The 72,089-nt window shown below is 32.1% G+C and overlaps 6 protein-coding genes across 6 annotated transcripts; 2 read left to right on the forward strand and 4 right to left on the reverse strand.

The window, feature by feature from the left end:
- The first annotated feature begins 23,109 nt into the window (after positions 1-23,109).
- Positions 23,110-24,794, forward strand: LOC139894018 (uncharacterized). The gene is made up of 4 exons (XM_071877225.1): positions 23,110-23,281; positions 23,371-23,446; positions 24,290-24,416; positions 24,596-24,794. Exons 1-4 carry the CDS (start codon positions 23,162-23,164, stop codon positions 24,792-24,794), a joined length of 522 nt encoding a protein of 173 aa, XP_071733326.1. The 5' UTR covers positions 23,110-23,161.
- A 189-nt stretch (positions 24,795-24,983) lies between these two features.
- Positions 24,984-26,958, reverse strand: LOC139894019 (UDP-glycosyltransferase 85C1-like). The gene is made up of 2 exons (XM_071877226.1): positions 26,451-26,958; positions 24,984-25,927 (listed from the first exon to the last, which is right to left on the reverse strand). Exons 1-2 carry the CDS (start codon positions 26,956-26,958, stop codon positions 24,984-24,986), a joined length of 1,452 nt encoding a protein of 483 aa, XP_071733327.1.
- Positions 26,959-27,970: 1,012 nt separating this feature from the next.
- Positions 27,971-30,530, reverse strand: LOC139894020 (uncharacterized). Its single transcript, XM_071877227.1, has 5 exons — positions 30,386-30,530; positions 29,033-29,232; positions 28,677-28,778; positions 28,452-28,503; positions 27,971-28,330 (listed from the first exon to the last, which is right to left on the reverse strand). Exons 1-5 carry the CDS (start codon positions 30,474-30,476, stop codon positions 28,212-28,214), a joined length of 564 nt encoding a protein of 187 aa, XP_071733328.1. The 5' UTR covers positions 30,477-30,530; the 3' UTR covers positions 27,971-28,211.
- Positions 30,531-31,114: 584 nt separating this feature from the next.
- On the forward strand, positions 31,115-32,663 carry LOC139890331 (uncharacterized). Its single transcript, XM_071873218.1, has 3 exons — positions 31,115-31,347; positions 31,564-31,859; positions 32,135-32,663. Exons 1-3 carry the CDS (start codon positions 31,228-31,230, stop codon positions 32,661-32,663), a joined length of 945 nt encoding a protein of 314 aa, XP_071729319.1. The 5' UTR covers positions 31,115-31,227.
- A 210-nt stretch (positions 32,664-32,873) lies between these two features.
- On the reverse strand, positions 32,874-36,916 carry LOC139894021 (MICOS complex subunit MIC10-like). The gene is made up of 3 exons (XM_071877228.1): positions 36,654-36,916; positions 33,189-33,292; positions 32,874-33,080 (listed from the first exon to the last, which is right to left on the reverse strand). The coding sequence occupies exons 1-3, from the start codon at positions 36,781-36,783 to the stop codon at positions 33,075-33,077; spliced, it is 240 nt and encodes a 79-aa protein (XP_071733329.1). The 5' UTR covers positions 36,784-36,916; the 3' UTR covers positions 32,874-33,074.
- Positions 36,917-62,654: 25,738 nt separating this feature from the next.
- On the reverse strand, positions 62,655-71,089 carry LOC139890332 (patellin-3-like). Its single transcript, XM_071873219.1, has 4 exons — positions 69,822-71,089; positions 69,601-69,725; positions 69,384-69,516; positions 62,655-62,903 (listed from the first exon to the last, which is right to left on the reverse strand). Exons 1-4 carry the CDS (start codon positions 70,941-70,943, stop codon positions 62,655-62,657), a joined length of 1,629 nt encoding a protein of 542 aa, XP_071729320.1. The 5' UTR covers positions 70,944-71,089.
- Positions 71,090-72,089: the final 1,000 nt, after the last annotated feature.

The raw sequence follows: 72,089 nt of genomic DNA on the forward strand, positions 1-72,089 counted from the left end.
AGTTTCAAAATTCATGGATAACATTTCATGTAATACATACGTAATACACAAAACCATGATAGATGACAAAGGAATGTTGAGAATTTCAGAAATCATGGTGTCGCATTTAAATGTGGTGGCGGAATTGGATAGTACTTAGGAAAGTTCTTAGATTGGCTCGGCATTCTAAGATAAGTAAAGTTTCTAAAGTATAGTGTAGCATTTAACAATTAAAGGCAACAATTAAAGGCACTATGGTCAAAGAAAGTTGTAGTCCTGCATTGCTAAGTTACCTGATTGTATAAGGCACACTTAAAATGCAATCCTGGTTCTCTACAACAACACTGCTCTGATACCAATCTGTCACACCCCCAAATAGGGCCTGGGGTATTTGTGACTAATTATATAAAATTACAGTTGTATAAATGAGAACGACTCTATATGAGACGTTTTATTACATTTATTGAGTTTTGCAGCGGAAGATAAATAGTCATTTACATTGTATTAAATGAACAATGCATTAAATGTCTTTAATTAATAAGATATGTAATGAAGACTCCAAGCATAGCAAACAATCATCATCAAATCAGCAAATGCAAGTCTTTCAAATTATCCATGAATGATTCGTTGTAATGTTGTTTGCAATTATCAAATGCACAGCGGAAGCATTAAGTATGACCTGAGAAAAACATGCTAAAAAGTGTCAACCAAAAAGGTTGGCAAGTTCATAGGTTTATCATAAATATGATTTCAGTAATAGTATTAGACCACAAGATTTAATAAAGTTGATTGATATAGAAATACCAATATAAAAGTATTACTGAATTTGTAATATCGCTACTAAACAAAAGTTACCCCGTGACACTTGTTATTCATGTCGTTGAATCATTATTATGTAACCGAATACCAGAGGTTAAATGATTAGAGACGTTACTCTCAATAGATCTATTCACAATAATTAAGTTTGCATCTTATACCTCAGCAATTAACGATATTACGGCAGGGATTTAGCATGACAAAGCACGTTTATAGCATAAAAGTTTGAGTACTTGTGTCTAAACGTAAAACAGTTATAAAAGTTGCGCATGTATTCTCAGCCCAAAAATATATATGAAAAGGGAACTATGAAAACTCACGATACTGTATTTTGTAGTAAAAATACATATGACGGTATTGAACAATTGTAGAGTTGACCTCGGATTCACGAACCTATATCAGTTTTATATATATTAAAATATATAATGAACATATAATGGTATTCAACCCAGTTTATTAATTATATAATATGTTACTTATTTAAATTAGTATGTATTTATTATTTCAAATGTTATATATATATATATATATATGTTATTTTTATATTAAAATAGTAAATTATACATACTTATAATATATGTAATAATTATATTTTTTATAAATATCTTTTGTTTATTAAAATAGTAATTATGATCATACTAAAGTAATGATAATAATACTAACAATTAGATTTAATAATGATATTGAAAATAATAATTTTGATAGTAACCTTAGTCACTTTATTTGTAGTAATAATGGTAATGATAATAATAATAAAAATAAAATAATAGTAGTAATAATAAAAATTTTAATTTTAATAAAAATGATAATTTTAATAAAAATGATAGTTTAATAGAAATTTCAATAATCATATTATTAATAACACTAAAATTAATGTTAAATGGTAATTCTAATACTAATATTAATAATAATGATACTTAATGTTATTTAATCATAATAATGATAATACTAGTAATAATAATAATAATAATTATAATGATAATATTAATAATAATAATAATAATAATAATAATAATAATAATAATAATAATAATAATAATAGTAAAAATAATAATAATAATAATAATAATAATAATAATAATAATAATAATAATAATAATAATATATCTAGTAATAATAATGATAATATCATAAATTATGTTAATGATAATAATAATTAATAATGATAACTAATAATAATAATAATAATAATAATAATAATATTAATAATAATAATAATAATAATAATAATAATAATAATAATAATAATAATAATAATAATAATAATAATAATAATAATAATAATAATAATAATAAAATGGAAATGCTACCTCAAAAGATTACGCTTTAAAAAATAAATGTCAAAGCCCGAGCTCGAACCCGTGACCTCCCGCTAACCCGCAAACACCCCTAACCATCTGAGCTGAACTGCTTATCTGTTTTATTTTATAACCCAATTAAATTTAACCCTTATTCAGTTTCTTCCTTCTTCTTCATCATTTAATCGACCCAAAACCAGAATCCATTCAAACATTGAAATAGTTATTTATCTTAGGATGTATATTTGAAACAGAATCGATTAGAACATGGGTGATTGAGAGTAACAAAAAAAAAGAAAAAAAAAAAAGAAACAGCAGCCTGCTGTTATCGCGAAGAACACCCATCGACTAAATCACCAAATTTGAATTCTGAAACATTTTAGGTAAAAATCTTTAAATGAATTACGTGCTAAATCCTTCCCAGAACATTTTTGCGTCGTCAATTTAATTTAAAACATCAAAATAATTACGAATTTTGGTGAAGAATAATGGTTGACTTTTTGAATTTAAAACTTTGACTCAGAAATTAAGATTCAATTTGAGGAATTGAGACTTAAGATTTTGCAGATAGATTTAAACAAAGATTCCTAACAAAACTCCATTTTTAGATTTTGGAAAATGAATTGAATTCGAGCTTTTGTTTTAAAGGTATAAGAACAGAGATATACGGTAAACAAAAAAATATAAATTTCTGTTAAATTCTTCAAATAACAGCAGGGTTCATCAATAATGTTGAATTGATTTGTTGTTTTATAGCAATGGAGTTCGACATATACTCATTGCAGACAAAATCGTGACCAGTAGCAGAATAAATAAAAATATATCACGTTCCATAAATAATAAAGAAAATAAAGCAGATAACTAAAAAATGGAATGCTGTTATGGAATCACGATCAGAAAGAAAAAAATAATAGAACAGGTAAGAAACAGTTCACGATCAAAAAGAAAAATAAAAAAAATAAAAAGGCAGATATACCTAATTTTGTTATCTGCTGTATTACTTTATGTTTAAATAATATTAATAATTAATAAATATATTAATACTAATAATACTAATTAATAATAATTATATTAATAATAATAATTAGGAATAATGATACTAATTAATAATAATAATATTAATAATAATAATAATAATAATAATATTGATAAAGATACTAATAATAATAAATGATTTTTAATGATGATGGTCATAATAATAATAATAGATAAGGATAATAATAATACTAATAATAATAATGATTATATTGATAATGATATTAATAAGAATAATAATAATGATAATAATATAAATTTTGTTAATGATATTACTATTCATATTAATCATATTAATAATAAATGATAAATAATAATAATAATAATTTTTGATAATAGTAATAATAATATTGTTTTTAATCATAATGACAATACTGATAATAACGATATTAATCATTGATATATTGTTTAAAAAGATATTAATAATAATAATATTAATATAACAAATTAATGCATAATTATTTATATATAATTGTTCGTGAATCGTCGAAACTAGTCGAAGTTAGGTTTAAATTTAGTCGAAAATTTCTGGGTTGTTATACCTTTCCACGGTGGCGCTAACACACCATGAAGATGGTGTGACTTCAGAGGAATTCGTCACTCTCCGTAACAACGGAGATATCATTAGCGCCTTTAGAGCCATTTACCGAATTAGCTCCACCTGGTCAATTAACCCTTACATGCCCAGTCTTCCCGCACCTCCAACATACCAGATTCTTCCCAGAGTTTCTCTTTCGCCTATCCGAACACAACACTATCGTATCTCCTGATGTCGAGACCCCGTTACCTTCCAGTCTGTTCTCCTCGGATAGGAGCTTGCTAGTAACATCTTCAAACTTCAGAGTTTTCTTCCCATACATCAAAATAGGTTTCATGTGTTCATAAGATGATGACAAAGATAATATCAACCTCAAAGTTGTATCTTCATCATCTACTTTAACTCCAATAGCTTCAAGTTCCGAAACAATACCATTCAAAATGTTTAGATGATCTGAAATCTTTGAACTCCCATCCATACGCAGAGTATGAAATTGTTCTTTAAGATACAACCGATATGAGATGCCCTTGCCCTGGTATAACTGCTCTAGTTTAACCCAAATCTCATTTGTCGTTGATAACCCGTGCACATTTGCAAGCACGTTCTTTGCAAGACACAAACGAATCGCACTTGCTATCCTCAAATCCATATCATCCCATTCTTTTTCATCGAACTACTGCTAGAATCACTGCCGGGAACAAAGGTGGGTTTACCTTTCAATGCCTTGTGTAACCCGGACTGAATTAATACATCCTTGACTTGAACCTGCCATAAGCTAATATTGATCCTCCCGTCAAATTTCTCTACATCAAACCTCATTGGACTGAACTTCAACATCGTATCCGTATCCTATAAATAACACTATCTCTGATTTTGCTCACGTTTTGACTGGCCGACAGATGTAGTGGAGTGGAGCACATGATTCGTTAAATTGGAAAATCCAACACCCGGTCCACTACAAATTCTAGACACCACTTACTACGAATCAGAAAAAAATATTGTCTAACCAGATACCCTACACGATCAATAGAACTCATTTATGATGTGGACGATCCACTCCCGTGGCAACAACAGAGCATACTCCGACTCCTATAATCGAGACCCCCGTCAAACCTGACGCTCTGATACTAGTTGTTGGGAAATTACGGTCTCACTAATTCCCACCACCCAGCCCAACAATAATAGTAAAGAAATAAGAACAATACACAACATAAGATTTAACGTGGAAACTCCAAAACAGGAGAAAAACCATCGGCCCCCAAAGAGAGAAATACACTATATCACAAATTGTTACAATGATATAGACGACTCTCTTAAGCCAACTACACTCTCCAAAATATTTAACTAATACAACTCTCAAACAAGGGTAAGAAAGAAAGAAATAATCAAATACTTAAAGTGTATTGATTGGTGCAAATTGGAATGAAGACTTAGCCCTCCTTTTATAACCAAGTCACCTACCTCCAACTTTCTCTTCCCACCTATGTGGGATAACATCCTTCACAAAGTAAACATATCAATTTTTCTATCAAAAAATAAAACCAACAAGTAGAAGCAAGCTGGTCAACCCGCTTACTTCTCTCATTCAACATATCTGATCTTGTGACTTCAGGATAAGTCTTTATCCATTGGTAGTCGTGATCTCTTCATGACTACATTCCTTCGGGACTATAGGTTCGTATAACAGATACGGTTCCTTGTTAAGTCAGAATACCAAGATCACCTTTTGGGAGTATTCCTCTTTTATCATTTGGGCGCCTCTATTCGAATTTGAAGGTATCCCGCCCTTGACTTGTATTTGACATATGTATTCTTGTGACCAATCCTTATATCATCAATCCTTAATAATCGCGATACCTTCGTTAACGTAGCTTCGTCTGGTCATTGGATGGGGGATACACTATCGATATATTAATTTTCTTAAGCATATAAAGAAATTGTTTTTAATCGAATTTTAATTCTTGGAAGTATTGGACCCATTTATAGTCAATTCATATAAATTTGAAAATTATATTCAAGATCTTAGAGGAAGGTCCCATATCACAAATTGTGAGTATGTTCTTATGTATTTTAATAAAGAAAAAATCACACCGTCCCCTATAACAACCCTCATATTTCCATACTTGAATTGACTAATTTGCCTATAATATTGTTATCCATACGTAATATATAATTAAATTCGACGTTGATCAAATATTTATTTTTAGTCGACACTTTTTGTTAACTAAAGTTTACACTAATTATATAAAATAACTTTAGTTAATATTAATATTAATGCGTATTATATTTAAAACTATATGAAACATAATTATTAATTAAATGATAAGTTATTTTAATCATTATATATATATTTTTAGCTTATAAAAAAAGATATTTTTTTATAAATTAAATAATGAGCCCATGAATTTTGACTAAATATTTTCAAAAACAAAAACTTATTAAAAACATTTTTAACATGTTTTTATTTTTTGTCAAAATTGGCACCTTTATTTTATTTATATTTTTTCTTTTCACCAACCATTTTTTTTTTATAAATACCCACTTCCATTTCATAAAAACTTGTATCAAATCTTTGGAAAAACTCTCTCATAATCTTGGGAAAGTACTTGAGGTATTTTCAATATTTTTTATCGAATTGCTTTTATTTTTTTGTATATTCTTTAAAAATTCGAATTTAATATATATAAATTATTTTTACATGTTATAATTAGTATTATAAGTATTATGATGTATAAAAATAATTTTGATAATTTATGGAATATTATTTATAATTAAATACGAATTATGTAGTATTTAAACATAAAAACAATATAAAATTCGTAATAAAATATTAAACAGTAATAAAAATAATTATAATTTTTTTTAAGATTATTATAATTTTATAAACAAGCAAAAATTATAAAAATTAAATAAATGGGGCGATTAGTATTTAAAAAGAATTTACTTTTGCATTATTCTAAACTGAGAGAAATAATAAAGAAAATACAAAATAAATACAAACGTGTATTAAATATTTTTATAAAATTTTTATATGATTAGTAGCATCACTAGATACTTTAAAAAAATATAAAAATTATTTTTAAATTATTTTTGCTATTTATTTAATTATAGGCCGATTACAATAGTTAAATAATTAGAAAACATTAAATAAATAATATTTTGATATAAAATTTGATTTAATAATTTTTATAATATTTTTACATAATATAGAACCTGTAAAAAATATAAAATTATTTATTTAGGTCGATTTAATATTTATTACCTAATTAAATTTGATTAATATAAACCAAGTATATATATAAAGAAAAGTGGGAAATAAATACAAAAACTTGATAAAATTATTTTTATAAAATATCCTACTGAATTGTATAATTAACTAAGTTTATAAAAATTATAAATATAATATTTAATGAATTAATATTCGAATTAACATATATTAGTATGATTTTCGATTAACATAAATATATTACATATACTAAATTAATATTATTATTATAACTTACGGTTAATAACTAAGTATACTATATAATAAAGTATAATGCTTATAATGTAAGTTAATAACAATACATTATTAATAAACAATTATTTTATGACTATACTAATTTAATAATAATAACTTATAGTATATAATATAAGATAATCAAATTGTTAATACATTAATAAATATAATATAACATATATAATAACATATAAACCTAAAGTGAAGGTTAATCAAAGATAATGTACAATTCATGTGAACTTCATCGCTACTTACGATCGTAAGTGAATAATGTCTAGGTTGCCATTTATGGGTAAGCTTGTGGATCTCGAATGCCATGACTTAAATTCTGGTCAAGAGTCCTGGGCCCCCGGTTACATCTGGTTATTCCTGACTTATTTGATAGCAATGAAGTTTGAGTAAAGTTATACACGTCTTGCTAAAGATTAACCCGAACTTTCTAAAATTGGAAAATTACTATAAGTGGAAACTTTCCATAAATAGTAACCTTCCGAAAATGGAAATTCTTTAGTGAACCATTACTATCAATATAGTACTATATACTATTGTCTGTTAGGCAATGTCTGATCATACGTTCTATCTCTAGGTTGAGATCTCGGTCACGTCCTTCCGTTCAATTCTTTCGTGGAATACTCTTTTGTGCTACTAAGGTGAACTTCATAGCCCCACTTTTTACTGTTTCATAACTATTTTTATAACTTTTGGGGTGAGACACATGCTTGCTTTATAACTGTTTTACGCTTAGACACAAGTACTAAATTTTTAACTATGCTGTCTTGCTTTGATTCATGCTAAATCCCTACCGTAATATCGTTAATTGCTACGTATAAATGCAAACTTAATTATTGTGAGTAGGCCTATTGAGAGTAACGGCTCTAACCATTCGACCGTTGGTCTTTGGTTACATAATAATGATTCCACGACACTGACAGTACAAGGTGTCATAGGGTAAACTTGTTTAGTAGCGATATTACAAAATGCAGCAACACTTTTAGATTGATATTTCTATATCAATCAACTTTAAACTAAATCTTGTGGTCTAAAACTTTGGATATTATTTATAAACCTGTGAATTTCACTCAACCTTTTTGATTGACACTTTAAGCATGTTTTGTCTCAGATGATGATTGAGCTAGCTGTTTGCAACTTTGTGATGATAGATTTGATGCTTGCATGGAGTCCACATCGCATATTATATTTTAGTTCATAAACATTTATTTTACGTTTTAATAATAATGTAAACATGTATTACTGCTTCCGCTGTTTTATTAACAAAGGTTTTATTTAAAAAGTCTCATATAGAGTCGTTCTCGTTTATACAACTGTGTTATGATATGATTGGTCACAATTACCCCTGGTCCATTTTGGGGGGGGGGGGGGGTGACAGATTGGTATCAGAGTAGGTTGTTGTATAGAACCATGATTGCATTTTATGTGTGCCTTATACAATTAGGTACCTTAGCAATGTAGGACTACAACTTCCTTTGACTATAGTGCCTTTAATTGTTGCCTTTAACTGTTAAATGCTACACTATACTTTAGAAACTTTACTTATCTTAGAATGCCGAGCCAATCTAAGAACTCTGCTCATTCTCCTAAGTACTACTCAATTCCGCCACCACATTTAAATGCGACACCCTTCTCGACATTCCTATGTCATTTATCATGGTTTTGTGTATTACATATGTATTACATGAAATATTATCCATGAATTTTTGAAACTCCTATATTTGTTACTATTCATACTCAAACGTATATAATTCCCTGTTATATCACATACCTATATGCTTTATGCCTTTATGCATCAGTTTGCGAACCGAAAAATGTCATTGAGTTATCGAGAATCTCAAAGACATTATAATGTCATCACTACTCATATTCATTACTTTTATACCTTTTATTTCTCGTTATTGAATTTTCTTGACGGATGGTGTCTACGAAACTCTAGAATGGAAGGGTTTGGATTACCGATTTAAAGGATCCTATAGCTCAAGCCCCTAGACCTGAATAGGCCATTACGAATTGAAAGTCTTTAATCGAAAGATTATCAGATTACATACTTATCATTTTTTGATCTCGACACGTCATACTGCTATTATTGGATTATAGACACATCATATCTTATTATATCTTATCATATCTATCTTAATAAACTTTGTCTAACACTTTTCCTAAATTTCCTCCGTAAATTACGAAAATCTTTTTGCTATATATACGTATATCAAGAAGACAAATATATCATTCAATATTCAATACTCATCTCATAACAAAAACCCTTATTCCGATCAGATAATATGGATTTCTCATTTGATTCCTCGAACTCCTCGAGCTCCAATGGCAGCGTAACCGGAATGAACCAACCAATTAGTCATCATCTATTTTGGATGAATTGGGGATGGGTTCGTAGTAAACTTAATCAATGGAGACAAGAAGAAGGTGATCCCTTCCACCAACCGAATTCACCTCTTTGTGAAGAACCTGAAGCACTTACCGGCGAACCCGTTCGGAACACTATTTTCACCCTCATTTCCAGGGTATCCAGTCACGAATATATAATATCTAAAATTCTAGATCTTATTCATCCACTTGTCCGAACCGCCAATCACCCCGGAATAATAGAAAAAGTCAATGAGCTTCGCGCTCGAGTGGTGGCTCTGGAGAATATGGTGCGAAACCTACGAGCACCAGCAGCATAACCAGCATCACCACCAGTACCAACAGCATCACCACCAGTACCAACAACATCACCACCAACAGCATCAGCTTCACCAACAACAAACACCATAATCTGTACCTCGGATATCAACATCATACGCCCCATAGATACCAAGGAATATTAGTAATAATGAGTTAAGATGTATTGACTCATTCTTCCTGAAAATTATATATGTATACTTTATATATATATATATATATGGTTTGGAACAATAATAAATCTTTTCGTATTAAGCTATTGCGTGTGAATCTTAACTAGTATGTACTACTTGGTTAATTCATATCACTAATATGCTATGATGTACATCCCTCGTTAATGACTTAACAATCGTTAATCACTGCTTCATCACAATAAACTCCATTTCATAATAAACTAAGTGTATTATTCAAATACATGTTTGGTTTTACACTTTCATTTTCGATGTACTCAAAACTCTTTAGAAAACATCATTCGTGCCTTGTGAATTTCACAAGAATTCCACGAGCATCAACATCATATACCGAGGTATATCAATAACAATGAACGATGGAGTATTGATTCATAACTTCATTAAAGAAAGATTCTGCGATGATTATGTAATCTCTCAAGTTTTGAAGATTATTTATTCTCGCTTCAACCGCAAATCAAATGAGTTTAATAGTATATTAACTCATTAAATCTATATTATACGTGAAGAATACATATATGAACGTATATCTTCATAAAGATTGTAATTAAAAATCCTTTTGTACAAACTGTTAATTGTGAAAATATTTTAACGGGTAGGTAAAAGTCGAGAAATATTTATATCTCACATTAATATCTTACATTGTACATTCTTCAAATTCTGATTCAATAATTAGTAACTATACTACTTACATCCACATATGTATCCGTTCACTAAAGAACAACCATTTTCATACAAATTTAATTACCTATTCTGATTTGGACATATCGGAATCCAAGTAAAGCTTTAGCAAGTGTAATCTTCCTAAAGATCACTACATTCATGAATTATATTCATTCGTATTCTATGATGAATTATCACATCAAACCACCGAAATTATCGTTCATTACTTTTGAAATCAACAACACCTATTCATCAACCATTAGATCCGTTGACGATTACAATCAGCGTTTAATCATCTAAAAATGAAATTTCTTGAAACCATCTCGGATTGATAACCGATGCATCAAATATGGCTGCATTAAATGCAGAGGAAACAGGAAAATTGTAGATGGTCTCAATGGCCAAAAGTTTGATAATAAAGAATGGTACGTTGGAAAAGCTCAAAAGAAAATTTGGAACTGAAAAATGGATTGAGCTAACCATGGAAGAGACCAAGGACAAATACAAGGACCAAACCCTATATTCAAAGAATCCAGGTAATTCTGGATCCGATAAAATCTTTAGAGAATATCTTGCTCCGAAGTTATGTTAAAAGCTTGCGAAAAATTTTTCTTCATCAACCTTCGAACTTAGAAATTCCAAAATGTCGTTATAAATATCCTCTATATTTCTGAAGATATTTTCATAACGATTCTTGTCCACAATTAAGTATCTCTTTGCGATATCTTTATAAAGGAAACTATTTTAGTGACTATATTCAGTAAAATTCAAGTTTAAATTATAAATGTTTTGAAGAAATGTTGGAAATTGAAGCATGAGTTAGTATAATATAATGACGTCAGGCCAACGTGATTATATTACAGTAAGTCATGCTAAATTTTTAATGGAAGATGATGATTCATAGACTTTATAATCATCATTTACCATGTTACACGACTCTTACATTCTACTTAATCTCTGAACATATCAAGAACATATATTCTTGATAGTTCTATCCTCAGTAATTCTGGTAATTTACCAAATCAAATCGTGATATTACGCTTAGAACATTAGGTTCATTCGAAACTTCATACCTACAAATTCTGGACCATTACTCGCTTAACTTAGAGTCGAGAGCAGAATAAAAAGGTAAAGAGCTCCGATATATAAGGGAAAATACAAAGCCCGATAACAACACGGAAATTACAAATCGTGTATATCAATGCGTATAGCAACATAAAGACACGGGAGAATTAAAAACACTATAACCCCAAGAGCATAGTAGAAGTAAACAGATTCCTCTTGTGGTAAAAGAAAAGAAGCATGACTGCATATATGGTCGATATAATAACAAGTATCAATACGGGATTGAGCATATTAACAAATCTTTTGGAAGTATGAATCTAGGAAGAAAGTATAGAAGTGGTGAAGATAATGAAACGGAAGAAGCTAATTTATAGCAAAATTTCCAAACACAGCAATCGAGGCAATTCACCGCATCTAATCAAAGAAATCTCAAAATTCCGTAAATACCGGAGAATCAAATCTTATAGATTACGAAGATTTCCTTTAATCCCTTGGATTCCGGAAATCAATCGTGACTACATCAAAAGTTAAGGCGAACATTTAATTTACTCAATCACTCTTTTACGATAGCTTCGTTTATACTCTTCCTATAATCGAATCGTTTTATCCATATTATTCAATAGTGATAAAACTTTATTCTTCAACTTATATTCATCATTACAATATTCTTGTTGTAAACAATGATGATCTCTATCAAACTTCATGACTATAATTTTCATGAACTACTCTCTGTTTTGTCTACCCTAATATTGTGGCATAACCACTCAAGGTTTTAAATGAGCTCGATATTATTCATAACACATTTTATGTATCCAATTTACTGAAATGACTTGTATAACATCATCATTTTGAATGATCTCCGCATTAATAATAAAATGCATTTCGTAGAAGAACTTGTAGAAATTATGGTTTGTATGATTTTAATTCTTGAAACAGAACAATATTCTATCCGTTGGAATTCACGCAAGGCCCCGAGCATACCTGGGAACGTGAAAACCAAATAAAACGTAGATATCCTCGTCTATGTACGAACAACGCCGATTGATGGCAACAACTAAATTTCGGGACGAAATTTCTTTTAACGGGTAGGTACTATAACAACCCTCATATTTCTATACTTGAATTGACTAATTTGCCTATAGGGTTGTTATCCATACGTAATATATAATTAAATTCGACGTTGATCAAATATTTATTTTTAGTCGACACTTTTTGTTAACTAAAGTTTACACTAATTATATAAAATAACTTTAGTTAATATTAATATTAATGCGTATTATATTTAAAACTATATGAAACATAATTATTAATTAAATGATAAGTTATTTTAATCATTATATATATATATTTTTAGCTTATAAAAAAGAGATTTTTTTTTATAAATTAAATAATGAGCCAATGAATTTTGGCAAAATATTTACAAAAATAAAAACTTATTAAAAACATTTTTAACATATTTTTATTTTTTGTCAAAATTGGCACCTTTATTATATTTATATTTTTTTTTCTTTTCACCAGCCATTTTTTCCTATAAATACCCACTTCCATTTCATAAAAACTTGTATCAAATCTTTGGAAAAACTCTCTCACAAACTTGGGAAAGTACTTGAGGTATTTTCTATATTTTTTATCGAATTGCTTTTATTTTTTTGTATATTCTTTAAAAATTCGAATTTAATATATATAAATTATTTTTACATGTTATAATTAGTATTATAAGTATTATGATGTATAAAAATAATTTTGATAATTTATGGAATATTATTTATAATTAAATATGAATTATATAGTATTTAAACATAAAAATAATATAAAATTCGTAATAAAATTTTAAACAATAATAAAAATAATTATAAATTTTTTTTGAGATTATTATACTTTTATAAACAAGCTAAAATTATAAAAATTAAATAAATGGGAAGATTAGTATTTAAAAAGAATTTACTTTTGCATTATTCTAAACCGAGTGAAATAAAAAAGAAAATACAAAATAAATACAAACATGTATTAAATATTTTTATAAAATTTTTATGTGATTAGTAGCATCACTATATACTTTAAAAAAAATATATAAATTATTTTTAAATTATTTTTCCTATTTATTTAATTATAGGCCGATTACAATGGTTAAATAATTAGAAAACATTAAATAAATAATATTTTGATATAAAATTTGATTTAATAATTTTTATAACATTTTTACATAATATAGAACCTGTAAAAAATATAAAATTATTTATTTAGGTCGATTTACTATTTATTACCTAATTAAATTTGATTAATATAAACCGAGTATATATATAAAGAAAAGTGGGAAATAAATACAAAAACTTGATAAAATTATTTTTATAAAATATCCTACTGAATTGTATAATTAACTAAGTTTATAAAAATTATAAATATAATATTTAATGAATTAATATTTGAATTAACATATATTAGTATGATTTTCGATTAACATAAGTATATTACATATACTAAATTAATATTATTATTATAACTTACGGTTAGGTGCTGTTTGTTTTTTAAGATGTTTTTGCAGAAGGTCTGCGAATCACATCTGCAGAAAAGATGTGGTCTTAAGATCTGTAGGTTAAACATTGAAGACTGTTTGTTTTTTTTTCTGCAAAGTACAATTTAAAACTCTGAATTATACGAATTTTGTAACATTTTTATATTATTTATTATAATAACTATAATAATAATTTATAATTAATAATTAATTAATTTTCAATTATTATTATTATTATTTTATATTTATATTTATATTTTATATAAGTAGAGAAACATGGCAAATTGGTCTCTTTAAGGAGATCTGAAGCACTAAACAAATGGAGATATAATCTGAAGAAATCATATTGGTTTTCTCTTTTCATACATATCAACCTTTTCGTTATGGTTGATTTAATATACTTATACATTGTTTGGGTTCATAAAGTTCAAAGTTTTCTTTTCTTTCCAAAGGAGACGAAATAGCAAAATAGGTAAGTTAGCTAGAAATCAAACAAGATATCAAACTCAATTAATAGATTGTCACATAAATTATACCCATATAAACAGAGATGGTTATCTCAAATATGAAATCAAACCCAAAACAAACTTTAAATAGATCAAAATTATACGAGAGGAGGTGGTGTCGCCGGAGATGGTGACGCCAGAGGTGGTGACGTCGAAGGTGGTGTCGCCGGAGTTGGTGACGCCGAAGGTGGTGTCGCCGGAGGAGTTAGATAGTAGGTGGGAAGAATTGGAAGAAAGAGGATAAGGTAGCAATGGGGAAGAAAGGGGATAAGCTAACAACTGATAAGATGAAAATGTCTTATAATTTGAGAAGCTCTATTTTATAGCTTCTAACTTGAAGGCATAAAAGGTCTTATTGTGTCTTATGTCTGCGAAAAAATAAACGATCTTCAATAAAAATGTCTGCCGGCCCGCAGACATAAGACCTAATAAGGTCTGCAAGAGGAAAAACAAACAACACCTTAATAACTAAGTATACTATATAATAAAGTATAATGCTTATAATGTAAGTTAATAACAATACATTATTAATAAACACTTATTTTATAACTATACTAATTTAATAATAATAACTTATAGTATATAATATAAGATAATCAAATTGTTAATACATTAATAAATATAATATAACATATATAATAACATATAAACCTAAAGTGAAGGTTAATCAAAGATAATGTACAATTCATGTGAACTTCATCGCTACTCACGGTCGTAAGTGAATGATGTCTAGGTTGCCCTTTATGGGTAAGCTTGTGGATCTCGAATGCCATGACTTAGATTCTGTTCAAGAGTCCTGGGCCCCCGGTTACATCTGGTCATTCCTGACTTATTTGATAGCAACGAAGTTTGAGTAAAGTTATACAACGTCTTGCTAAAGATTAACCCGGCCTTTCTAAAATTGAAAAATTACTATAAGTGGAAACTTTCCATAAATAGTAACCTTCTGAAAATGGAAATTCTTTAGTGAACCATTACTATCAATATAGTACTATATACTATTGTCTGTTAGGCAATGTCTGATCATACGTTCTATCTCTAGGTTGAGATCTCGGTCACGTCCTTCCGTTCAATTCTTTCGTGGAATACTCTTTTGTGCTACTAAGGTGAACTTCATAGCCCCACTTTTTACTGTTTCATAACTATTTTTATAACTTTTGGGGTGAGACACATGCTTGCTTTATAACTGTTTTACGCTTAGACACAAGTACTAAATTGCTAACTATGATGTCTTGTTTTGATTCATGCTAAATCCCTACCGTAATATCGTTAATTGCTACGTATAAATGCAAACTTAATTATTGTGAGTAGGCCTATTGAGAGTAACGTCTCTAACCATTCGACCGTTGGTCTTTGGTTACATAATAATGATTCCACGACAATGACAGTACAAGGTGTCATAGGGTAAACTTGTTTAGTAGCGATATTACAAAATGCAGCAACACTTTTAGATTGATATTTCTATATCAATCAACTTTAAACTAAATCTTGTGGTCTAAAACTTTGGATATTATTTATAAACCTGTGAATTTCACTCAACCTTTTTGGTTGACACTTTAAGCATGTTTTGTCTCATGTGATGATTGAGCTAGCTGTTTGCAACTTTGTGATGATAGATTTGATGCTTGCATGGAGTCCACATCGCATATTATATTTTAGTTCATAAACATTTATTTTACGTTTTAATAATAATGTAAACATGTATTACTGCTTCCGCTGTTTTATTAACAAAAGTTTTATTTAAAAAGTCTCATATAGAGTCGTTCTCGTTTATACAGCTGTGTTATGATATGATTGGTCACAATTACCCCTGGTCCATTTTGGGGGGTGTGACATCTTCCATGTGATTTTTGTTCCCAATTTAATAATAATTGCTGAGTATTGACAGTTGTTACATCGATGGACAACTAAGAGCACTCGGTGTCCAACTTCCCTTTCTCGACTTCACGACTGACACCGACCGACGACTATCAAAAATGGACACCGGCCTGACTTTACGACCACCGTCGGTTGACCAACTTCCCCAGTTATGTGTTTTTTTTTTTTTTTTTTTTGTTTGTTTGTTTGTTTTTTTTTTTTTTTTTGTTTTCTCCCTTAAAATATGAAAATGGAAGCTGAAATGGAAGTTAAAATAGACATTATGGACACCGCCACCTATGTCGTCGTCAGTCGGTTTCAACTTCCAAAATGGAAGCCGAAATGAAAGCCGAAGATTGACGATGGACACCCCGTGCTATAATGGGCGCTACACCAAAAGATGATCCACAAAAAAATGTGACTATGTCAATAACCAACAGTGGTTACACCGAGAGATGATCCACGTAAAGAAAACTCTAAAGACACTGCTTTGGAACAAACCACGATAACAATACAACACAACAACAAAATCTAATTCTACAAAAGTGAGGTATGGAGAGGTAAGATGTAAACAATTCTTCCCCATCCTAAAATCCTGAAATAAAGACAAGTTATTTCTCCACCCAGAGTGAAACACCTCATGAATTAAGAAAGTCATCCCTCTCAATGTTTTATGAATAGAGAGATTGTTTCCGAATGAACCTTCAGCCAATAAGTATGTTATTAAAAAAGAAAATAAAATAAAAGAATTAGACGTCATGAAAATGGTATAATCAAATTTTCATGAGTTTTAAACATGCCTGAAATTCAACTTAAGCTTTAAGCGACAGTCAAGACGCCAATAAATCGTCGACTCGATTAATAAGGAGAACAACAAATCACGATAAAGATGTATGTATATAATAAATCTCTTTTAAATGATGTTATAACTTTCAGTTGTGTGCAACTAGTCTTCTAGAAGAGAATAAAGTAATGCGCCCAGAGCATGTTATACTTGTGTTGTACAAAAGAGGCGAGTCTATATTAATAGGGGGCTGATGATATGTATACAACTTAATTTTGTTATATATTGTACTGTATAATACTATAAAACATAATGATTGTATACATGATAAAATTGGATTGTGTACATATCACTCCACAATTAATAGAGGTGTGTATACTGCGAGAAAACCGAACAAAATCTAATATTGTACCCGAAAATTTCTGATGTTCTTCGGCCCATGATCCTTAAGGCGAGTCCATATAATTGACTTTCAGCTATCAAATATGACTCGGGACAAAACCTATCCAATCTTGTTTGGTCTGATTTTCTATCTTGTAGAATCTTACATGTTGTCAACTAAAGATGTACTCCTAGATCATACCTATTTGTCATTTACGTAGTAGTATTGATGAATTATTTATATGTTAACAATATCCATACAAATACAAAATAATAATAATAATAATAATAATAATAATAATAATAATAATAATAATAATAATAATAATAATAATAATAATAATAATAATAATAATATGGGGTAGGATCAATGGGGAAGTAACCAATCGAGAGAAAGCTGGGGGAAACAATTTTTTTTTCTTCGTTTTTTGAAATTTTTATTTTCAGGCTTTAAGATCACACGAAAATATGAACATTTAAAAAAGACACTTCGTGATGAATGTTATTATTTAGGCGGAAAAACGATCGACAAAAATAACATTCAAGATAATATTGATCGTGAAGAATGTTAACGTTTTTTTTCTTCATGTTTTGTGAAGTATTTTTTTGTCAAAATTTAGCCTTATTTAGAGTTTAGGGTTTTGCCCTAAACCCTAAACCATAAACTTTAAACCGTTCATGTTAAAAACTCAATCTAAATCCTAAATCTAAACCCTAAATCTAAACCTTAAACCCTAAATTTCTAAACCCTAATATCTAAACCCTAATATCTAAAACCTCAAAATACGCTCGAAAAACACGATAATTGTTATATATTAATTATTCGAGTGTTTTCCCGCCAAAATAAAAACATTTATCACAAAGTGTCTTTATTAAATGTTCATATTTTCATTCAATCTATGATGTTCGTGAATAAAGTTTTTTTTTTTTTTTTTTTTTTAAATTGCTTCCCTCCGCTTCCCCTCAATTGATTACTTTCCCCTTGATCCTACCACAATATATTATTATTATTATTATTATTATTATTATTATAAATTAATAAAATTGTCTGTAGGTGGACTTTATATGGATTTGATAAGCAAATCTTTTATAAACATCAACACTCGATCGACACACTTCATCAACGTTTAACACGAGTTTTGATACATTATGAGATATGTCATGGTCATTTTTGTTCAATATTATGAAAGTTCAATCAATCAATCAATCTATTTATTTTATTTAATTAAAACATAGGCTATGTTATTAATTGTGGTACCCACCTTATAATAATCAAGTTTGTCACTTCGTTTTTTTTTCGGACAAAAGCAAAGAATTAAATTAGAACTCAAATCATCAAAACTATAATTAGAAGCATTTCAATAGTGACTTGGTTGGTGGAGAGATGATTCCAAAGGCGTTTATGGACGCAAATCAAGTAGGTTCCTCGGGACATCTTCCTTCGAGTTCTTATGAGAGTAGTGAAGATTTCGGGGGCGATATTGGGGTTGACAAAGAGGTTGGATTTTTTGAGGAACTTCGTATGGAAGGGTCGCTTCCACCTTCCGTACCGGGTTTTAGAATTGGAAGTGGAGCTACTTGTGTATCACCCTTCGAGAATAAGATTCGGAAAGGTAAGATTTTCAATCGTTTGAAGGTGGACGGGGTAGTGGTCAAACCGTTTGCTAAAAAGCGGAAAGGTAATGCGGGTAGAAGGTAACTTGTAGTCAGTTTTTGGACTTTTTGTTTTGTTGTCGCTTTAAGTTTGGTCTTATTGGATTGTATAAGTTTGTTGCTCAAGGCTCGTCTTTAGTTAGCTTGTTAGGGTATGTTTACTGTTTTCGAGCATTGCTGCGTTTTGTTTCAACTTTGTATTTTATGTTTGTCTTTTCATCTTCCGATGAAAAGGCTATGTTTCAATGTTATCGTTATTTTTGCCAAAAAAAAAAAAAAGATTGGCATCATAAAAGACCCGATGAACAACAAGACCAATATGGCTTGCACGGCTGCACTAGAGATTGTCTACCACAATAAAACAATTTTAAATAACCTAGCACATGCGTGCGGATCACACGGGCACACGCGCGCGCATACACACATATGGGGCTAATCAGAATGAAAGTGGATTTTAGAACGGAAGAGAGAAGTGATTTTTTTTAACTTTGTCATCACAAGTACACTGTACCACATCAGTTCCAACTCATCATTTCTTTCCAATAACTAATTCATCACTCTGCACTAGTATTCATGACATACCCCTTTACCATCAAATGGACCCACATAAATTAATTATTTAATACAATTTACCACTTTTTATGCATAATGTACAAGAAACAAAAGCTATATGTTTCGTGATAAAAATTGTTGGTACAACGACGTGGGGTACCGCAGACATCCAACAGCGCTCCAACGGAGCTTGCTAGTAATTGCGTGATTGCGACGGAGCTCCAAAGAAGCTCCTTTGGTGCTACCGTTGTTAATAGCCTTACTATCCTAAATTAAACCACCCTTTTTGACACCGTTTGACAGAGATGACCACCAGGATTAGCAAGTTCAACAATCGATTTTCCACTTAAGGAAAGACTCAACTCTCAAATGAAAAGAAAAATAAGATTGTATTTCAAATATTTGAATATCTCAATACAATCATCATATCTCCTTTTATAGGCAAAAGAACATTAATATAAGAACCTTCTAGGAAAGCATTAATTAATTTGGAAGTCAAACACATAATTAAAACAAAGAGCTAGAAAGTTGCGGAGATGTGAAAAGTCTGCTAACCATCTAGCCCAAAGGACACGCTTTTGACCCATTCTACCTTGCAGCCACGAAATATTTAATGATCTTATGTTGAAGAGATTTTTATCTACTTTCCACAACATCATGGATCACCTTAATCCGATACTCGAGCAGAGAGTTATAATCAATTTACTAACATGTGGTAGGAAACTTGGTCACATCGAATTTGGGTCTGTAAAACGTTGTCACTTTTTATTTTCCTAAAATTAACACCATATATATATATATATATATATATATATATATATATATATATATATATATATATATATATATATATATATATATATACTCTTTTCACTTTCTTTTATAAACCAGTTACATGTATATGACAGTGGAATGTAAATACTCACCGGTGAATCCAACGTAGGACACTGATTTTTGTTTTTCGACTTTAATATGCATTTTACATATGAGTTTTGTCTAATATTGCTCATTTTGTTCAAAAACTTTAAAGTTCTAGTTTATATTCATGTTAAAATATTGACCAAATTTTGACTTTGACCGACTTTGATTAGCAAAACCGATTTTGTCCATCAATCGACATTGACCGATTAATAAAACGGGTTTTGAAAAATTGGAATAGTCTGCTCTTAAAAATGAGTAATCGTGAATTTCGAAGAATAATCGGGTTTTTTACAACAGTGATCACCGGGACCGTAATTTTAGTTTTAATTTCGGCGAACAAGAAGTCTAGATACGGAAAAAACCCGACAATCTTTCAGTCTTGAAAATGAAAAGAAGCACAGGCCTTTTACGTAATTAAAAAATGTGTAACACGAGTGTTAATCTTAGCTAGGGCAATTAAAAGAGTGATATAATTTGGGTTATGTCTTTTAGATCTGGTCAACCTTTTATTTCTTTTGGATCAATCAAAAAATTAATTTATTTTTCTTGAAAATCACACGTATAGATGGTAAATTTTTTTGATAATAACAAAAGCTGATTTCTCTATCTTTTTATTTACGAGAGATGATACTCACACACCCAAAATTGATTAATTCACACTTTTTAGTACAAAATTGACAATTATAACCCTAAGTTTATCTAGATAATTGAACCTCCATAATTGTAACTTAAGGGTATGATAGTAAGTTGGTGTGTATGGATCAATTATTGGTGTGTTAGTATCATCTCCCTTTATTTATAGCCTTCATATGACCACCCAGGGGCGATCTTTAGTGGGGACAAGGGGCGCCCGTCCCAGGCGATTTTAAAATTTTAGTGGAAATTTTTTGAATTTTTCGAATATGCCCGGGTGGATATTTGTTTTTGCCCCAAACCTATATATTTTGCCCTAAAATCTTAAAATTTTGCTCAAAAATCTACAAAAATTGCCCAAAAACTTTCAAATTTTGCCCAAAAACATCCATATTTTGCCCAAAAACATCCATATTTTTCTTCAAAACCTCCGTATCTTACCCAAAAAAGTTTCTACGGTTTTAAAAAAAATTTCGCCCCAGTAAAAAATAAAAATCCTGGCCACCCACCTCCACCTCCAGCCACCTGACTCCACTCTCTGCCATCACCGCTTGGCACCATCGCCTTCCACTACCTCCTGTCAGCCACTAAAAAGTTTTCTGGCAGCGGTGACTGCGAAAAGCGGCGGCGCACGGTGGTCCTTGGCGGTAGTTAGCTTTTTGCAGTGTTTCTTTTCGTGGAACGTCCGAAGCTTCTTGACCAGAGACTTAACGTCGCACTCTCATGAAAAAAGGAAAAAAGTAAGAAAGGTGTCAGTATAAAATATTCCGGCAAGGTGGTATGGCGGCGCGTTACACAACTATCCTTAGAGAAAATTGCACGGTTGTGTTCGGGATTTTGTTATGAGTTTAAGGGTGTTAGTCATAGCTTTTTATTCGTTCAAAATTAAGAGCAGTGTTCAATCATAAAATTGGGTAGTTTTTGGCATTGGAAGTGATAAAGCTTGAGAGAGAAACATTAGGTTCAATACAAATGGTGGTGAGTTAACTATTTTGAGAAAATACATATACATAATATAAAATATAAGAATATAAGATACGGAGTAGATAAATAAAGAGAGAGAAAAAGGGAACTAAATGTTACTTATAAGTGAATAAGTAGTATAGAGTTTGGTCCAAATATATTTGTATCAGGTCCAAGTATATAAACCTTTAATTTAAGCTAGTGATTTAGTGGGGTAAAATAGTCAAATAATAACACGAATGGTGGTGTTTGGTAAAATTTAAGTGGTGATGAAAGCCAAACATAAAACACAAATTGAAAACCAACTCACGCCGCCTACCACCCCTGCGCCGGATAATCCATCTCCGGCTACCCTCTATCAGTATTTACCACCGACATCCTCCACCGCTACCAGCATCCCACTTTCAGGTAATAACTTTTTTCATGATCGCGGATCTTTTGGTGTTATATTTGATGTAGAAATTAAAATGAACTGTAAAATATTAACCGACCCTTCTGAACATAGCAATTTTGCTAAATCGATAGCAATTTACTGAACTGATGCTGTACCATCATTGATTTTGCAAAAATCATAGGAGTGTACATTTCGTTTTACACTAAACAAAGTATAAGATTGAAGTGAAAATGGGTATGAAATGTGGAAGGAAGAATCTGAAACGAGCGGTTAATGATGATACATTAACTGTTCATCCTGGTCAAAGCATTATGCAAGTTGTTTCTTTACGAGGAAACAATCAAATCGAGGTATAACCATGCTTGTTTGCCACGTATTCATAGTTCATGATTGGTTAAATAACTGACAGTTTGATTTTCATCTGATTTGTTGAATGCAGGTAATCGATGCCAAAGGAGAAAAGACATTAGCAATTTTCCCAGCTAAGTTACAGAAAAGCATGTGGATGAAACGAGGTACGAGTTCGATTCTATCTACTTAATTCTTTACGGGGTAGGGTGTACATGGTTGTAAAAGTCCCCCGACTAGTCGGGAGTTTGAAATATCTTACTAGTCTTCTACTTGACAGATTTAGTGGGTCAAAGTTGAATTTATTTGTTCAAAGTCGGATTTATTTGGTCAATAACGGTCGATGTAAGAAGTACAAACAAAGTCAATTTGGTCAATATCCTACTAGTCCCCAACCCGACTAGTCTTTGACTAGGCAGATCAGTCCATAAAAGGTCCCGACTGACTAGCCCCCAAGTAACGACTTTTATATCTTATAGTCGTCTATAACTAGTCTCTGACTTGACAGCTCAGTCTCTTCAAAGTCTCGACTGACTAGTCCCTGACTAGTGACTTTTGCATCCATCTTATAGTCTTCTATAACTAACGAACATTCTTGAAAATTTTGCAATATGGTGCAAGTTTTTCATCCTTGTAATTATTTTGAATGGCGGTTAGGATTCACTGGCGGGATCCGAACGCGATGTCAGAACCCAGTCACCCGATCATTTCCTGGACGAACAATTACAGTCCTACCACCCCTCAGGACGACACCCACACGATGAATCAATATGGGCATCGAGTGTGGTAAAACGCCCTCGGGTGAGGGCGGTGAAGCTAATACGCATAGACGTCTGAAAACCTCCGAGACCCATGATATGAGAGGGTAACCACAAGGGAAATAATTTTACAGCACATGGGAGTCGAACCCCTGACTTCCCTTATGGGACCAATGCACCAACACCTTGCAGTTATGGCTGCCATTGATATAGTATTAGTAAAGAAGTATTAGTTATAGTACAATGTTGCAGGTAGTTATGTTGTTGTTGATGATAGTGGGAGAAATGAGGCCATTGAGTCTGGACGAAAAGTGGCATGTGTCGTTCTTCAAGTTCTTTTCAATGAACAAGTCAGAGCTTTACAAAAGTTTCTCGAATGGTTAGTTTCTACGTCTACTTTCGAAGTAATTTTGTTTGGATCACAAATAAAAAGGGCAGGTTTCAAGACCGCTGCTTTAACATTATGAGTCATTCACTAATGCTCATATTATTAAATCTGTAAGTTGATTTGTTCTTTGGTCATCTTTAGTAAATGAAGTTATGCTCATATGAATGCAGGCCTGAAATCTTTAGATCAGTCAGAGTTGACCGTTCTAATAGGAACTCTGAGATAAACCCTTCGACTGCAAAGGAGAATTTGGAATTAGATTCTAGTGAAGATGATGAGCTGCCCCCATTGGAACCCAATACGAATAGAAGAATACGAACGTTGTTGCTGTCGGATACAGAGTCAGATTCAGACGTAGAAGATTCTTAATCTTTTTTTTTTTTAAACAGCACACTCACTCTTTTTGTCCAGGGACTCGAACTCACAACCTTAAGGTTAATGAATTCCCTTGATACGACTCGGCCATAAGCCCTTTGGTATATCACTATTCTTGTTTTTTTTATACTGTAATTTTTTATGTTATAAAAAAACGTTACAAGGCAAACGAAGAAAGTTGATCTAGTTTCTCGACAACACACCGATTTCATTAACCAGTTTGTCGACATCTAAAGAAGACGGTCCGTAGGGACCTGTTGCGATTTCCGCTATTTTCTTCCATTCTAACGTCTTCTTTCTCATTTTCTCACCGTTGGTCCCCTCCATTAACTCCCTCACAAGCTTCTCAACTTCATCCCTCTTCACATTCTTCCCAATTTCCATACCAACCTCCCATTCCTTACACATTTGTCTACAATTAACTCTCTGATCATGAGAAACGGGCCAACACACCATTGGGACCCCAGCCGTCAAGCTTTCGGTCACCGAACCCCATCCACCATGAGTCAAGAACCCGCCAACCGACAGGTGGTTCAACACCTCTTCTTGTGCGCACCAGCTTGCCATAAAGCCTCTATCTTTAACCGCCTCTTCGAGTTCTTGGGGGAAAACTATATGGTTCCCATCGACCAGATCGGTCCGTATAATCCAAAGGAAATAGTGGTTGCTGTTAACAAGTCCAAAACCGAATTCTAACAAGTCTTGCAACGACATAACTGCTAAACTTCCAAAATTGACGTACACCACAGAGTTAGGTTCCTTTGAATTGAGCCACTGGATACACTCGGGTTCTTCCTCCCATAAACTATATCTGTTGAAATTCGAGTTATTGACTTGTTTTTCTGTAATTTGATTTAGATGCAACTGAAGAGGTCCGATTGTATAGACGTTAGGTACGACGGATTTAATCTCTTTGATGAGACTAGTTTCTAGTTCTTCAAAAGTATGGATGATCATGTGTGAAACTTGATCAGCAAGCCGAGCTACACCTAAAACCCAATTTAAGGCCATGTCATCAGGTTTTGTGGCTAATATGTATTCAGGTAGATCCCTTAACCGGACGTTTTCCATTCCCGGGACCCAGTCTATCAGCGTATCAATGTACCCGTTTGTCAAGTAACTCTCATCTGCATAAACGGGGTACAAAATTAGTGACTGACGGGGTAAACAAGATAGACTAAGGGTGCGTTTGATAAAATTGAATGATTTAGCGCTGAATGGTTCAGAATCTGAATGATTCAAAGCCTCTGAATAAAGTTTGTTCTGAATGAAAATAAGCTGTTTGATAATCATTTAGAATAAACGATATGAACTGAGTAAATTACCTTTTTAACATGTAGCATGAATAAAAAATTCAATATAGGTGTTGCTTAAGTGTTCGAGATATGATTTGAGGTAAATATTACAGAAAATTTAAGCTCTTAATGGTTAAGAGAGTGTTTCAGCTCTGAATGATTCAGCACTGAATTCTGAACCATTCAGCATCATATGTCATTCATAGGTCAGAAACAAACGCGCTGAATGATTCAACATTCAGCGCTGAACCATTCCATTAAGAGGCAAACATACACACCCTAACCTCCTTATCTTGTATGAAGTAGATATAAGTTGTATAGTTCAATGTTTAGTGTTCGAATTAGAAAATCTAACCTTTTAGTGGGATAAGTCCTTTGTCCATAAGAACTTTAGACTGATAATACGCCATGTAACCACACGCAGCCATCGTCCAGAAAAGGACGACCGGAATCTTTAGCTTCTCTGCAGCACCCATGATGTTTGTAAACGTCATAAAACCATCAGATATAATACAAGTAGGTCGATTTTCAAGCCCAGATACAAGATCAAGAAACGAGTCATGAAAACTAGTCAATAGGTAAAGACTAAGTTCCATTGTTGTTTGAGTTGGTTCAACACCGTCTTCTGATGTAGCAGGCAGACCGTCTGAAACTGTTTTGAATTGAAAACCAGGAACATCGTTGAGACCACCGTACTTGATAAGGCGCCTGTGGTTCGACTCAGTGTTGATAAAGGTTATGTGAAGGCCCTTGTGGTGCTGGAGCTGGGCTAGTTTAAGCATACACTTGATGTGGCTTTGTGCTGGAAATGGTATGAACACAACATGAGGCTTTTTCTGATCCATTATGAGCTCTGAATCCATGTTTATGTATGTGTTTCTGTTATTTTAATGGATATATATACTTGTATATAAGAAGATGTGTTGTAAGAAAGCAGCGTTTATTGCCAACATTTGTTGTAAGAAAGCAGCGTTTATTGCCAACATTTTTTGTTTTTTTCTTATAAAAAAGGTTCATAACAAAGTATGATAGAATGTACAATATAAGGTGACACCAATATACTAATATAACTAATTTTTTATATTATATGGTAGAAATTCAAACCTCCAAATTATTTTATGGCAAAATTGCATTGAATGTTGGTACTAAAAATTGCAACTCTATTAGAATACATCATGTGAATATATAGAAACCTTAACAACTACATTATTTTCAGATGGTTGTAATGCTCGAATAAAATTTGTAACGAATGATGGTACTAAAAATTGCAATTCTTTTTCTTTCTAATTCACAAGATTTGGCATCCTATCTAAATGTTTAACTTGAAGTATATAAATCAGTAGCACATTCAAAATTCAAATATCCACGTTGACTTTTTGGCATATACATTGTTCTCAACTTAAATTTTAAAATAATATACATTCGTAGACAATAAATAATTGTCGATGAGAAATAGAAGCATCCTGTAATATAGTGATCGGTGGCATCGAACACATTTTGTTTAAACCTTGTTGTCAGTATATACGATCAACAATAAAATCAAGCATCACTATCTGTCATTTTTTTCAAAATGTTAAATTGTATCATAGTACCTTGGCCTTGTGTTTTCAACACTTGTATAGAAGATGCCTTTTATGGTTTAGGCCAGCCTGTAAAACAAAGGAGTTGTTTGTTTTTCAATTTGCATATCTTCTTATTATGTATTATGAATTCGCGTTCGCAGATGTTTTTACTGTAGACTGTTTGTTTTTCTTAAGTTATAAGATAAAATAGTGTTTTATTCTGTATGCAACCTCGCAGGCTTAGAAATCTGCTTCCAAATGCTGCAGACAGAATTAAGTTATTTTACAGACATAAAAACAAAGTCTTCAGTATATTCAACATAAAGACATTTAGGAAACATCTTCTTTACAAACATGGTCGGCAGATATTCAGAGAAAAACATCTTAAAAAACTGACAGCACCTAAAAGACTACAAATGATGCTGTCCATATCAATTAATGAAATACAAAACTGACAATCTAAGAAACGAGATAACATTGCCCGTGATATCAGTATACTGTTGTAATATACGTAAAAAAAGTTCAACAAACATCCATTTGAAGTTTCTAGGATGTCAGGTGGAAGATCCTCCATAACGTCGCACGAGTATAGCTCGATACAAGGTACCAACATGAAGAAAAAAGATGAGAGCTATAATCACGTCGTCCAATAGACCAAGTATTCCGAACAATGCTGTAAAAAAATACCACTATAGATTATAGATTAAAGGTTTAAAATTATCAAATTTAGCAGTTTATGACTTGATGGATCTTATTAACATAATATATTTAGTATGAGTTAAAGCAGAGCATACCTTCGGGAATAATATCGACGGGGCTGAGTACGTATATTGCAGTTGAGATTAGCTGTGTGTGAAAAGGCAACGACATCAACAAGAGTACAGTTTTGTTATCCAAAACTAACATAGTTGTCTCACATTATTAAATTAAAACATAGTTGTCTGAAACAATTACTATATATCAACAGTAGATATATAAATTGTATAGGCAACAATAGGAATAAACTATTATTTACTCACAGCAAGATATACGCGTGCTTTAATGACGAAAGGGAGAGATCTTTGAGGATCCATCAGTTCTCTAAACAACCTTTTCATGAGAAACGGAAGGTCTTGCACTCTCTGCAATAACAAACACGAAACAAAAGTTTCAAGCTTCAACACATGTGACATGTCATTATAATAATGATCACATTCAAATTCTTGAATCGGTTCAGATATTCATTCTGCCTGGTTTGTTTAAAAGCACTCTTGTACAGTTATCTGTTTATTACATATTCTGAATAGTTAAACAAACTCTTATATAAATTTAAGGTTGAAAGTGATCTATATGACTCTCGTACATCGAATTCCAAAAATAGTGCATGAATGAATACCTGGCTAAGACCGCTTGATTGTGAACCAAAGATACGGTTATACGATTCGATCTTTTTCAAGATCTCAGAAGCTTCTGGGTTATGAAGTTGCTGAGAGGAAGCTTGACCAGGAACCAACAAAGTAATCTGGCGACGACAAAGGGGACATCTACATGGCTGTAATGCTGACCCATGGTTCCAAACTTGTAAAATACAATTTCCTAACAAAGAAAACGAACATACAATACATATTAGTTATTAAAATGACAATTCGAGTACTTTATAGTTACTTTAACTATAGGCGGCAATTTTGACTTGATTACTGACAAATGGGTAGATTTTGAGTGTTCACCTCAGATGGGTAAAATACTTTTTTTTTTGCTATAAGTGGGACAAGTTAAACTAGTTAAAAGCCGCTCAAAGAATACTTTCTAACTTAAACAACACCCTAAAGTTTTATTCAATTATTTACTCCATCTCTTATTACTTGTGTTGTAATTGTAATTGTAATTGTAATAATACTGTTTTTATATATATTTAGCATTAATAATCAATGATTAATATACTAAAAAAATGGACAAAGAAGCGTTTAAGGATCAACCATTCAACCAAACCACATCCAACCCAACTACATCCACCTCCATATCATAAATTCGACTCGTAAGAAACTATAACAAGTTCAACCCGAACCTCATTTCACATGTTACAAAATTTGTTCAGCCCGCTCCTGTTGCTACGCTGTATAGCTTTACCCTGTATTATATATATTTATAACAAGTTCAACCCGAACCCCATTTCACACGTTACCAAATTTGTTCAACCTGCTCATCTTGCTACGCTGTAGCGTTACCCTGTATTATATATCTACTGCCCATGGAATTATTACAAGGACCCTGTTTGCTCTCAAAAGTTAAGACGACCTATTATTTGTTCACGTTGTACATAACTATGATACTAACAAAAATTACTTCGACACACGACTACATTCCTTTCCTACACTAGTATATCAAGACAGCAAACAGTCACCAAAAATATGGCCATTCCATATTCAGCACTGATTGTCTCTCTAGTTGGTTAGCACAGGATCAATTAAAGAGGATCCTTAACGTACAAAACGTAGGAAAGGATCCTTATTCTACAAAAGTCAAACTTACACATGTACCTTAAAAGATCCTTATTCTACAAAAGTCAATTTTGTGTATATCGACACAGTAGTTACATACATGATACATCATTATCTTCATGTCAAAACCCTAATTACCTATCTAATTACAGTTTTAACCCAAAAAATTTAAAATTACATGGAGATTCAAAAGAACAGGGTTTTAGGTAAACATAATTAATTAGTTTATGAGTAGAGAAACACGTACGTACCACAATACCAATGAGAACAATTGGCTTGATGAGGAATATGAAAATTTCCATGACAAATTGAACAACAATCGTTAACCGGAGGTCCGTCCATACTCTAGATTGATTGATTGATTGAATAAACTCTGTGTGTTCTTATTCAGCAGTTTCCATTTGCTTAACTGTGAAGGAATTTTATTTTCAGCAACTTAAAAACGACAGTTAACTAAAAGGCCCCTTCACTTTTAACATTTGTCAAAAACTTATAAAGTAAGTTTTTGAGTTGTCAAATTGGATTATGATGTCATACAAAATATCACACACGTAGAAATTTATCATTTAAAATTTAAAATGTCAATCAATCAATATAGTACAGCATTAGTATTTAGTATTATATATTATAGATGAATGGTTTATTAAAAAATTTACAATGTATTACGGGATTAGCAAGTATATTTACACCAAAATCGGCCAATAATTGTTTACACAAAACATATTTTTGATTGGGAAGAGTAATTGGGTAAAAGGATAAGATTTTATTATTTTTCCATGTTACTCAAATATGAAGAATACGTTTTTCTCAGATATATGCAATTTAACCAAGAATAAGAAGAACAAAAAATATAATGGTTAAATGATATTGCAATGAAAAAAGAAGAAAAAGGGCCAATTGGATTTTTTTTTTTTTTTAAAAGAAATATAATTAGATAACTACTACTTGTGTCTATATCATACAATATATGATATGATCCAGAGCCCTGAGGCCAAAATTCTCCCAACAGATATTTGTTTGTATTATTTCTCCCAAAATATCTCCCATTATCTTCCACATTACACAGTTCAAACTGACTAGAAGAAGCCAGAAAATGGGGTTAACTTCTACCACCATTTGCATAGCTTCAACCACAGCAGCAGTTGCAGTAGCTAGCTCCAGCTTTCATCTTAAACCTCGACTCACAACCATTTGTCCACACATTCATTTCTCAGTAAGTCCCCATCATTCATAATCTCATATTTTGCTTTTGGTAATCTGTATTCTGATTATAGATAGTGAAAAACAAGGTTGATTATTCGGTAATTAGATTGCGAAACTACACTGCCATCAAATGTCATCATCCCTTAACTGTTTTATAACAGAATTGTGCATAATCTTGAGGTGTGTTAATATGAATGTTGACGATAAAGTTTCAGTTATTGTCCAGAAAATCAGCAATCTGAGTGTAAATCAACCGCCAAGATCCTCAAACCGGAAAGATATATGTGGTCGTGTTTGTTGCAGCCAAGTGCAGATTGAAGATGACATCGAGGACGAAGCATGTGAGTTGGTGAATGGAATTGAGGTATCCATAGGTGAGGGATCAGATGCTGTTAATGCTTATCTTTTAACTGCCGTTAAAAACAACAATGGAACTGGTGTTTTGCTATTGTCTGATATTTTTGGATTTGAAGACTCTTCTACTAGAGATTTTGCCTATCGTATCGCTTGCAATGGCTACAAGTATGTTGATTATAATGATATCATAACTGTTATACCTTTTCCATTTTCAAATTGAATTTTGCTAATGACAGCCTTAAGGATTGTTGTTAGGGTGTTTCAGACTGTTTGTTGTACATTTTACTAACCGCCTGTATAAAGTCAATATTTATCTTGAGTTACAACCAATTCCTGCACACTAACGACAGCCCTAAAGGCTGTCATTAGCAAAATCCTTTCAAAAAAGTATGGGCCATTTACAATTTACAAAACAATAATGATATGAGTTTTTCTTGCAGTGTACTATTACCTGACCTATTCAACGGGGACCCATGGAGAAAAGACCGCCCCACGGGCTCATTTGAACCATGGCTAGCCACTCACACCGAAACCGCTACAAAAAACATCTCAACATCACTAAAATGGATGGTGGATGAATTTGTAGCTGCTGGAATTTCAAACAAGCTTGGGATCGTTGGCTTTTGTTTTGGCGGCGGGAAAGTAATCGAGGTTTTAGCTGAAGACCAAGATGGTTATTTTGGCCTTGGTGTCTCATTTTACGGCACAAGAATCCAACCCACTATTGCTGCTAAAATCAAAGTACCGATTTTGTATATCACAGGTGATGAAGACCCATTGTGTCCTGTGAAGGTGGTTGAAGATATCAAGAGGGATAATGTTGGAGGATCAAAGGTGGTGGTTTTTAAAGGGAGAGGCCATGGATTTGTTCATCGACCCGCATCAGCTGAAGATGATAAAGATGCAGAAGAAGCTTTTATGATCATGAGAAATTGGTTGCATAATGGTTTGGTTGTAGAGAAGAAGTAATTCTTGTTACTTTAATTGTCTATTGCCTATATATTTTTCTTGTATATATATGGATTTTCTAATACCAAAGTAGTAATACATTGAGTAATTGGTTGGTAGTTATTTTGAATGTACAAACAAATAATGCATGTCTGAATGTGTGGCGTCTACAATCAAACACAATATGTCATGTAGTTGCAGCAATTTCAATACTACCAAATTCATGAATCAGGTGAGAACACCTAAATATATTTGATTGTACATCATATCATATGTATGTGATGTAACAAGAGAACATTACCGCAAATTATTACTCATCTTCTAATTCATTTCATTCATACAAAAGTTAAAATCAAAAGCCATTTTTGTTGATTCTGGAACATCATCAATCTTCACTATTACACTTCCACAGAATTCCACAACTCTCATTTTTCAATCCTAATAAATTATAAAATTTTTGGTAAAACAAGTTCATACTGATGCTGCAATATATATACACACCAATAATGAAAAAGCATGATATATCAGTTGAGTGACAAGATGTACCTTAGCAACTGGCGTATCAAACTTTTGAGAGCAATCTGAGTAGGCAGATCCAATACCAATTCCTGCACCAAAAGCAATTGATGCCCAGCGTGTAACCGGGGAACCTAACAATAGAAATTTTGAACCAATTCATATGCTAATATAGTTAAAAAAAAAATTAAAATTACTAAACCAGGTTGGTATTACACGAGATCAACATTTATAGGATATACAATGAAGTACAAGTACTTAGACACGATGGCACTTGAACAATACCTACCTCAGGGTGACATTTGATACAAGTGCTTTTTTGCAATTGTTTATACACATTTTTTTAATAAAGATAATGTAAATGTATATGTATGCCACCCAAGTATCAAAGAAGTACACTAAGGCCAACCAATTATCAGAGGAACATTACATGCCACTATAATATCATTTTGGTTTTTGTTTAACCCAATTTAGGCCAAAAACTATTGAAACATGACTTGCTAGATTAGGTGGCCTACGTGTACACATTATCACATTATCCACTTGTGATAAATAAGTAAAATTTACAATAAGTATATCCGTTGTAACAAGGTTAGCAGTTCGCAAAAAGTGCATCATAATATGTGACAATTACGGATTAGAAGCCATGTTGGTAGAAAGTGTTGTCCCTGCCATACCCAAGATAACTACTTAACAGAGATTTTTTGAGTCTTGTGAACTTGTTTTCATGAAGTGAACTTCTCAACGTTGAGGTAAATTTTCGACGAAACTTGTCACTTGATAAGTGGAGAATCGACTTTCTCTACTTGCTAGTGGAGAAACGACTTCCCTTTTACCCTAGGGTAAAAGAAGGATTGTCTACATCCTACCTCCCCATACTACACTTGCGTGGGATTGGTTATTGTTGTTGTTGTTGTCATGTAATAACTATCTAAATTCTTAAATATTTATATTATTATGATAGTGGAATATTCAAATGAATCCAACAATTTGCTTGAAATCCAAGGGACCAATGAGAGCGCGACAATCACTTGTTCTCACATGTAGTCAAAACTACTCCATCACATGTGACTGACTTCCTTAACCCTTAACCCTAAATCCTATATCCAGGGTTTAGAAATTAGGGTTTAGGGTTTAGAAATTGGGGTTTAGAAATTAGGGTTTAGGGTTTAGAAATTGGGGTTTAGAAATTAGGGTTTAGGGTTTAGCAATTGGGGTTTAGAAATTGGGGTATAGAAATTAGGGTTTATGGTTTAGATATAGGGTTTAAATTGAGTTTTTAACATGAACGGTTTAAAGTTTAGGGTTTAGGGACTAAACTCTAAACCCTAAACTCTAAATCAAGCTAAATTTAAAAAAAAAAAAAAATTGAAAAGCAAAAAAAAAAAAAAAAATTTGGAAAATTTTTTTTTCGAAAAAAAAATATCAAAAATAAAATTTTGAATTTTTTTTTCCAATCACATGTGATTGTCGCGTTCTGATTTGTCCCTTGGATTTTAAGCAAATTTAAGAATTCACATGATTACAACTCTGATATGATAATAATATTATACATATTTAAACTTTAAAGCACCACGATGATTAGAAGGTACTTCTGAACACAAAACAGTATTTTTAAACTCTCTTTGTTATATCGACAATTAATGTCCTATAAAAAATACATCATCATTTTTTCATGGACATCACATGAATGGATAATTATCAAATATTGTATAAACAGATAATGCTTTCAGCAAATGAAGCACAAATATGTGGAAAGGAATTTATTTTATGCCTCAATGACATACACAGGTAGGTTATTAACAAACAGAAGAGGCAAACAATAACAGCAAACTTCCACAACTGGACACTGGTTGAAACAAACTGTGTTTTAGGTCAGCCCAACTTTTTTTTTTGACCCACACAAATTACTACAACCCCAGGTTCAAACCTTGGCTACTGCATAAAAGTATAAAATAAAAGACCGCCCTTGTGGGGCCACGTCAGTCTCCCTTTGGGGGAGATTTAATGGTTCACGTTTCTGCGGTGGTGGACTCGGTCCTTGTGGGTTAGTCATCTAACGATCGAAATGCCATGATTATTGAAAGTAACAAAACTAAAAATAAAAAAATACAACACATACAAAACTCATTTCACGCCATACCATCTTAAAACCCCTACCTTCTTCTGAAACCCATTTATCCTTAAGTCAACTACATCTATTCTCTTTTATTCAAGAGGTTAACAAACCCTTAAGCAACTTTGGACCCAATTAAACCTCGGATGTTAATAGTATGTTTGGGAAATCATCAATTATATAATTAAATAAATATCAGAATAGAGCGATAATCATTTTCATAGTTAAACTTATTGAGGTGCAATCACAAGTTCACAACATCATTGAACTTAACTAAGTAGTGGATTAAACCCCAACTCTTAAAGTAATATATATTTATCAGGTTGGGAATAAAGTTGTAATGTAGGAAAATCAAAAAAATTAACTAAATAGTTAAAAAGAAATTCATTTAAAGCCCAGCAACACATCATGATTCATGACTGCTTAGAATTTTACCTCCGCACACAATGGCAGATCAAGTTTAGCATTCACTAATCAGCATATTCCATTAACTAGCATATCATGTTCCCAAATATATTTACAGTTAACTTTGTTGTTGTTGTTGTTGTTGTTTGTCAAGCCATGTATCAACAGTTATTTTAAAGATTATACACCCAACATAAAGTTATGCCTACTAGATTCAGTGTAAGTTTGGAACAAACTTGCGGGTTAACTTGGTTCAAACTAATTCAAAAGAAGAAAACAGTGTTGAAAAAACAAATATAATCGATGTAGAGTTTAACAACTGAATAAAAACTACAGAAACACAACACGAATAATTTAATTACAAACTTAATCCTTAATCCGGCGATGGTGCTCCGTCAGAAAAGACAGCATGTTACTTAACGAATTAGGCTAGTTATTTAATTATATAAATGGCTGTTATATTGTTTACATTGTTGGTCGAATCCTAAGCACAGTTGTAAAATGGTCTTCCTATTTAGCGTCCTAATTATTAAGTTATTTTAATCAATTTTCCATTATTGTTCCCAAACATGCAAATACTTAGTTTTGTACGAATCAAACAAATCATTCAGTCGTTGATAAGTATTTATTTGTAATTCTAAAAAACCTATAAGCAAGTAATCAAGTCTATACACGTTATCATAATCAGTTCAATTTGAAAATGAATACCCCTATTCAAAGACAAACTTATTCAAATGCAGTTCCCAAAACAATACTAGGTTATGAAATTCATTATTAGTTCAAAGTTCATTTAAAATAAGACACGAGAAAATGTAAATTAGGGCATAAAATTTCTGAATCCTCTTGTAGCATTATCAGCTAACAAGTTTAAATTATCCGATTTAACAATGATTAATTCCATTTAAAACCAACAAAACAAATAATTTCACTAATACATACATATTATTAATTAAAAATGAAATAGAAAAACTCACGGAAAAACAGAAGTCCGGCGAAAGCACCGGAAGCAGAGGCGTAAACGAATCGACGAACACCTAAATCCAAACAAGCATCCCATTTTGCATTCAGATCATATTGAGGCGGAATCTCTTTATTTTCCGACATTTTATCTTTATCTTTTTTTTAGATATAAGATCTGGCTTTGATTTTATACAAATAAAAACAAAAAATGAAATCGTCTCAGGGACCGGCGAGGGTTTTCACGAACCGATGAAATGAGATGCTGTTTGAATCATACGTTCTGTAATCAATGGCATAAACGTAAATAACGGCAACCCAAACTACTTTACTTTCAGTTTTGGGCCTGTGGAAAGTTAAGGCCCAAGTAATTTGGGCCAAATAAGCTTAATGTATTATGCCACTTTACTTTAGTGAATAATTCCCGAGATGCAATCTTTTTTTTTTTTTTTTGGCAAAATAACGATAACATTAGAACGGGATCTTAAGATTCAACAGTACAACCGTTACAAAAGAATCCAACACTCGTATCTTTACATTACTTATGGGCTTATTTTTGAAGTAGTTTTTATAATAAAAATAACTACACAAGTATAAAATCACATGAATCAGTATGGATGTTCTAATTTAAAATTTCAGCTTGGAGCTGCAAAATAAAAAAGTTGTAAAATGAAAATAATTGTCATTTAAACTTTTTGAACTCCATACGTCATGCACGTGTATCAGTTGACGACTCTTTAATTAGTAACTTTACCAGCATCAACGCTAACAAGTGGTACACGTACACTTGCCGGAAGTTAACCTCGTACTAGTGTACTATTACAAGAAAGTACGTAATTTTACTCGCAACTTTACCTTAGTTTATATGATGTCAATCTTGGTATCTATTTTCATATATGATGATAATGATAAATTGATAATGATATGATATTGATCAAGCCAAAACTGACCTGAGTGCAACTTGTGAGGAAACCGCCTCTTTACACTCCGGGTGACCGTAGTAACCCGTCGAGATAGTTCTCATAGAGGGTGGTAAAGAGGGGTTGATGGTGGTGTTGGTGGTTGACTTTTACCGAGCCTCCATGAATGTTGATGAGAGGAGAAGGAGATTCTCCCTCTCATGTTGTGTATGTGTGTGTAGAATGAGTAGAATGAATCTGTCTGGAATCCTCCTACTAGCCTTATTTATATAGTAAGGAGTGGGTCAAGTCCATTAGGGGTAGTATAGCCCAATAATAGATAACTCACCATGAGTACTTCATGGACTAATTATATGGAGGCCCATCTAGAGTGACCTATTAGCATAGCAAATTGAGATGGCCCATGGGTATTGATAATACACACGTCATTAAGTCCTCCAAGTTTGATGTGACAAGCTCATACGTGTCGTGTCGAACTTCTTCAATCATATCGTCCCTGCGACAACCACAAGGAACTAATGGGCCAAGTACCTCCAAAAGATGTCATCGCCGATGACGAGCATGCAACGATGCCAGATAACGAATAGGGTTTGAAAACTCTATTTCAACCAACGTCTTGCGCAACAGACGTCGTCAAGTCCCCCAAGTTCAATATGATGGACTAACACGTGTCATGCTGAACTTTTTCACATATCATTCTAAATAACCCCAAAAGATATCATCTCAGTCGATGATGAATCTGTAACGAGTTCAAATAACGAAAGTACGACAAATAGCGTTTGAAACCTCCATCAAAACAAAAGAAACAACAATCGCGAGCTTGTAGTTTCTCAAAAGGCAAATGACGAGTTCAATCGTCTAAGTGCAACTATCTCGGTTGTCTTCTCTAGGGGCCTTGTTGCTAACAACTGTAACGGTTCTTTTTTTTGTTTTTATTGTTGATGGATGTAATCAAACAATATTATGAATGAAAATATGTAATTATATCTGCCGTATTGCAATTACTTTCATTGATGTGTATCATTTCGATAATATTCGACACGCTGTCGTCGTCATGGTAGCATGTCATTTCAAGGTTATACTTGATAAATTTGTCATGATATGCATGTATCTAGACCATGCCGGGATGAACACGACGGGTACGCAACTCGAAGGCATCCCGTTACGGTGTCACTTCGACGTAGGTTCAACGCGAAGCGCCGTTCATGCCGTTCGAAAGCTAGAATATTCTTTGTTCAAGGCATGTGTAACATATGAATGGACTTACATTATTACATTCTTACGAAAAACCGAAGTGCGGCCATAGACAGTTACATAACACATTCGTTAAAATTGGGAAACATAATTTGTAAATTAATAAGCAACCATAAAGAAAAGTCTGATGCGTAATGCGCCTATAAATTTTGGTGATCAGCCAAAACAAAATTGGGAACTTACTTCAGGTTGGTTGCATGTCAAGCTTGTGGCACAAGTATTCCTTCAGGCATCTCCAAATGGCACGGTAACGTTTCAACCACTACATAAAAGGCCTTCCCAATTTAGCCTAAGTAAATCACCCGAAAGGGATGAACGTGATTTCACACGCTGGTTATAATGACGCCATGAATACATCTTGCAAAAGCGTACTGAAATATGAACTATAGCATGGTATAGCATCTCAGTCCCCCAAGTTCGGTGTTATACTATGAAAAGTATCATATTGAACTTTATATATCGTGCCTGTCAGCTTTAAGCCCGAATCAAGACTCGTGATCCATTACCCGGAGGGGCGATATAGCTCTTATCCAATGACACCACGTGAGCTAGTACTCAGAGGCACAACGTGGCTCTCACTTGATGACGTCACGTGAGCTCTTACTCGGTGGCGTATTGTAGCTCTTACCCGAAGGCGTCACGTGAGCTCTTATTCGGTGGCGTATTGTAGCTCTTACCCGAAGGCGTCACGTGAGCTCTTATTCGGTGGCGTATTGTAGCTCTTACCCGAAGGCGTCACGTGAGCTCTTATTCGGTGGCGTATCGTAGCATTTACCTGATGGCGGCAAGTGGCTCTTACACGGAGCCGTGACATGGTTCTTACCCGATGGCGTGACGTAGCTCTTACTCGGAGGCGTGACGTGGCTCTTACCCGATGGCGTGACGTCAGCTCTTACTCGGAGGCGCGACGTGGCTCTTACCCGATGACGTGTGTATTATCAATACTCATGGGCCATCTCATTGGGCTATGCTAATAGGTCACTCTTGATGGGCCTCCATATAATTAGTCCATGAAGTACTCATGGTGAGTTATCTATTATTGGGCTATACCACCCCTAATGGACTTGGCCCACTCCTTACTATATAAATAAGGCTAGTAGGAGGATTCTAGACAGATTCGTTCTACTCATTCTACACACACATACACAACATGAGAGGGAGAATCTCCTTCTCCTCTCATCAACATTCATGGAGGCTCGGCAAAAGTCAACCACCAACACCACCATCAACCCCTCTTTACCATCCTCGATGAGAACTATCTCGACGGGTTACTACGGTCACCCGGAATGTGAAGAGGCGGTTCCCTCACAAGTTGCACTCAGGTCAGTTTTGGCTTGATCAGATATGATAATTAATCCCACGCATGCATTCCAAAACACCACATGTATTTTTGTTAGACAATTCCAACAGTGATATGTTTACTCTCTAGAATATTATGCCACTTTTCACATGTGTGCTTCTTTAAACTTATTCCCATAGTTTAATGAGAAGTGAACGGGTACAATTAGTGGCGATTCTAGAATTATAAGTCAATAGATCTTGAAGAAGAAAAAATTCGGGTACCAATTATATTTGAATGTTATTTTAGTGGTACTTTACCTAAAAATACTACGAATTCGACAAATATATCGGGTCCGAGTAGTTAAATTTAGTAGTGTCCTCTACACTTTAAAAGAAAAACTATAAATTTGAAAATTTTATGGGGTTCGTCATTTAAATTTAGTGATGTCCTATACAATTTAAAGAATATTTTCTATTAAAATTTTTTAACCTAGTAGTGTCCCATGACCCCATGAGTATATACATAGATTCGCCATTGGGTACAATATAATACATATTTTTTTAAGGCAAACTAACACACCGAATTCAAATTTATCCACAAATATATGAATGCCTACCAAGGCTTAAACCTCGAACCTTTAGGTTGAAGGGGCCTATCAGTCCTCACATACTGCTAAACTATAAGTCCTTTGATTCATACGTGACATACTTCTTAAAAAGTGGATTCACTAAGTTATTCAATTGAATCAAAGTAATATTTATGTTATCTATAGAACCAAAAATTACACACTTTCAACCGATCGATCTAGACATGAGCAGGTTGAAGAGAACTATAACAGGCCTTGGAGAACCTAACCCACGTATGTTCATAAGGATATCACAAAATGGTGAAGAGAAAGGTAGTGGAGTGAGGAGCGAATGAGGGTGGTTTGTTGACAATGGCTTCCTCAAGGAAGCTTCGAGTGCGAAGTGAGAATACCATTAAAAATTATCTGATAAACTTGAAAATGATATACCTACTCCGGGATGTTGAAAGTCAGAAATTCTTATAACATTACATTTATTTCTGTTGAAAGATACTCCGTACAATTATACACCTCTAGGCTTTAGGGTTGTTCAAAGTCGCAATTCAAATCTTGAATATTTGAAATTCTAGTATATGAACTAGTTGAAGGACTCGTAAAATTACGGATTCGTTGAATGATACTCCCTCCGTCCCACTATAAATGTCCCCTATTGACTTTTCAAAATTTTTTCTTTGTCAACTTTGACATTAAATATCTTTAGTTTTGTTGTATCATATTTGATGAAAATTATATGAATGAATTGAGTTTTAAAATGTGTTTTCATTTAAATAATTTTCATTAAATACTATATAACACAACTAAAGATATTTACGGGCAAAATCGACAAAAAAAGACTTTGAAAAGTCAACAATAAATTTTCTTTTTCTTTTTTAGAAAATACATAATTAAATTAAAATAGATAGATGATCTACTGAATTACAAGTGGTGGAGATCCTACGATTACGGTTTGTTTAAGTAGATCTAATGATATACTTGAACAAACTATGATTTTGAATTATGTTTTATGATTAACTAGATTTATGAGCTCGTGCGTTGCACGGGGACTTCTAAGCAAACTATATTGAAATATAATACGCTATATCATTTGACATTATTATAAGCTAAATATGACAAGTATCTTTGTACATCTAATAAACTAAAAGTTGTTATATCATTTGACAGTATTAAGAGCTCATGCGTTACACAGGGGACTCTTCAACAAACAAACTTGAATCGTAAAATATTATATCAATTAACGATATCAATATGATAAAGACAGTATCACAAGTATTGTTGTGGGTGAACTGCTCTAAATTTAAGCCATTATATTTTATCAACTTGTTAGTGTTAACTAAGAATTATGCCATAAAACGACCCATCTTAATCCATCCAGACGAAGTCCATATCGATTACAAACGATTCACAATAGTTGGTTACATCGCGAGGTACTTGACCTCTATATGATACAATTTTACAAACATTGCATTCGTTTTTAAAAGACAAACTTTCATTACATCGAAAGTTGATGGCATGCATACCATTTCATAATATATCCAACTATAATTGACTTAGTAATAATCTTGATGAACTCGACGACTCGAATGCAACGTCTTTTGAAATATTTCATGAATGACTCCAAGTAATATCTCTAAAATGAGCAAAAGCACAGCGGAAGATTTCTTTCGTACCTAATGTATTTTGTAGTAAAAATACATATGACGACATTGAATAACTAAACAATGCAGGATTTGCCTCGGATTCACGAACCTAATGTATTTTGTAGTAAAAATACATATGATGACATTGAACAATTAAACAATGCAGGATTTGCCTCGGATTCACGAACCTTCAAAAGCTCTTCCAAAAAAACACCCCGGCCTAGACTCGAACCAGTAACCTCTCGGTAACCCGAACCATGTATAAACCACCCCGCTATTTCTGCTTTCCTGATTGAAAACCCAACCCATTTGTATTTAACCGAATTTTCCGTATTCATGCTTCTTCCCCTTGTTCACACGTCGACTAGGGATAACCATATCCTTTTTAGGTTGAAATCACAACATGAAAAAGATGTGAATTGCCTCCTAGAATATTTCCATAACCTCAATTGGAATCAAAACATCCGATTAAACTCAAATTTTACGATTGAACAAACCTGTTGACTTTTGCAATCAAACTTTGACTTTGAAATTCATACTCGAAACTAAAAATTGGCGATTGAAAGTTTTCAGATAGTTTGAATAAATGTTCTCTAACAGAATGGCATTTAAGGATTTTGAAATGTGTTCCGAAATCGAGGTTTTCAAAAATTGAACCAAATACAGAGATGTCGACCTATTTTTATATTTATCTGTTTTTATTTTCAAAATACAATTCAGGAAAGTATCATATATAACTGGTTTTCGAATAATTGAAGTTAATAAAAGTGATTTGATTGGTTTGTTGGCATTGAGAATTTTATCTCATCGATTAAGAATTTGCAGACGAAAAAGGAATGGTAAAAGGAGAATTTGATGTTGATATTTAACAGCAATCGATCCTTTAACAGTTTAATAATTGAAATTTTAGATTTAACTGAATTATAAAGTGTTTTATTGATTTCCCACAGATCTCATGCGTTTGTATATATATATATATATATATCCTATATGAGATTTATAATTATTAATAAAACTAAATAATAATAATAACACAGTTACTAATGTTATAAATAATAAAATTACTAATAATACTAATAGAGATAATGATAATAAGATTAGGAATCAAATTAATATTAATAATAATAAAAAATGATATCAACTTTAATGGTATCTCATAATAATAATAATATGAATAACAAATATGATGATATTTATTAATAATAAAGTTAATAAAAATATTATTTATATTATTAATAACTATTAATGATAGTAATAATTAATAATAATAATGACATTAATTGTAATAACAATAACATTATTAATGATAATAATAATAATACTAAGTATACTAATATTAACATTAAAAATAATTATAAAAATGATAATAATAATAATAATAATAATAATAATAATGATAACCATATTAAATTGTATTATTTTTATTATAATAATGTTGATAACTATAATAATAATGACGATAATAATATTACTAATGATACTAATAATACTGATTGCAATAACATTAGTAATAATAATATGACAATTTATATTTATCCATTTTCATAATAATATTAATATTACTAATTTAGATGTTAATGTTGAAAATAATAATATCATTACTATAACAATTATAGTTTAACTTTTAATTAAATTCGTTATATTAGATATTAACATTACATGTTAATAATAATTATTATTATAATTCTTAATGAAAATTCTTAATAATAATTCTTAATTCAAATGATTAAATTTCATTATTTCTAATTATTATATTTATTTATATTTATATATGTATACAACTGCACATATTTATTTACAAATAATTGTTCGTGAATCGTCGGGAATGGTCAAAAGGGCAAATGCATTAATGTAAACTGTTCCAAAGTTTTTGAGATTCGATTAAATAAACTTTTCTTATCATGTCGAAAACATATAAAGATCAAATTTAAATTTGGTCGGAAATTTCCGGGTCGTCACAGTACCTACCCGTTAAAGAAATTTCGTCCCAAAATTTGAGTGGAGTGGTCATGGATAACCATAAAAATGTTTTCATGAAAAATATAAGTTGATAATTAGAGTTTTATCATCATTGAGTAATATAGATAAAACAATTCGATTATTCGAAGAGTACGAGTGAAGCTATCACAAAAGAATGAAATGAGTAAATGCAAGTTCGTCTTAACCGGTGACGTAGTCACGGTTGATTTTCGAAATTCAAGGGATGTAAAGAAAATCTTTGTAATAAGATTCGATTCTTCGGTGAGTAAGGAAGTTAAGATCTCTATAATTATATACGGTGATCTGCCTCGATTACTGTGTCTGATATGTCCATTATAAATTAAACTCTTCCGTTTCATTATTCTCACCATTCCTATACTTTCTTTCTTAGTTCATACATCTAAAAGATTGTAAAAATGCTTAATCCCGTTCTAATCCTTGATATTTTTCTAATTATCATTTCTGTCATCCTTCTTTTCAATCTTCCACCAGAAAAATCTGTTTACTTCTACTATTACCTTGGGGTGATACTATTCTTAATTATACCGTGTCCTTATATTGCTATTCGTATTAATATTCACGGTTTGTAATCTCCGTGTTGTTATTGGGCTTTATATTTTCTCTTATATTTTGGAGCTCTTTGCCTTTTTATTATCTTCTCGTTCTCTAGTAAAGCAAGTAATGGTCCAGAATTCGTAAGTATGGAGTTTTGAATGAACTTAATGTTCTAAACAAGAAAGAACGTAATAGCACGATTTGATTTGTCAAATTACCAGAGTCACTGAGAATAGAACTATCGAGAATATACTTTCTTGATATGTTCAGAAGTTAAGCAGAATGAAAGAGTTATGTAACATGACACACGATGATGTTATAATCTGTGAATCATCATGTTCCATTTAGAAACTCAGCATGACTTACTGTAATATAATCACGTTGATCAAGTGTCATTATATTATACTAACTCATGCATCAGTTCCCAACATTACTTCAATAACATTCATATTTTAAGCTTGAAAGTTTACAGAATATAGAAACTACAGTTTCTATATGATGTAACACTGATAGCACGAAGAGATTAATGATTTCAGATAAGAATAGTTATGAAAATATCTTCATAAATATGGATGATATTTATAATGAAAGATACGATGATATCTTGAAATTTCTAATATCGAAGGATGGTGAAGAAAATTTGTCCGCAAGAGTTTGGAGTCAGAAGCAAGGTATTCGCTAAAGATTTCATCAGAAACAGAATCATCAGGATTCTTAATGTACAAGTTTAGTCCTTGTGATTTGTTCAGAGACTCCTTCGTAGTTTGCTCAATCAGTTTTTCAGTACCAAATTTTCTATCGAGCGTTCCCAATATTCCATTTTTTATTATCAAACTTTTGGCCGTTTAGACCATCTACGATTTTGTTGTTTCCTTGGCATTTAATGCTACCATATCTGAATCATTGGTTATCAATTCGAGGTGATTTTAAGAGAATTGTATTTTTAGATGATTAAACGCTGATGGTAATATGGTGGAATATAAAAGGTTCTCCGGTAACAATAAAAGAGCACATATATATCAAATTTATAATAAGGTTGTTTTGAATGAAAAGTCGAAGTTGACTTGCTGGAGCTGTGACAAAATTGGCTACTTTGAAGAAGGATTGTAAAGTTATTTTTTTTTTGGTAATAACAATGCCAAAGGAGCTAGCACAGATACGTGTTAAACGTTTACTCAGGTTTCGAGTGTTTTCAGGTGCATAACTATATGCATCAATCTTTTCTTCCGTAAATGAAGTGCGGTTGGTTCATTCTTTCGATTGAGGTGTTTTCAAGAATCATGAAAGGTTTGAACGCAGATTATAATCGTCAAGATACAAATGAGTTTTAATGATGAAATCAAGTGGCAAACTTGAAGAATTGTTTAGTTTCATATGTTATAATCAATATTTTAATTCATTTTAATTGTCCAATGTTGGCAGTTCACGGTTAATAGTCCACAGTTAACAGTCCAATAATTCATATATAGTTTAATTTATAATATTCGAATTAATTAATACGTATCTTGACCCGTGTACATGTCTCAGACTCGATCACAACTGAAAGTATATATATTATTGTAGAATCAACCACAACTCTGTATAGCTAACTCCAGCATTACTGCATATAGAGTGTCTATGGTTATTTCAAATAATATATATAGATGCGTCGATATGATATGTCAAAACCTTGTATACGTGTCCCAATGTTTAAAGTGCGTAAAATAAATAACAAAAATTAAATGACGATAAATAAAATTGCGAGAATATAAACTGCGATAATTAATTTGCGATAAATAAAATGTAATCAGTTAGCTAGGAACAGTTAGCGTGGATTCTTAACAAAATTTCTCATAGTTAATTTGTCTGTTTCTAACATATTTTATTTTGTCATATGTTTTCTTCATTATGCCACTTGTTGGATTCTGATAGGTCAAAATCCAAATATGAAATTGAATGAAAATGACTATTCTGCGATGAACGGATACGTATATCGGTGGTTGTAAGTAGGATAGTAAATGACTGTTGAATCAGATTCGAAGAATGTACACTGTAACTTATTAATGTGAAATCTAAATATTCCTCGGGTATTACCTACCCGTTAAAATATTTTCACCATTAATAGTTTGTACAAAAGAATTTTTAATTACAATCTTTATGAAAATATATATACATATATATTTTCTTCAGATATAATCTTGGATTTGATGAATTTATATGATATTAATATCATCTGCTTTATCGTTAGATCTAGAATACATAATCTCTAAAACATTAGAGATTACATAATCGCCAGGTAAAACGAAGATAAATGATGTAGAACGATTCGTAGAACGTTGATTATGCTCCAGGTACATAATGAGATGTTGAGGCGTGTTTTGTTGAAACTTGAGTTGTTGGTAGTACTGGTATTGATGTTGGTGGTACTGTTGGTGCCGGTGATGTTGTTTAAGTTGATACATTTTGTACCATATTTTCCAAGGCTACAACTCGGGCGCGAAGCTTGTGGACTTCTTCCATTATTCCGGGTTGATTGTCGATCGGAACGAGCGGATGAATAAGGTTTAGAATTTTAGATGGAATACAATCGTGGTGAGATATTCGGGAAATGAGAGAGAAAATGGTGTTTCGGATTGGTTCACTGGTGAATGCTTCAGGTTCTTCGTCAAGAGGACAATATGGTGGATGAAAGGGATCGTTTCTTCTTGTATCCAATGATTAAGTAGACTACGAACCCATCAGATGAATTGGGGATGGCTGATTGGTGGATTCATTCTGGTGACGCTGCTTCCGGAGCTTAGGTGAATATCCATGTCGGAACAGCTGTCGGAATAACTATTGGAATAGCTATCGGAATCTGAGGGACTCGAACTGGTTGAGGAATTCATCTCGTACAATCAGATGAAGGATTTTTCGATAAGAAATAGATTATAGGATGTAGATTAGTACCCTACAATACATAATTTACATATGCATATATAATACTAAAATCCCATAAGTTAAGGAGAAATCTACGGAAGCTGTCAGACAAAGGTAACAATAACAGATACGCTAAGATATGAATTTATCTATACACATTCTATGCAATACAGGCAGTAAGACGTGTCTAGACTTTAAAGATGAGAAGCAAATAATTTTCGACACTAAATGATAGGCAAAACTTTTGACATGTAGACACAATCGAAGTCCAGACTCATTAATGCATCTTAATACCTATCAGTTAGACACACTAATGCAAGACCTGGTTCGTTAAAACCACTGCTCTGATACCAACTAAAATGACCCATCCTAATCCATCCGGACGAAGTCCATATTGATTACAAATGATTCACAATAGTTGGTTACATCACGAGGTACTTGACCTCTATATGATACAATTTTACAAACATTGCATTCGTTTTTAAAAGACAAACTTTCATTACATCGAAAGTTGAAGGCATGCATACCATTTCATAATATATCCAACTATAATTGACTTAGTAATAATCTTGATGAACTCGATGACTCAAATGCAACGTCTTTTGAAATATTTCATGAATGACTCCAAGTAATATCTCTAAAATGAGCAAATGCACAGCGGAAGATTTCTTTCGTACATAATGTATTTTGTAGTAAAAATACATATGACGACATTAAACAACTAAACAATGCAGGATTTGCCTCGGATTCACGAACCTAATGTATTTTGTAGTAAAAATAGATATGATGACATTAAACAACTAAACAATGCAGGATTTGTCTCGGATTCACGAACCTTCAAAAGCTCTTCCAAAAAAAACACCCCGGCCTAGACTCGAACCGATGATCTCTCGGTAACCCGAACCATGTACAAACCACCCCGCTATTTCTGCTTTCCTGATTGAAAACCCAACCCATTTGTATTTAACCGAATTTTCTGTATTCATGCTTCTTCCCCTTCTTCACACGTCGACTAGGGATAACCATATCCTTTTTAGGTTGAAATCACAACATGAAAAAGATGTGAATTGCCTCCTAGAATCTTTCCATAACCTCAATTGGAATCAAAACATCCGATTAAACTCAAATTTTACGATTGAACAAACCTTTTGACTTTTGCAATCAAACTTTGACTTCGAAATTCTTACTCGAAACTAAAAATTGGCGATTGAAAGTTTTCAGATAGTTTGAATGAATGTTCTCTAACAGAATGGCATTTAAGGATTTTGAAATGTGTTCCGAAATCGAGGTTTTCAAAAATTGAACCAAATACAGAGACGTCGACCTATTTTTATATTTATCTGTTTTTATTTTCGAAATACAATTCAGGAAAGTATCATATATAACTGGTTTTCGAATAATTGAAGTTAATAAAAGTGATTTGATTGGTTTGTTGGCATTGAGAATTTTATCTCCTCGATTAAGAATTTGCAGACGAAAAAGGAATGGTAAAAGGAGAATTTGATGTTGATATTTAACAGCAATCGGTCCTTTAACAGTTTAATAATTGAAATTTTAGATTTAACTGAATTATAAAGTGTTTTATTGATTTCCCACAGATCTCATGCGTTTGTATATATATATCCTATATGAGATTTATAATTATTAATAAAACTAAATAATAATAATAATACAGTTACTAATGTTATAAATAATAAAATTACTAATAATACTAATAGAGATAATGATAATAAGATTAGGAATCAAATTAATATTAATAAAAAAAAAATGATATCAACTTTAATGGTATCTCATAATAATAATAATATGAATAACAAATATGATGATATTTATTAATAATAAAGTTAATAAAAATATTATTTATATTATTAATAACTATTAATGATAGTAATAATTAATAATAATAATGACATTAATTGTAATAACAATAACATTATATATTGTATAATATATATAATTAATTATATATTATATTATATTCTTGTGCATAGTTGACTTGTAATTTTTGGTCCGTTGTGTCGCACGCTGAAAGTTGGTTCATGTCTCGGTTCCGGATTTTCGAACGCCTTTTCGTACGATTTAATATCTTGTACTTTGTGTTTCACGGCTTGTACTCTTGTAATTTTTAGACGTTTCTCATCAATAATTTGAACCACTTGGATTGTACTTTGTACTTTTTAGCTTTTTGGTCATTTGCATCTTCAATTCGTCGAATCTGTCTTTTGTCTTCACCTTTTATTATTTAAATGAATATCACTTGGAAATAGAACAATTGCAATTAAAAGCTTGTCTTTCTTGAGGGATAATGCTATGAAATATATGTTCGTTTTTAGCATTATCAATATCGTTTTGGTGTGGTTATTTATCACGGTTTAAACAGAAAAACAGAAAGCATACGTAGTATGATTGATATGGTGATCGAAGTGATGGTGTTCGACGGTGGTATCGTGGGTATTATGGTGATTTGATCAGCGAAACAGAAATGGACACTAACCATTTACGCATGTGTATGTGTGTGAACTGCAATCTGAGCAACAGATGGCGTGTGGTGGTGTTCCTAATAGTAGCAGTCGAATAGCAAAGGTTACAGTAGCCTGGTTCGTTTGGTCGTGAAGGTGGGGGTTGAGTGGTGTTCTTGTTGTACGAAAACTGAAACATAAACGAAGAAGTAGCAGACCATCGTTAGTTCTTGTTCGTACGGTGGTTTGTTAATCGTAACATAAAGTAGTAGCTTGGTTTCGATGGTTTGGGTTTTCGTTTGACGATGGTGATTACAGTGAAACGAAAATTAGTGAATTTTATGGGTTTGTTCTTGTCTCAAGTAATTCAAAAAGTGGTGAATGATGACAGTTTTATGGTGTTCGTAGTTGAAGGAGGTGGTGATGGATTGTTGTTGTAGGTGGTCGATGATGACTGCCTGGTTGTGTGGCTAGAGGGTTATGATTTACAAATGAGAAAAGTGATTACATATATATCTCATATGCATGTATAAATTATAAATATAAAGAGAGGAGTTTGGATGTTGTAGTTTGTAATTGGTGTTTGGTTTGATTATGGTAATAACTTACAAAAATTGCAGAAACACACGAATTTGGTGGTGGTTTCAATTAGTGTATGTGTAGGGTATATATATATATATATAAAAAGATAGTGTGATTCAATCAATAACAGTAAATTAAATAATTTAATAATAATAATAATTAATAATAATGATTAATATATATATCCAAAGTTTAATCGTACAGCAAAGAATCCAATAGTTAGCCGCCATGATACTATTAAACTTTTAAATTTACGGACTGTCAGTTCTTACTCCGTTATTACTTAGTGATGGATAAAAGCATTCGAAAAAATCCCAAATTTTTAGATTAACTATATTTATTTATTTTGGTCATTATGGTATAAAATTTGATCCTTAATTTAATAAATAAAAATTACATCAACTGTCCCTCTCATTTATGGGTAAAATATAAAAAAATATTAAAATTAAATAGTTAGATCCTAAATGTACTTTTAATAAGCCTAAAATTTATAGAACTCATTTTCGTATCACCGTTTATTTTAAAATCACATAAGTTCGTTTATAACTTGTTTATTATCAATCGAATGATAATTAAGTGTTACTATCATTTTCCAAATAAATTCGAAACTATATATATATATATATATATATATATATATATATATATATATATATATATATATATATATATATACACTTTATTTATATATACAGATACTTTTTAAATAATAATTATTATAATATCCTATTTCATTTTATTTTACATAATTATTTTTAATAACAACAACATATAATATTTAAAATTATATTTTCAATTATTATTTATATATATGTATGTATATATACACACATATCTATTTTAAAATTAATTGTTCGTGAATCGTCGGGAATGGTCAAAAGGGCAAATGCATTCATGTAACTGTTCCAAAGTTTTCGAGGCTCAACATTACAAACTTTGCTTATCGTGTCGGAAACATATAAAGATTAAGTTTAAATTTGGTCGGAAATATCCGGGTCGTCACAGTACCTACCCGTTAAAGAAATTTTGTCCCGAAATTTGAGTGAGGTCGTCATGGCTAACAATAAAAATGTTTTCCTGGCGAATATGGGTGGTAAATAGAGTTTTGTCATTACTGAGTAATATAGATTAAACGATTCAGTTACTTGAAGCGTATGAGTGAAGCTATCGCAAAAGATTGAAACAGGAAAAGTAAAGATTCGTCTTAACTTTTGACAGAGTCAGGGTTGAATTTAGAAAATAAGGCGCGTCTTAACTTTTGACGTTGTCTTGGTTGAATTCCGGAATTCAAGGGATTTAAAGAAAATCTTCGAAATCTTAAAAGATTTGATTCTTCGGCGAGTAAGGAAATTAAGATCTCTATAATTAAATACGGTGATCTGTCTCGATTACTCTGTCTGATATTTCCATTATAAAGTAAACTCTTCCGTTCCATTATTCTCACCATTCCTATACTTTCTTTCTTAATTCATACATCCAAAAGATTGTGAAAATGCTTAATCCAATACTGCTCCTTGTCCTTATCCTTACTATCGCAACAATCATTCTCCTTTTCCAACTTTCACCAGAGGAATCTGTTTTCTTCTACTTCGCCCTAGGGGTTATAGTGTTTTTAATTCTCCCGTGTCTTTATGTTGCGATAAACATTGACATACACGGTTTGTAATCTCCGTATTGTTATTGGGCTTTATATTTTCTCTTATATTTTGGAGCTCTTTGCCTTTTTATTATCTTCTCGACCTCTAGTAAAGCGAGTAATGGTACAGAATTTGTAGATATGAAATTTGGAATGAACATAGTTGATGTTCTAAGAAGGAAATTGTAATGGCACAAACTTGATTTGTCAAATTACCAGAATACCTTGGAAAAGGCCGAATCATCAAGAAAAATATTTTCTTGATATGTTTAGAGGTTAAGTAGAATACAAGAGTCGTGTAACATGGCACATGATGACGTTATGATCTGTGAATCATCACATCCCATTAGAAACTCAGCATGACTTACTGTAATATAATCACATTGATCAAGTGTCATTATATTATACTAACTCATGCTTCAGTTTCCAACACTACTTCAAAACATTCATAATTCAAACTCTACATTTTTAGAGATTTAGAAACTAAAACAGTTTTCTTTTATGATATAACACAGATAGCGTGGAGAGATTATTAATATCGGACAAGAATATTTATGAAGATATCTTCAGAAATATTGAGGATATTTATAATAAAAGATACGATAATATCTTAGAATTTCAGAATCCAATTGTGATGGAGAAATCCATTCACAATGATTTAGAGCGATTAAGGAGCAAGATATTCGTTAAAGATTTCATCAGAAACAGAATCATCAGGTTTCTTTGAATATATGGTATGGTCCTTGTATTTGGCCTTGGTCTCCTTCATGGTTTGCTCAATCTGTTTTTTAGTACCAAATTTTCTATCAAGCGTTCCTAACACTCCTTTCTTTATCATCAAACTTTTGGCCGTTTAGACAATCTACAATTTTTCTGTTTCCTCTGCATTTAATGCTACGGTATCTGAATCAATTGGTTATCAATCCGAGGTGGTTTCAAGAGAATTATGTTTTGAGATGATTAAACGCTGATGGTAATATGGTGGAATATAAAAGGTTCCCCGGTAACAACAAAAGAGCACGCATATATGTCAAGGTTATAATAAGGTTGTTTCGAATGAAAAGTCGAAGTTGACTTGCTGGAGCTGTGACAAAATTGGCTAATTTGAAAAGGGATTACAAGGTTATTTTTTAGTAATAACATCACCCAAAGGGTTAGCACATATACGTTTTAAACATTTACTCAGGTTCCGAGTGTTTTCAGGTGCATACTATATGCATCAATCTTTTCTTCCGTAGATGAAGTGCGGTTGGTTCATCCTCTCGATTGAAGTGTTTTCAAGAATTATGAAATGTTTGAATGCAGATTGGAATCGTCAAGATACAAATGAGGTTTAAGATGAAATCAAGTGACAGACTTGAAGAATTGTTTAGTTTCATATGTTATAACCAATATTTTAATTCATTTTAATTGTCCAATGTTATTAGTCCACAGTTGATAGTCCACAGTTAACAGTCCAAAAATTCATATATAATTTAATATATAATATTCGAATTAATTAATACGTATCGTGACCCGTGTACATGTCTCAGACTCGATCACAACTCAACGTATATATTTTATTGTAGAATCAACCTCAACCCTGTATAGCTAACTCCAGCATTACTGCATATAGAGTATCTATGGTTATTCCAAATAATATATATAGATGCGTCGATATGATATGTCAAAACGTTGTATACGTGTCCCGATATTTAAAGTGCATAAAATAAATAACAGAAATTAAATGACGATAAATTAAATTGCGAGAATTTAAATTGCGATAAATAAATTGCGATAATTAAATTGCGATAAATAAATTGCGATAAATAAAATGTAATACGGAATTAATCAGTTAGCTAAGAACAGTTAGCTAGGAACAGTTAGCGTGGGTTCTTATCAAAATTCTTCTCATAGTTAAATTGTTTGTTTCTAACAAATTTTATTTTTGTCCAATGTTTTCTTCATTATGCCACTTGTTGGATTCTGATAGGTCAAAATCCAAATATGAAATTGAATGAAAATGGTTATTTTGTAGTGAACGGATTTGTATATCTTGTGGATGTAAATAGGATAGTAAATGACTGTTAAATCAGATTCGAAGAATGTACAGTGTAACTTATTAATGTGAAATCTAAATATTCCTCGGGTATTACCTACCCGTTAAAATATTTTCACCATTAACAGTTTGTACAAAAGAATTTTTAATTACAATCTTTATGAAAATCTACTTACATATATATTTTCTTCAGATGTAATCATAGATTTAATGAGTTAATATAATATTAACCTCATTTGATTTACTGTTAGAACAAGAATATATAATCTCTAAAACATTAGAGATTACATAATTGCCATGTCGAACGAAGATAAATGATGTAGAACGATATGTAGAATGATGATTATACTCGAGGTACAGAATGGGATGATGATGCGTGTGTTGTTGATGGTACGGGTGCTATTGTTGGTGGTCCTATTGATGTCGGTGATGTTGCTGAAGCTGGTAGGTTTTGCACCACGTTTTTCAAATTGATTACTCGAGCGCGAAGCTCGTTGACTTCTTCCATTATTCCGGGATGATTGTCGGTCGGAACGAGCGGATGAATAAGGTTTTGAATTTGAGATAGTATATAATCATGGCGAGATATTCGGGTAATGAGGGCAAAAATAGTGTTTCGGAAATCGGATGATATTCTAATTACATAAAATACCCATACATAGTACAAAAGATCCCGTAGATTACAGAGGGAATTAAGGAAATGTGTCAGATAAAGTCTATAGTAACAGATACGCTAAGATATGGATTTGTCTATACACTATTCATGCAATCAATGCAGTATGATGTGTCTAGACTAAGAATGATAAGCAGGTAATTTCCAAAGGATGATAAGCAGATGATTTCCGACTAGAAATGATAAGCAAAACTTTTGACATGCAGACACGGTCGAAGTCCAGACTCACTAATGCATCCTAACGACTATCAGTTAGACACACTAATGTAGACCTGGTTCGCTAAGACCACCGCTCTGATACCAACTGAAAGGACCCGTTCATATACAATATAAACGATTCATAATAGTTGATTACATCGCGAGGTATTTGACCTCTATATGATACATTTTACAAACATTGAATTCGTTTTTAAAAGACAAACTTTCTTTATATCGAAAGTTGACAGTAGGCATACCGTTTCATAATACATCCAACTATAATTGAATTAATAATAATTTTGATGAGCTCAACGACTCGAATGCAACATCTTTCGAAATATGCCATGAGTGACTCCAAATAATATCCTTAAGATGAGTTAATGCATAACAGAAGATTTCTTTAATACCTGAGAATAAACATGCTTTAAAGTGTCAACCAAAAAGGTTGGTGAGTTCATAGGTTTATCATAAAATAATAAAATTCATCATTTCGATAGACCACAAGATTTAAATGCTGCATGGTACAAATGGGCCCGAATCCTATATCACCTGTAATGTACATGCGATATCTTTTAAATACAGTACACCTTTCTCGTGTACGAAATCATCTTTCATAAATCTTAGTAACCGTACACATATCTCGTGCACAAAAATAACATACACATAACCTGAGTATAAAATCATTCTCTCGATACATAACATTCACTTTGCTTTCATAGCTTGGCTTGGTAACCGACCTTAACATATAATGCGCATCAATAATATCCCCAAAAACAGAACATCTCGTCTGTATAATATATAAACTTTGAAGTACTAAACACCACGCCCACTAGCTCTTCCGTCTAGTGAACATTCTGGGTGGGGGTGTTTAACTCGGTAGCTACCTTTAGGATTCGCGTGAATTAGGGCCATACCCGTTTCTAATTCTTAGGTTACCAAGCAATAATAATCAGGGGAAAATATTCACAACAATTAGTGGCAATTATCACATCCAACTAATTCAATAATAATCCACAGAACTTCTGTCTGCATAATAAGTCATTCGAGGAATGTTTTGCTTGTGTCTATCTCGTCAAACATTTATAAAAGCATTTCATGTATTCTCAGTTCAAAAATATATTTCAAAAGCATTTAATAAAGCAGTTATAAAAACGGCGCATGTATTCTCAGTCCCAAAAATATAAAGAGTAAAAGGGATCAAATGAACTCACAATATTGTATTTTGTAGTAAAAATAAATATGACGATATTGAACAATGTAGGGTTGGCCTCGAATTCGCAAACCTATATTCAATTATGTATATTAACACATGTAATGGAAATCGAACAAATTTATGTATTATTAGTGATTTAATTGTTATTTTAATACATTATATGGTTCATCAATAAGAAATTTAAATATTTCTATTTTATGTATTTTAACTAAATAATTAGTATTTATTATAAAACATTAATATAGATATGTTATATGTATTAACTATAGTGTTATATAACTAAAATTCAGCTGATAAAATAATATTAATAATAATAAATAAGAAGTTGTAAATATACTTAACAATGATAAAAATAATAATTATGATTCTAAAAATAATAATACTTATAATAATAATAGTATTAGTAGTAATATTGATAATAATAATAATGACATTTTTAATAATAATAATACTTATAATGATAATGAAAATGATAATTTTTATAAAAATACTTTTGTTAATAATAGTAATTTTAAAAATGATAATACTAATAATGCTATTAATGATAATAATAATAATAATAGTAATTGTAATGATAATCCTAATACTCATTTTAATGATAATAATAATGTTAATAAGTATAATATTTATGTTAGTATAGTAATAATAATAACAATAACAATAATGGTAATAAGAACTACCTTAAAAAGCTTTTTTTTTTTTTTCAAAAAAACAAAATGCCCCAGACAAGGCTCGAACTCGCGACCTCTCGTCAACCCAACAATTCCCTTAACCATCACTCCATCTGTTTCTTTTCTGAAATCATGATCACCTTAAATATACTTAACCCGTTTAATCTGTTATCATCTTCCATTTACCATTAATACCTCATGATCATATTCATCATAATTGTGACTTCAACAGCAAATCGTAAGTATGTTTTTGGCCCAACATAACACTGGATTTTGACCCAATAAATACAAAAATACTCGGCCCAAAAGAAAGTCCACATAAATAAATAAAAACACGACCCAAACGTCTTTATCAAATTTTAGCTGTAACTTTATGATTTCATTTTTATTTTCACCAACCATCATCGTATAGCATAATCATATTTATAGCCAAACTTTGTCATCATCGAATCGTAACTTCATCGCATTATCCATCATTATAGTTTCGAGAAAAAAAAATATAAGAATGGATGCAGTCGGTTCTTTGGCTCGTTGAACAGCAGAAAATGAAAACAATTAATGATGGTTGATCGATGGGTGTACAACAGAAGCTACATGGATAGAACAAAACAATAGCTACAATTTAATCAGATCGGAGTGGGTGGTGGTTGTGAACCGGAGATGGTGATATCGATGAACCCAGAAAAATAGAATCGAACACATTAGTGGTTTGTTGTGGGTCTCGATGGTTACCGTTTAAAGTGATAGAGATGGTGAGGTGGTGTAGCCGGCTGTGGTTCACGGTGGTGGTGAAGGTGGTCGTGAGGTGATGTTCCGGTGTAGCCATAAAACATAAAGCAAGTTGATGAACAATGGTGGATTGTGGGTTTTAAACGATGATAGAGGGTGATAACATGTGATGATATTCGATGATGATGGTTCTCAGTTGTTAATCGAATCAGAAGAACAAAAGATGATGGTGATATCGTTTTGGTGTGGTTATTTATCACGGTTCAAACAGAAAAACAGAAAGCATACGTAGTATAATTGATATGGTGATCGAAGTGATGGTGTTCGACGGTGGTATCGTGGGTATTATGGTGATTTGATCAGTGAAACAGAAGTGGACACTAACCATTTACGCGTGTGTATGTGTGTGAACTGCAATCTGAGCAACAGATGGCGTGTGGTGGTGTTCCTAATAGTAGCAGTCGAATAGCAAAGGTTACATCAGCCTGGTTCATTTGGTCATGAAGGTGGGGGTTGAGTGGTGTTCATGTTGTACGAAAACTGAAACAGAAATGAAGAAGTAGCAGACCATCGTTAGTTCTTGTTCGTACGGTGGTTTGTTAATCGTAACATAAAGTAGTAGCTTGGTTTCGATGGTTTGGGTTTTCGTTTGATGATGGTGATTACAGTGAAACGAAAATTAGTGAATTTTATGGGTTTGTTCTTGTCTCAAGTAATTCAAAAAGTGGTGAATGATGACAGTTTTATGGTGTTCGTAGTTGAAGGAGGTGGTGATGGATTGTTGTTGTAGGTGGTCGATGATGACTGCCTGGTTGTGTGGCTAGAGGGTTATGATTTACAAATGAGAAAAGTGATTACATATATATCTCATATGCATGTATAAATTATAAATATAAAGAGAGCAGTTTGGATGTTGTAGTTTGTAATTGGGTGTTTGGTTTGATTATGGTAATAACTCACAAAAATTGCAGAAACACACGAATTTGGTGGTGGTTTCAATTAGTGTCTGTGTAGGGTATATATATATATATATATATATATATATATATATATATATATATATATATATATATATAAAGATAGTGTGATTCAATCAATAACAGTAAATTAAATAATTTAATAATAATAATAATTAATAATAATGATTAATATATATCCAAAGTTTAATCGTACAGCAAAGAATCCAATAGTTAGCCACCATGATACTATTAAACTTTTAAATTTACGGACTGTCAGTTCTTACTCCGTTATTACTTAGTGACGGATAAAAACATTTGGAAAAATCCCAAATTTTTAGATTAACTATATTTATTTATTTTGGTCATTATGGTATAAAATTCGATCCTTAATTTAATAAATAAAAATTACATCAACTGTCCCTCTCATTTATGGGTAAAATATAAAAAAATATTAAAATTAAATAGTTAGATCCTAAATGTACTTTTAATAAGCCTAAAATTTATAGAACTCATTTTCGTATCACCGTTTATTTTAAAATCACATAAGTTCGTTTATAACTTGTTTATGATCAATCGAATGATAATTAAGTGTTACAATCATTTTCCAAATAAATTCGAAACTATATATATATATATATATATATATATATATATATATATATACACTTTATTTATATATACAGATACTTTTTAAATAATAATTATTATAATATCCTATTTCATTTTATTTTACATAATTATTTTTAATAACAACAACATATAATATTTAAAATTATATTTTCAATTATTATATATATATATATATATATATATATATATATATATGTATGTATATATACACACATATTTATTTTAAAATTAATTGTTCGTGAATCGTCGGGAATGGTCAAAAGGGCAAATGCATTCATGTAACTGTTCCAAAGTTTTCGAGACTCAACATTACAAACTTTGCTTATCATGTCGTAAACATATAAAGATTAAGTTTAAATTTGGTCGGAAATTTCCGGGTCGTCACAATAAATAATCAAACAATTGTTTCTCTAAAATAATTAATTAATTATATAAAAATTATGATCAATATAAACGAACAACTTGAAGGTTTAGGAATACTCTGAAAACACTATGATGAAATTTGATGATCACTTTAGAAAAGTTTAATATTCTACCATCGGTGCCTAAGTTTTAATTTTTATTGTGTGCCAAGTATGTATTAGGTATTGTTTTAGTTTTTACAATTGCTCACAAATCCAATCGTTTATGATGACAACGGCTAACTGTTAACTTCTAAATACTTCTCCTGTTCTAATTCCATTTAGTTTTTGGGTCAATGTAAATGTAATCTCATATTTTCAAGCATGCTTTCACATGCTTTGTTCTGTATCCTTGTATCTTTAATAATAAAAGTTGCCTGCTTTAAAAAAAAAAAAAAACCTATGAAAGTATAGAGTTAATGAGAACACAGTTGTTTCTATAATAATGATTGACAAACATATTATCAAACATATTAATAGCATATCCAGACCCGTATTATTTGCATTCCCAAAAACTGCAAACGTGAAACGGTAATATATCCAGAGCCATATTAATTATTAAACACAATAAAAACGATAGTTATATGATTAACAAATGATAACAGGCTAAAAATTATAAAGGAAAAATATCATAATAAAAATAAAAAATTATCAGATGAAGAACGATGTAAAACTAACAGTGTACATACTAATTATCTCACAAAATTCAACAAAACTCACAAATCTCTATTCATCAAAATCTCATAAAATCAATAAATCGAAGAGAACATTCCCAACTGAAGCCATGTTTGTTTATAAGAGTATGAATTTAAAAATCAAATAAATGTTTTACACATACCGTTACTGAATCGTGTTACAACCTTTTCTGAATTATCCCAAACTGAGCAATATTTCGTGATTCTTGTACAGTTGTACTGTTCTAATCTCGTTTGCCTATATTTCGGTACAAAATCGTTATCATATGTTTATCATCAACCGCGATTCATAGAACCATGTGTGTTTCAAAACGGTATATACCTTTATTCCTTTATTTGATTCATCCAACATCACTTTGAATAGAGCGATTATTACATCTATGATGCAGCAACAACAGCATCGAACGATGTTTGAGGATGAACACAATCTTCAACCCTAATTTCCAATCGATGGTTGAGCGGTTTTTTCAAAAAATATTCGACGTTGGATACTGGTTCTTCACCGATTTAGGGATTTTGTTTAAACTGATTGAGAGAATATATTGGTGTTGGTTAATGGGAGGAGAATTGCTATTCAATTGAAGAAGGAGAATGAAAAGAGTTAATTGAACCCTAAACTGAAAATTTGAAAGTTCATGTGATTAATTTAGGTCACGCGGCAGCCGTAGGTAATTAGCGATTTTTTTAATTGTAAATTAGGAGAAAATTAGGATTAGTGAGGATGAATAAGGTGATGACAAGTTTCCGATTTAGGGATGAGATTGATGATTGATGATGATGATTTCTCTAGTTTATTATTTTATGTTATTATTAATAACAAAAACATGTTAAAATCTAAAAGTACTATATGTGGTTAATGGCTTGTTATTTGTTAAACGATGGAAAATTTCCAAAGTAAAGCAGATAATAAAAACAAGGTAAGAGAATCTATTTCCTGTCTATTTAATTATAAAGTAATGGCCAAAAAACACCTTTAAAAGTAATTTAGAAAAAAGACTTTAATTAAACTTCAGTATAACACTAGAAAAAATGTCTTTTTACTAAAAACTAATCGACGGTTGAAGTTCAAATTGATGATAAAGTATCGGTTAGTACAGAGCATTATATGCTCCACTTTTTGATTTTCAAATTATACCAAGTATATTATATTGCAAAAGATTCCAAAATAAAGATGGTGTTGGACAAGTTTCTTTTTTAAGAAAAATAAAAAAAAATCTTAAAAAAACTGTTTATTAGTGTCGAACAACTAGATTCAAACATCGCGGTAACGAGCTTTTTTCAATTAGTATAGTAAAAAAAAAAAAAAAAAATGTTAGAAAGAGTCATAATAATCATAGTAAATACGTTTAGTACCTATATGTAAAATCATCATTGGACCAAATCATGCGACTGTTTTTATTAAAAACATCCAAGGGTTTACTTATACATAAGAATAATACGTAGTATTATCTTTTAACAAAACATCAGTTTTTTTTTTCTTTCCAAATTATCATTATTATCAGAAGAAACACAAGAATCACAAGACTTATAATAATACGTAGTATCTTAGTTCATGAAATCATGACATGAGCTGTGAAAGATAAAGTTGAAAGATATATCCAGCTCATAAAATCAAAGAATTCAAAAAATCACCAATAAAACAACTTTAAACGGATCAAAAATGAACTAAAGAGACATTTAAGGAGACAATGACAAAAGCATCTGGCCATAAATCCACTTAATTCTATATTGTATACATAAAATTTTTCAAAGTTTTCACTTTACTTTCATTGGTCCAAAAGTACAACAATGCAACATAGTTTTTGTAAGTAAAGTAATCAAACCCAAACAGACATATCCCAAAACAAATCCCATGTAAAAAGATTCCTCAAATCCCAAAAGATAATACTCCAATATGAATCCATGAATAAAAAAATTAATAATACACCAATGACCCAATAAAAACAAAACCTACTTTTGTAATTTCACAAGTACTTATGGTTTGGTTTAATTCTTCAACATATGAAGGAGCTTAATCAGTGATCACACCTTGGTCTTGATCCTGTACAAGACCTTTTTCTTCTTTGAGGTTTGGTTGTTAAAAGTGAGCACCACTTTACCTGGTTCGTCGCATTTGAAGCTTCCACAGATCACCGGCTCATCGGTGCCGGCTACAATCTTTCTTGACTTTTGCACAATTACGGTGTAACCACCTTCAGCTGCCGGCACGAATTCGGCTCCATATGTAACTCCATAGTCCACCACTTTGGCTTCCCATATCAATGTGCAAGTCTGACAAATTTTAACAAACATCCCCACATTAAAAATTAAAAATCCATCCTTTAATTATTAGTATTAATTGACCTTAATTTAATGATAAAAAACAATTAGAAAAAACTCATACTTGAATCATAATCTATTGATAATATCAAGTTGTAGTCATTGTATAAGGCCTGCATAATTGTTTTTTAACTAGATTCTCACTTTAAATACGTTCTAATGAATAATACTATAAAAACACCAACTATTAGCATGTTTTGAATCAAGAATTAGCAATATAAACACACAAAAAGCCAACATAATTTGCTCAAAACTATTCATAAGAATTTATTAGAAGCTATGGTATACCTCAGGAGCACGGAATGTTGGAGGTTTTATTGAAATTTCGTGTAGGGTAAAATAATCGATAGCCGGATAAATCACTGAATCGTGGTATCACTTTCCGAAAGTAATTATTCGACCCTTATTGCCTGGGTTACACGAATATCACTTTGGGATAAGACAGAGATTAGTTCTTGTTATTGGCAGTAAACAAGAACTCTTTTGCATAAGAGTATTAAGGTGTTTTTCGTATATCTTATTCTCATAAATGATAGTCTCTATTTATAGGCACCCAAAAACAAGTATTATTCCACGATGGAGATGTTTCACTAACTAATTTCGTTTTCAAATCTAAAACAAATCCTTTACATAAAGTTGTTTGTTTTATTTCAAACATCCTCATCAAGGAAATCGTTTTCAAATCTAAAACAAATCCTTTACATAAAGTTGTTTGTTTTATTTCAAACATCCAAATCAAGGAAATCGTTTTCAAATCTAAAACAAATCCTTTACATAAAGTTGTTTGTTTTATTTCAAACATCCAAATCAAGGAAATCGTTTTCAAATCTAAAACAAATCCTTTATATAAAGTTGTTTGTTTTATTTCCAACAACCAAATCAAGGAAATCTAGATTAAATCCTTTTCATAAAGTTGTTTGTTTTATTTCCACCTAGTGCAAGAATAATACTTCCGTAATCACTCAAATTTGTGATAATGGAAAACCATTTTCGGGTCCGGGCAATCTATCACTTAATGGGTGTACACTCCGTACCTCCTAACCCATTTACAAGTATAGATTAAATCCCTCAATTACACTAAATTTCTAACAATCCTCCCCAATTTAGTGCAATTCGTTTCATGAGAATTAAACAAATTAAAACAAAAACTCATGCATAAATGAAAATATCTTGAAGATTGAATTTTCACCTTAGTACATTACACATTCCAAATATTCGAGAATCAGGGTGTTCTAAGAATTGAACCCTTCAACCCATTTTGAATAACTGAAAATAACATACACATAAGTTTTCAAATACTCTAAAGCTATCCTGACACTTTACAAGCCATGTGTCCATATCCTTTCATGAATGTATCCAAAGCTAAAAGTCCAAGCTTTGTTGAAGCGGCAAAACTTCACATTCACATAGGTAGTTCACTTCAGTCATGCACCTGCTCTTGCACTTTTTCAAATGAACTATTAAGAAGCTAGACTTCAACCTGACCTTCAGCAGGTCCGAGTACATACCTTACCTTGGGATGATATAAAATTTATGTACTCCAAATTTCTAAGTATAAGCCTTCCGCATTGAATTCAACTTCTAATTTTCATCAGAAGGGAATTGGGTATCTTATAATTAGAAATTTATGTGGACTTTAAACCCATCCCCACAGCAGACTTGTCAACCAAGTCTCTTGCCAATCCCTTCGTCAAGTGATCAGCTAAATTCTGTTGTGACCTTACGAACACTATAGAAATCACCCCATTCATGATGAGTTCACGAATCATACTATGTCTGACACCTAAGTGTCTAGACTTTCCATTGTACATCTGGCTATAAGCTTTTGCCAATGTCGCAGCACTATCACAATGGATAGACATGGGTGCTATAGGTTTAGGCCATAATGGTATCTCATGGATCAAGTTTCTAAGCCATTCTGCTTCTTTACCAGCAGCAGCTAAAGCAACAAACTCAGATTCCATCGTTGAGTTGGTAATACATGTCTGCTTTTTAGAAGCCCATGAAATAGCACCTCCCCCAAGCAAGAACACCCAACCACTCGTTGAAGAATGATCTTCAATATTGGTTATCCAACTCGCATCAGAATATCCTTCTATTACAGAAGGAAATCCACTGTAAGATAAACTATATGCCATAGTTTTCTTTAAATACTTCAGTACCCGCCTAATTGCTTGCCAGTGATGAGTACTAGGATTACTAGTATATCTACTCAGTTTTCCCACAGCAAAAGCAATATCTGGCCTTGTACATGTCATGGCGTACATCAAACAGCCAATCACCTGAGAATACTCAAGTTGTGATACAGCTTTACCTTGGTTAGGCATAAGCTTCTCACTTGGATCAACAGGTGTACTCACAGGAGTACATTCAAAGCAATTAAACTTTCTCAACACCTTCTCAATATAATGAGATTGAGAAATTGAAATTCCTTTGCTTTCACGTTTGATCCTAATACCAAGGATAACGTCAGCCTCCCCCATATCTTTCATGGAGAACTTTGATGACAAAAATTCTTTTGTTAAATCAACTTGACTTTGGTCAGTCCCAAAGATTAACATGTCATCAACATATAGACAAATTATAACTCCTTTACCAGAATCATCAAATTTGCTATACACACATTTATCTGCTTGGTTCAATCTAAAACCACTAGATAAAACTACTTCATCAAACTTCTGATGCCATTGCTTAGGTGCTTGTTTCAAACCATATAAGGACTTCACAAGTTTGCACACCTTGCTTTCATTTCCTGGCATGACAAAGCCCTGAGGTTGGTTCATATAAACCTCCTCATCCAAATCACCATTCAAGAATGCTGTCTTCACATCCATCTGGTGAATAACCAGATTGTGAATTGTAGCCAAAGCAATCAGCAGTCTAATGGTAGTGATACGTGCCACAGGAGCATAAGTATCAAAATAGTCAATTCCAGACTTTTGTCTAAAGCCTTGAATGACTAACCTTGCCTTGAACTTTTCAATAGTTCCATCCACCTTCATCTTCTTTTTGAAGATCCATTTGCAACCCAAAGGTTTGCAACCGGGAGGTAGATCAGCTAACACCCAAGTGTTATTGCCCATGATGGAATCCATCTCATCATTAATTGCCTCTTTCCAGAATGCAACATCGTGAGACCTCATTGCTTCATCATATGTTTTAGGATCATCATCAACATTGAAACAATATGAATATTGGGTAGAAACATCATCCCTAGAACCTTCAACTAAGTATAGTTGAAAATCTGGTCCGAATGATTTAGGTTTCCTTTCTCTTTTGCTTTTCCGAAGCTCAAGTGACTGATCAACAGCCTTTTCAGAGATTTCATCATTACAATCCTTATTGATTCCATTGTTACTTGGAATCATATCCTTTGGTCTAGGTATAGATGAAAATCGATTTTCATCAAAGATTGCATCCCTTGAATCAATCACAGAATTGATTGAGACAAATTCATTAGGCTCTATTACATAGAACCTATATGCCTTGGAATGTTCAACATATCCAATAAAAATGCAATCTATACCTCTTTCACCTAAACTTTTCTTTTTGGGATCAGGCAGTCTTACAACCGCCCTACAACCCCATACACGAAGATAATTCAAGTTAGGTTTCCTTTTATTCCAAAGTTCATAAGGTGTAATCTTGTTTCTTTTGTTAGGAACTCTATTAAGCAAATAACAAGCTGTTAACATAGCTTCCCCCCAAAATCCTTCACTTAAACCCGAATAGGATAACATGGAATTAACCATTTCCTTAAGGACCCTATTCTTCCTTTCAGATATACCATTTTGTTGTGGAGTATAAGGAGCTGTGGTCTCATGGATAATACCAACGGATTGGAAATACGATTGGTCAATGTATTCACCTCCCCTATCTGTTCTAAGTCTTTTAATCAAAGCCTTTTGTTGTAATTCTACTTCAGTTTTAAATATTTTAAATTTATCTAATGCTTCATCCTTAGTATGTAACAAATAAACATAGCAAAATCTAGAAGCATCATCAATAAAAGTCACAAAATATTTCTTGTTTCCTAAAGTAGGAGTAGCATGCAAATCACATAAATCACTATGTATTAATTCCAAAATTTCAGTATCACGATGTACATTTTGAAATGGTTTCTTAGTGATCTTTGTTAACATACACGTTTTACACTTTTCATTGTTCATGTCAAAAACCGGTATTAATCCATCTTTAGACATATCTTGCATTCTTTTAAAGTGTATATGTCCTAGTCTAGCATGCCAAAGTGTAGAATTATTTATGCTAGAAGTAGATATAAAAGCAAAATTAACATTCAAGTGATTAATGTTAAGTCTAAACATTCTATTGCATAAATAACCAAAACCAACAAACATACCATGTTTTGACAAAACAAACTTATCAGATTCAATCACTTGTTTATAACCACAACAATTTAACACACTACTGGAAACTAAATTTTTTCTTATTTGTGGTACATGCAAAACATCAAACAAACAAATAGTTTTTCCAGAACTAAAACACAAATCCACACTTCCACGTCCATGAACAGAGGCTGTTGACTCATTTCCCATATGAAGAATTGATCCATCAGTCACGGACTCGTAAGTCTTGAACCAAAATCTATCCTTGCATACATGGGTGGTGGCTCCCGAGTCAACCCACCACGCGACATCATCATCCTGCACAAAATAAGCCTCAGATATATATGAAACATAATAATTCTTATTTGAATTATTAAATATATTCTGACCTTTCGAGTTGTGGTTGTTTAAACCATTTCCCGAACCGCTTGTGCTAGATCCTTTGGCATTATTATTACCAAAAATAACCTTGCAATCCTTTTTTATGTGTCCAGTTTTACCACACTTCCAACAAGTCAATTTAGACTTCTTGTTCGGATTAGCCTTGTTATAACCTCGATGTTTACGTTTGCCCTTTTTGTCATTATTACTAGTGAACTTTTTATGTTCCACCATATTGACAACAGACGTACCAGCAACTTCGTTGCTCTTTGGCTTGTCATTATCCTGCAACCTGAGGGATTCCTCAATACGCAGATGACTACCCAACTCAACAAGAGTTAACTCCTCCTTCTTATGTTTCAAAGAATGTTTAAATTCTTTCCAAGATGGAGGTAGTTTATCAATTATGCTTGAGACTTGAATAGACTCATCCATGTTCATCTTATGTTGTGTGAATTGACCAAGTATACGAATGAGCTCATTGTATTGTTCCAAGACCGGTCTAGAATCGACCATCTTGTAATTATTAAAATTACTAACAAGGAACTTTTTACTAGAAGCATCCTCAGACATATACTTGGTTTCTAAACAGTCCCATAGTTCTTTAGAAGATTCAACATTTAGGTAAATATCAAAAAGGGAATCAGCCATACCATTGAGGATTAAACCTCTAGCGATGTAGTCATCGTTCTCCCACTTGCACCTTTTCCGAATTTGTTCAACAGTAGCATCATCACCATGATCTTCAGGAATTGGTGTGCTGAGTACGTACACCACACTCATGCTGCTCAGAAAGAAGTGCATCTTCTTTTGCCATCTCCTAAAATCAATTCCCTCAAACTTATCAAGTTTGGAGAAATTCGCCGTCATGTGTTTCATCGTAGCCGCCATCGATTATAACGAATAATTACTTTCGATTGTTGGAGGTTTTATTGAGATTTCGTGTAGGGTAAAATAATCGATAGCCGGATAAATCACTGAATCGTGGTATCACTTTCCGAAAGTAATTATTCGACCCTTATTGCCTGGGTTACACGAATATCACTTTGGGATAAGACAGAGATTAGTTCTTGTTATTGGCAGTAAACAAGAACTCTTTTGCATAAGAGTATTAAGGTGTTTTTCGTATATCTTATTCTCATAAATGATAGTCTCTATTTATAGGCACCCAAAAACAAGTATTATTCCACGATGGAGATGTTTCACTAACTAATTTCGTTTTCAAATCTAAAACAAATCCTTTACATAAAGTTGTTTGTTTTATTTCAAACATCCTCATCAAGGAAATCGTTTTCAAATCTAAAACAAATCCTTTACATAAAGTTGTTTGTTTTATTTCAAACATCCAAATCAAGGAAATCGTTTTCAAATCTAAAACAAATCCTTTACATAAAGTTGTTTGTTTTATTTCAAACATCCAAATCAAGGAAATCGTTTTCAAATCTAAAACAAATCCTTTATATAAAGTTGTTTGTTTTATTTCCAACAACCAAATCAAGGAAATCTAGATTAAATCCTTTTCATAAAGTTGTTTGTTTTATTTCCACCTAGTGCAAGAATAATACTTCCGTAATCACTCAAATTTGTGATAATGGAAAACCATTTTCGGGTCCGGGCAATCTATCACTTAATGGGTGTACACTCCGTACCTCCTAACCCATTTACAAGTATAGATTAAATCCCTCAATTACACTAAATTTCTAACACGGAACTCGATGCAGTGTTTAGTTGCAGGCTTAATGATATCTTCAGTAACCGAATCACTCGATGTGAATTCTTGCTCTCCTTCACGGCTAAGCCCCCCATATTGAACAGGAACCAACTCAGGTGCTATGCACCTATAATTCACCAAAACAAATCAAATCGTATTTAGATAAAAACATCAGACATAAAAAAAGTATGGTACAGTAATTATTACTCACTTGAAAAGGGTTTCGGCAGTCTTCGAAGGTCCAGCAAATACAAACTTGCTCTTAGTTCTTTGAGTGAAAAAGGGACTAATAATTTTATAAAACGCAAGGTACAGAAACGGCACGTTGATAAACACCTACAAAATAAACACACATCACATAATCAATTCACATAGACATTTAATCAAACACCTTATATGCATAAACATAAACCAAAAAAAAAAAATCCATACCTGTTTAGCAATAAACTCAGGATAATTATCCTGAAACAACTGCAAAGCTTGATTAGTTGTTTGCCTCAGTTCCCACTGAAACGGGCCAGGCGAATTCTTAAAATCGATAACTTGCACAATTGTACAAATTCCATCAGGACTAAAATCAAGTTTCCTGATACTTTTCTCAAGAAACTGAATCCTCCATTGAAGAAACTTGGTTCTCTTCTCATCCGTTGCAAATGTTTGATTATATAATTCTTTGTTTCCATATTCACCATAAGCGTTGTAACAAACTGGATGACCTTCTTTATCAGTTCCGTGCATATACACAACTTTTTCCTGTTCACTTCCTAAATTTTCATCTAATAATGATTCGATCCCGAACTCTTTGCGCCATGCGACGACGTTTTTGAGCATAGTAAAAGCCTCTTTCACTTTAAAGTCACGTGCTCGGAGGAATTTTAGCAATACAACGTCGCTTCGTTCGTCTGCTAGTAACGGAATTCCCCAAATTGATACCTCTTCCGGTGCCGGTTGTGGAGCCGTTGGTGTTTCCTCCGTCACCGTTGCTACGATTGTCTCCTCAATCGCTTCAATTTTTCTCTCTACCTCCTCCGGTTCTGTCACCTCTTTAACCGCTTCAGTCTCTTCTTTAACCGGTTCAGTCACTTCCGGCACCGGTTCTTTCACTTCCGGCACATCTTCTTTCACCTCCGCCACTGTCTCTTCTTTTTTGCACTCGACAACCGTTTCAGACGTATCCGTCGTTACAGCCGCCGTCTCTTCTTCTTCAACCTTCACCGGAGCTACCTCCTCGGCCGACTTCTCCTCTTCTTTCGACGGCGGTGGAGGAGCAGTGAACTCATGTTTATTAAGTGCTTCCTGAACTAAAGCTTTAAGTTCATCTAGAGCTTTTTTCTGAGGATCTGGTAATTCACCAGCAACGTTAGATTCTTCTTTAAACGACGTCGATTCAGATGTCTTCTCTTTCTTCTCTGCCACGTCAGATTCCGGTGGTCCTTCTTTCTCAACAACGGCCGTCACTTCAACTTTCTCCGGCACCGTATCTGGAACCACAGTAACAACTTCCGTCGTGGTTGCCGGAGCCTCCGCCGTAGTTTTCAACGTCTCCTCAGCCATTAAAGAAAAAAGTTAAATTAAATTAAATTATTAAATTTAAATAAACTTTTCAATCAAAGAGTTTGAAAATAACTTTGGTATTGTAAGTAAAAGTTTATTTTGATGATTTTGAGAGTAATGGTCTGAGTTGGGAGTTTGGGGATTTAAGGGCGGGTTTGGGGTTTGAAACGGTCTATTTTTTTGGTTATTTATTTACTGTATTATTTATTATTATTTATTTATTTATCTTCTAAATCTAATACAGAGAATCTAATTTAATTTTTTGTTTAAGGTTAAAAGTTTAAATTAAAAAGCCAGACAAGTAACAGAAAAAAGACGTGGGACCCTTTTGTATATTTGCAACCGCTATTTGCCAACTCAACTGTGTACGAGAAAAACTGTATTACGTGGTGTATGTGGTGGGATGATCATCGCGTCTGGTTGATGCTTTAGACTATACAAAATCGTCACAAAATCGTTAGTGTGTTTGTCCTTTTTTGAACTTTTAATTCCGCTATTTTTAAAACTGCAATTTTTTTTCTTTAATAGCTTAAATGTGTCTCAAATTAGTCCCTAATCATATTTTTCAGTCTCAATTTCGTCCCCGTGTTAAGTGAGGGTTCCCCGTAATATGCCAAAGTTTCAGGGACAGTCCTAATCATAACGGATGTTAAAAATTTCATTAAAATTCGTCACCCCATGTCCCAAAGTCCGAATCTCACTAGAGGAACAAATATATTCACCAAACATTAAATATTATTTCTACTTCATAATTTCAAAATCTATTAAATTTTCAAAAGCAAAGCGTGTTCAAACCCAATTATGAATCGTTGAAGAGAAGTACATGTATGGATATTTTTTATCAAAGGTATTTGTCGTGCTTACGTGGATATCAAAGTATCAAAATTACCATCACAACTAGTTTAACAAATAACTCGGATCCGGTAAGCCTGAAAAACAATTAGACCTAAAGTTGGGTTTTGTGTGCAACCGGAGCAATCGAAATGGGTTTTGTTTTTTAAAATGGCGGTGATAAGTTTTTTTTGTTATAGTGGTGATGATTTTAGTGTTTATAAGAACATAGATCTAATAAATGTGTTGAAATGTGGTTACGAAGATTGAAAAAGTATGAGTCATAGTTTATTTGTGGTTTTTACGAACATATGA

Source organism: Rutidosis leptorrhynchoides, chromosome 2 (genome assembly GCF_046630445.1).
Source record: "Rutidosis leptorrhynchoides isolate AG116_Rl617_1_P2 chromosome 2, CSIRO_AGI_Rlap_v1, whole genome shotgun sequence".
NCBI lineage: Eukaryota > Viridiplantae > Streptophyta > Magnoliopsida > Asterales > Asteraceae > Rutidosis > Rutidosis leptorrhynchoides.

What these genes read in the sequence shown, in the direction of transcription:
- LOC139894021 (XM_071877228.1), bottom strand. Translation starts at nt 36,783, where the DNA reads ATGTCGGAAAATAAAGAGATTCCGCCTCAATATGATCTGAATGCAAAA. An exon ending in CGCCGGACTTCTGTTTTTCC is followed by an intron (nt 33,293 to 36,653) that starts GTGAGTTTTTCT and finishes TTCTATTGTTAG; the next exon opens with GTTCCCCGGTTACACGCTGG.
- LOC139894020 (XM_071877227.1), bottom strand. Translation starts at nt 30,476, where the DNA reads ATGGACGGACCTCCGGTTAACGATTGTTGTTCAATTTGTCATGGAAAT. An exon ending in TTGTTCTCATTGGTATTGTG is followed by an intron (nt 29,233 to 30,385) that starts GTACGTACGTGT and finishes TTTCTTTGTTAG; the next exon opens with GAAATTGTATTTTACAAGTT. An exon ending in AATCAAGCGGTCTTAGCCAG is followed by an intron (nt 28,779 to 29,032) that starts GTATTCATTCAT and finishes TTGTTATTGCAG; the next exon opens with AGAGTGCAAGACCTTCCGTT.
- LOC139894019 (XM_071877226.1), bottom strand. Translation starts at nt 26,958, where the DNA reads ATGGATTCAGAGCTCATAATGGATCAGAAAAAGCCTCATGTTGTGTTC. An exon ending in AGGACTTATCCCACTAAAAG is followed by an intron (nt 25,928 to 26,450) that starts GTTAGATTTTCT and finishes CCGTTTATGCAG; the next exon opens with ATGAGAGTTACTTGACAAAC.
- LOC139890332 (XM_071873219.1), bottom strand. Translation starts at nt 70,943, where the DNA reads ATGGCTGAGGAGACGTTGAAAACTACGGCGGAGGCTCCGGCAACCACG. An exon ending in ACTGCCGAAACCCTTTTCAA is followed by an intron (nt 69,517 to 69,600) that starts GTGAGTAATAAT and finishes GGTGAATTATAG; the next exon opens with GTGCATAGCACCTGAGTTGG. An exon ending in AACACTGCATCGAGTTCCGT is followed by an intron (nt 62,904 to 69,383) that starts GTTAGAAATTTA and finishes AAAATTTGTCAG; the next exon opens with ACTTGCACATTGATATGGGA.
- LOC139890331 (XM_071873218.1), top strand. Translation starts at nt 31,228, where the DNA reads ATGGGGTTAACTTCTACCACCATTTGCATAGCTTCAACCACAGCAGCA. An exon ending in GTCCACACATTCATTTCTCA is followed by an intron (nt 31,348 to 31,563) that starts GTAAGTCCCCAT and finishes GTTATTGTCCAG; the next exon opens with AAAATCAGCAATCTGAGTGT. An exon ending in ATCGCTTGCAATGGCTACAA is followed by an intron (nt 31,860 to 32,134) that starts GTATGTTGATTA and finishes TTTTTCTTGCAG; the next exon opens with TGTACTATTACCTGACCTAT.
- LOC139894018 (XM_071877225.1), top strand. Translation starts at nt 23,162, where the DNA reads ATGGGTATGAAATGTGGAAGGAAGAATCTGAAACGAGCGGTTAATGAT. An exon ending in GAGGAAACAATCAAATCGAG is followed by an intron (nt 23,282 to 23,370) that starts GTATAACCATGC and finishes TGTTGAATGCAG; the next exon opens with GTAATCGATGCCAAAGGAGA. An exon ending in TTACAAAAGTTTCTCGAATG is followed by an intron (nt 24,417 to 24,595) that starts GTTAGTTTCTAC and finishes ATATGAATGCAG; the next exon opens with GCCTGAAATCTTTAGATCAG.